This window comes from Mixophyes fleayi, chromosome 1 (genome assembly GCF_038048845.1).
Source record: "Mixophyes fleayi isolate aMixFle1 chromosome 1, aMixFle1.hap1, whole genome shotgun sequence".
In the NCBI taxonomy this organism is placed as follows: domain Eukaryota; kingdom Metazoa; phylum Chordata; class Amphibia; order Anura; family Limnodynastidae; genus Mixophyes; species Mixophyes fleayi.
In genome coordinates, this window is record NC_134402.1 from 215,163,878 (window position 1) to 215,235,966 (window position 72,089).

At 44.8% G+C, this 72,089-nt stretch overlaps 1 protein-coding gene across 1 annotated transcript; it reads right to left on the reverse strand.

Annotated features, from left to right (window-relative positions):
* Window positions 1-33,448: 33,448 nt before the first annotated feature.
* On the reverse strand, window positions 33,449-38,694 carry LOC142149720 (protein FAM32A-like). Its single transcript, XM_075205029.1, has 4 exons — window positions 38,459-38,694; window positions 35,733-35,865; window positions 34,075-34,128; window positions 33,449-33,643 (listed from the first exon to the last, which is right to left on the reverse strand). The coding sequence occupies exons 1-4, from the start codon at window positions 38,593-38,595 to the stop codon at window positions 33,575-33,577; spliced, it is 393 nt and encodes a 130-aa protein (XP_075061130.1). The 5' UTR covers window positions 38,596-38,694; the 3' UTR covers window positions 33,449-33,574.
* Between the last annotated feature and the right edge of the window lie 33,395 nt (window positions 38,695-72,089).

Consider the following 72,089-nt stretch of genomic DNA (forward strand, 5'->3'; position numbering starts at 1 on the left):
GTCATGAATGTTGTGGTGAGCGCTCTTAAGGAAATGTAATAATGCTGCTCCTTATCAAAAATAAACAATAAGCTATATATCATTAAAGGAGCACAAATCATTAAATCTACAGTATTATTATTATTGTTATTATATTTGACTTATGAGGCGCCACAAAGGGTCTGCAGCGTCTTACATTACATATACAGAAAACAGAACCAAGACACAGCATGATACAAAAATGTATGCAAACACAGGTGAAAGGGTAAAGCAAATCAGATTATATCTGGGACAGATAGTGAAAGGGATGGTTGAAATCAGTTAGAAGAAGGCCAAAGCTTAAGAAGACAGGGAAAACAGGGCTAGCGAAGCAGGCCATGAGGTACAGAGGGTGAAGGAACAGTAGAAGGAGCACACAAGGAAAGAGGGCCCTGCTCATGAAAGCTAACAACCTAAAGGGAAGGGGGAGACACAAATAGGGTGATACTAACTGGGGGAGAGAGCCAGGACAAGGAAGTTAGGAGGAGGGCTGATAGACTTGAATAAAGAAATGAGTCTTAAGGGCAGACTTGAAGCCTTTGAGAGTTAATGCTAACCTGATGGAACGTGGAAGATCGTTCCACAGCAGGGGAGCAGCCCGGGCAAAGTCCTGAAGATGAGAGTGAGAGGAGGCGATCAGTGAAGTAGTGAGGCGTGGTCACAGGCAGAGCGGAGGGGGCAGGTAGGAGTGTAGGTAGAGATGAGATTAGAGATGTAGGGAGAGGAAGATCGACTAAGAGCTTTAAAGGTGAGGGTGAGCAGTTTAAATTGAATTCTGTAGGGTATGGGGAGCCAATGTAGTGACTGTTGGAGGGAGACTGCAGATATAAAGCGGCGTGAGAGATAAATGAGGTAGGCAGCAGCATTGAGGATAGACGTAAGTGTTAGGAACCCCTCCAGCCGGCACAACACAACCCGGAATCTACTCTGCCAGTCAGGTGTTCACTGGAGCCCCTGATGGTGGGGACAGACTGGGCTGCAGACTGACAGAGGGTCGTGAAGTGTGTACCGGCTGGGGAGAACCCAGGCAAGCGGAGTAAGGTCCACGCAGAGGTCAATGGCCGGCAGCAGACAGCGGTATCAGTAAACAAGCTGAAGTCAGGGTTCACAGGCGGATAGCAGAAACGGTAAACAGGCCAGGGATCAGGGTCACAGGATACACAAGTGGAGTCAGTTCAAAGCCAAAGGTCATACACGGTAAATCAGAAGTGGTCTCAGAAGACTAGAGCAGGAACAAGCAGGTCAGCAGACTGGAGCACAGAAGCTATAACCGGCAATGAGGTAGCCTTAAATACTAACCCCAACCAATCAGCCTATCTCTGCCAGAATACTGCCCATATTTAATTAGCCCACAGGCTATCTATGTGAGCACGCGCCCAGCAGTTCCCCTTGCTGGGACGCGGCGCTCTAACCCACAGCCTAGGCAACGGCCGGGCCGAGCCCCCGGAATTGACATCCCGGACGCCATAGCGACGGCCAGGACGGAGATAGGGGAGACGCGGCGGCTGGGCACCGCCGCGGCTTGTAACAGTAAGAGGGTCAAGGCGAGAATCAGGTAGGCCAGAGAGAAGGAGGTTACAGTAGTCAAGGCGAGAGATAACAAGCAAGTGAACAAGGGTTTTCGTGGCTTCCGTGGTAAGAAAGGGACGTATCTTAGATATATTCCGAAGGTGGAAGTAGGATTTTGAGAGGGACAAAGGTCAGCGGATGAAAGATAAATTGGGTATCATCAGCAAAGAGGTGGTACTGGAGGCCAAAGGAGCAGATGAGGACACCAAGAAAGGAGGTGTAGAGGGAGAAAAGCAGGGAGTCAAGAACGGAGTCTTGAGGAACACCAACAGGTAGGGTAAGAGGGGGTGATGTAGAATCATGAGTAGAGACTGAGAATGAGCGGTTGGTGAGGTAAGAGGAAAACCAGGAGAGGACAGTGTTACATAGGCCTATAGATTTGAGAGTTTGCAAAAGGAGTGCGTGGTCAACAGTATCGAAGGCAGCAGAGAGGTCAAGAAAGATAAGAAGGGAGTAGTGTCTATTGGATTTAGCGAGGAGAAGGTCATTAGTGACCTTAGTAAGGGCGGTTTCAGTGGAGTGGAGGGGGCGAAAACCAGATTGGAGCGGGTCAAGGAGTGAGTGACAGGAGAGAAAGGAGTTGAGACAGTTGTAGACAACCCGTTCAAGGAGTTTAGAGGCAAAAGGAAGAAGCGAAATAGGGCGCTAATTAGAGAGAGGCGGGATCAAGGGACGGTTTCTTGAGTATGGGGGAGACAAGCACATGTTTAAAAGAGGAGGGGAAGATTCCAGATGAGAGGGAGAGGTTGAGGAGGTGTGCAAGGTGGGAGCAGGCTTCAAGAGAGAGGGAGCGGAGGAGATGGGAGGGGAGTGGGTCCTGTGTGCAAGTGGAGGGGGTAGAGGAAGAGAGAAGGGTATGGACTTCATCTGCAGATACCGGAGTGAAGGAAGAGAAGGAGGGTGAGCTAGCAGGAGGGGAGGGGAGAAAAGAGATAGCAGCAGCAGAGGAGGGTGAGAAGGGGGACAGAATGGGCATGGAGGGGGGAGAGGGTGGGGTAAGAAGGGACTGCTGGGAGATGTCGCGACGTATAGACTCAATCTTGGAAATTAAGTGGGTAGCAAAGTCGACAGCTGAGAGCGTGGGGGAGAGGGGGAGGGGAGAGGAGGGAGTTGAAGGTGGCAAAAAGCCGACAGGGGTTGGAGGATTGGGAAGAAATGAGAGCTTTAAAGAAAGATTGTTTATAGAGGGATAGGGCCGAACTGTAAGAGACAAGCATGAACTTGAAGTGGAGAAAGTCAGCATGAGTGCGTGACTTTCTCCAAAGCCGTTCTGCACTGCGGGAGCATTTTTGAAGATAGCGGGTAAGTTTAGTGTGCCACGGTTGTGGCGGGGACCGACGAAGCTTGACGGTGACAGCCGGGGCAACAGAGTCAAGTGCAGCAGTAAGAGTGCGATTGTAAAAGGAGACAGCCTTATCGACACAAGAAAGAGTGGTGATGGGGGAGAGGAGCAAGCCCAGGGAGGAGGAGAAACTGGTAGGATCAACTGTGTCAAGATTACGCCTGGTGAGAGTAACCTTGGGGGATGGGGAAGATGAGAGGAGTGGAGAGATGCTAAAAGAGAGGAGATGGTGGTCCGAGAGAGGAAAAGGTGAATTTATGAGGTCAGAGACAGTACCGAGGTGTGAAAAAAACAGATCTAGGGAGTGGCCACTGCGGTGGGAGGGAGAGGAGGTCCTTTGAGAGAGACCAAGGGAGGAGAAGAGGGAGAGAAGTTTGGAGGCAGCAGCGTCTGAGGGATTGTCTATAGGGATATTAAAAAGTCCCGCAAGATGAGGTAGGGAAGGTCAGAGGAGAGAAAGTGAGGGAGCCAGATGGCAAAGTGATCAAGAAATTGGGAGACAGAACCGGGAGGACGGTATATAACCTCTACACGGATGTCGACTGGGTGGAATAGGCGGATAGAGTGTACCTCAAAGGAGGAAAAAGAGGTAGGGTTCAGGGGGAAGAACCCGAAAAGAACAGCAGGAGGAGAGAAGTATGCCGACGCCATCACATTGCCGTTCCCTAAGTCTGGGTGTGTGGGAGAAGGATAAGCCCCCGAAAGAAAGAGCAGCTGGAGAGGTAGAGTCCTCAGGGGATAGCCAGGTTTCAGTGATGGCAAGCAGGTTGAACGATCTAGAGATAAAGAGATCATGGATAGAGGTCAATTTGTTACAGATTGATCTGGCATTCCAGAGACCACAGGATAGTGGAAGAGATGGAAGAGGAGAGATGTGGATGAGATTGTTGGGGTTGCTCGTCTGCAAAGGTGAGTATGATATGGAGCGAGGGGAATGACAGGAAGAGAGGGTTGGAATTGGACAAGAAGCAGAAATAAGAGGGGATATGTCAGCAGACAGGAGACAAGGAGCAGGGGAGCAAGAGTTAGGGGAGGAGTGGAGATGGGGCAGATAAGGGGGTTTATGAATGGGAGAGGCAGAAGGTAGGAGTGACGTGAGGGAGAAGATTAGCTGGGGGGAAAGAGAGGGTGGTGGTAGGCAGGAGCAGACTGATGCTGAGAGAAGAGCAGCGAAGGGAACAAGAGGGAAAGGGTGTGAATGGGGAAAGGGAGGAGAGAGGAAAATATGGAAGAGAGGGCAGCATGTTAGATCAGGGGCACAGAATAGAAGAGAGGAGAGAAATAGAGAGGGGGATGGGAAGTGAGAGGGGGGAGTGAGGAGGAGAAAGAATATGGAAAGGTTGGACATGGGAAGAAGGGGAATAGAGGGAGACATGGGAAGAAGGGGGATAGAGGGAGATGACAGAAGTGAAAGAGGAGCAAATCATGATAAAGCTAGAGAAGGTGTGGAATAGACAGTTGAAAGAATTCAGAAATCAAGAATGGTAAGGGCTTACAAGTGGAGTGAGGAAATGGTGAGAGCACAAGAGGTGAGTAAAATGAAAGTGCAAAGGTAGAAGGAGAGAAAAGAGGAAGAAGAGATGTAAAGTATGAGTCAGGGAATAAGAAGCAGAAAGGACAGCAGAGATACCAATGTCCTCCGGAATTCCCCAGATCCGTACATTTTTCCGGCATCCTCTGTTGTCAAGATTATTGACCCTGTATTGTAACAATTGCACTTATCTGTGATATCCTAAATCTTCCTGTGATTTCCTGCATTTTATTTTGGACACAGGAAATCTTACAGCAGTCTAATTTAACCTTCCTGTGCTTTCAGGTGCTGGACCCTCACACATCAAAAGGTCTAATTAACATGAGATTAACATGGGTCCTTTCTTCAGACAGTCGCAGAATACACATTCCCAAAGAAAGGTACAAAACTCCAAAGAAGTAATTTCCCCACATCACAATACACAAAAGACTTCTTCCACAAAGCCTTTTTGTATCAGATATATACCTCAGAAATCATGCATTTCCTCTAGAGAAGATAAAACAAACTAATTTCTTCCCCTGGTCTCAGAAATAAAGATATCTCTTTTACCAACATACCCACAATATCAAAAATAAGTACATTTATTATTATATAAATAAGTGCCTTGCGCTATTTCCTTTCAATAAATTAATACCATAAGTTATTTATAACTTATTCAGTCACAATACCCTCTCCAGATGTCTGCATGGCCTTCCCCAGCTCTGCCTGAAGCTCTCTGGCAGTACATGCCACGGCTTGGGCCTGCCTTCCACCACTCCACATTCACTTTACTCCTCGGCCTGGATTCTCTCCCTGTTTGCTGTCCCTCCATCTGATTCTGCCCCTCTATCTGATGCTACCTACCACCTCCCTGGATGCCTCTGTGACCGCTCAATGTTTTTTTCTCCTTTCCTTTCCTTCTTGGCCTCCATCACCGGACGCCTCAAGTACCCTGTCACCCCCCCCCTCCCTACCTCCCACCGTGTCCACTGGGTCCCTATTCCCCGTTATGTCCGACCACCCACCACTACAGCCGCCATCTGACACACAATATTCACTATCCACCTATAGGCCCTCACTCATTTCTACCCTCCCTGCCACCCTCAACTACCTCTGAACCCTACTCTCTCCCTGTTATCCTGACCCCTGAACTCTTGGACTCACTGCAACTCCTGGACTCCCCTGGACTCACTTGTGCTTCTGCTCATCACCCTCCACCACTGCCTGAGTACACCTGCTCCTGTGTTCACCCTCTATTCAGATCCACCAGTACCTGTGGTCATTCACCATTTGTATTTTGGGCATTTTCCTCTCGGCCTGGTATTGTACTCAGTATAGCATCACCTAATTTTATTGCCTGCATTTTTACTTTGTTCTTATTTTATTTAATTATTGAGTATGTTTCTCTATTGATTGCCTGTCCTTGTTCCTCGTCTCTGTCTCTACACTCTTGACTTCCCCTCCTGTTTCTTCTGCCCCTGTTTCTTTTCTCTCCCCTCCACCTCTCGTCTCCCATTCTCTCACCATGCCTCCTCGCTCCTGTCCTATATCCACCCTCTCCCCTAGCCCCCTTCTCCACCCTCACTTCATCCCTCCCCCACGCTCCAGCAACCCCGCCAATATCATTCATATCTCCCCTCTTCTCTCCCTCACCTTCTCCTGTGCCTTTTGGAACTCCAGATCCACCCATAACAAAGTGCCCTCTATCCAAGTTACCCTCTTCATCTCCATCTCTCTTAACCACCTTGCTATTACCAAAACCTGGCTCTCTTCTATTGACACTGCTTCCCCAGCCGCGCTCTCCTATGGGGGCCTCTCTTTCACCCACCACCAGACCGAATGATCATCTAGGAGGTGCAGTTGGCCTCCTCCTATGTCCTAACTGTACAATTTGGGTCATTCCTACTGTGCCTTACCTCTATTTCGCTTCCTTTCAAGTCCATTTCCTACCATGGTCTACACTGACCAGACAACCTCTCTTTACAACCACTACCTTACCACTGCCTTGGATGCTGTCGCCCCTGGCTCCTCTGTCCACCATCGCCGCTTAAAACTCCAACCTTAGATCTCCAAATTCACCCACTTCCTTCAGGAGTGCATTCGTGCTGCTGAATGCCTCTGGAGGAAATCTTGCTCCTTTGCCGACTTCCTTCATTTTAAATTTATCCTCTCTTAGCTCTGCCCTCTCCCTCACTAAACAATATTTCTTTAAGTCCCTCATCTCTACTCAGTCCTCCAATCCCCGTCGCCTCTTTGCCATGTTTAACTCTCTCCTCTTTGCGCCCCCCTCCTATCCCGCTCTCCCTCTCCGCTACCGACTAAGCGTCAGTTTTGGAGGCGATAAAGGAGGAACTCAGACTCAACATCTCCTCCTCCTATCCTTCTCCTTCCCCCCTCATCGCTCCACCTTCCTTCAACAATCAACTCTGGTGCTCCTTCCACCCTACTTCGGGTGAAGAAGTCCACTCCCTCATTCTTTCCTCTCCCCTGTCCACCTTTGACCTGGATCCCATCACCTCTCACTTCATTCGCTCCCTCTCTGGCCCTTCCTCTCAGGATGCCACTAAAACCATTATCCATGCACTCATCATCTCCCGTCTTGATTATTGTAACCTTCTCCTCACCGGCCTTCCCCGTTCCCACCTCGACCTCCTTCATTATATACCGCGGCTGTAAGACTTATCTTCCATTCATGCCACTTTTCTTCTGCTTCCCCTCTCTGCTTTGTGTTACACTGGCTCCCCTTCCCCTACAGAATCCTTTTCAAACACCTCATCCCCACCTACAGGGCCCTCTCCCACTCTACTGTCCCATGTATCTCCAACCTCCTCTCCTTTCACACTCCTTCCTGCTCCCTGAGATCAGCCAATGACCATCGCCTCTCTTCCACTCTGATCACCTTCAGGGCTGCCATCAGAAATCGTGGGGCCCAGTACAAATGAAACAGGCAGGGCCCCCCAGATGAACGCATGCACCCCTCTTGGTCCAACACAAAAGTAGGCGGGATTAACTCGATTATCCATAACCACATCAGTTATCAGTGGCAGGTGAGGCTAACGGAAAATGCAGTGGTAGGCGGAGTCACAGTAAGCAGACACAAAGAAAGATTATAAAGTATTGTGCTACACCCCAAGTATATATTAATGTAGAACTGAAAACTGCCATGTAAGAGGAGTGTGACTATATTGTGTAAACAAAAAGACATTTGACACACCGCACAGACAGGCCATGCCAGCCTCCTATCTATAAGAAAGTCATTCATTCAGAGGTCCCTCTCCCCTTCCTATACCATCAAGCATTGAATTCTTACTAAATTGCTCCTCACGTGTGCGAGTATGTGGTAGGTAAATTATATTGTACTATACACAGGGACTGATATGCTTGAATAAAATGCTGGTGTTCCATACAGATGTACAACATGTTCATAATATTTAAACCATATATTGTAAGCTTGCAAGCAGGGCCTTCCGTATATTGTAAACTTGCAAGCAGGACCTTCTTACCTCTTTGTCTGTTTTACCCAGTTTGTTTATTACTGTGTTTGCCCCCAATTGTAAAGTGCTATGGAATATGTATAAATAAATAAATGATGATGATGATAAAGAGTTAAAATAATAAGTAAATGCTCTGAAGAAAGGAACTGTGAGTTTCCAAATTTGCAGGATAATCCATTCAATTCCTAATGAATTTACTTACAGTACCTGCTTAAAAGTGACCAGGTAGAGAAATAAAAGAAAGATGCCAGTGCTGGAATATTGCAAGGACAGCAGCACTGTCAGATGTGAGAGTACCACTGTTCTGCAGTGGAATCAGATCATCATCATCATCACCATTTATTTATATAGCGCCAACTGATTCCGCAGCGCTGGACAGAGAACTCATTCAAATCAGTCCCTGCCCCATTGGAGCTTACAGTCTAAATTCCCTAACATACACACAGACAGAGAGAGAGAGAATATAGGGTTAATTTTTGATAGCAACCAATTAACCTACCACTATGTTTTTGGAGTGTGGGAGGAAACCGGAGCACCCGGAGGAAACCCATGCAAACACAGGGAGAACATACAAACTCCACACAGATAAGGCCATGGTCGGGAATTGAACTCATGACCCCAGCACTGTGAGGCGGAAGTGCTAACCACTTAGCCACTGTGCTGCCCGTGTAACATGGTTTCATAACAAGAATAAAATCCTTAAATAATACCAAATAATGAGGATGAAATACAATTTTGGATGTTATAAGACATAGAAAGATGACGCAGTAGGCTGGTAAGCAGATATACTCCACAAGAAAATTCTGTTGCCAATAATGATTTGATATTAGCTCAGTACTCTCTCAGAGTGTTCAGTTCAGGTCACCTACCCATAGGAGTGCGCAGAACACTTCATTAGGGTGTGCACCCAGGGACACAGAGCGAGGGATACTCTGTGCCGCAGCTTGCTGCCGGAAGGGGCGTGTACAGCAACGTCTACGGGGAGGGTGCCTAATAGTGCCCCCAGTTCATATAACGCCAAACAATAGTGCCTTCAGTTCATATAACACCAAACAATACTGCCCCCAAATCAATCACATTACACCAAACAAGTGCCCCCGGAACATATTATGCCAAAAAATACTGCCCCCAGATGATGGACACTGTAGTGTCCCCAGATAATATTATGCCAAATAGTGCACCCTAGATGATAATATGCCACACAGTAGTGCTCCCAGATATTATGCCAAACAGTAGTGCCCCAATTCAAATTGTGACACACACTACAAACACTAAAAACTGCTCTATAGTCCTATATGTGAGTCAACTCACCTCTCACACTAATGTTGTCTGTTCCTCATTGGGGAATAGAAGAGCTGTGAGCAGCCTGTCTGAGCTCCAGGATGTTGAGCTACATGGGATCTCTCTCCCTCCTGCTTGTGCTGCAGCCCACCCTCAGTGAAAAGCAGCCTGGTGATTTATTTCCAGGACTGCTTCACTGTCAGCCGTCGGGGCGCCCCCTTGTAGTTGGAGTAAAAACAACATGCATAAGAAAAACAAAAAATGAATTAATGAAAATATAAGAGAGCCGCCGGGCCCCCTGGTGACCCCGGGCCCGGTACAAGAGTACCCCCCTGATGGCAGCCCTGATCACCTTATCCCACTCCGGAATCCAAGATTTCTTACGTGCTGCCCCCTCAGCTAGAATGACTTCCCATTCCCACGGTCTGTCTGTCCCCTTATATGAGCGTGCACTTAAAACTTACCTGTTCTTCAAAGCCTACCAGCCACCCATCTCTCTCCTTGCTTCCTCTCATCACCTCTCTCCTCCCTGCTCCCTTACCCCTCCTACTGTGCTAGATCTCATTGACTCCCCTTTGTGCCCGCTGTCTGCCCTCCCTTTAGGATGTAAGCTCTTACGAGCAGGGCCCTTTTCCTTCTTGTCTCTATACCAGTTCTTCAGCTTCAAATTCAAAAACTCCAAGCCTAGCAGGTACAGTGGAGTCTTCATATTATTTGTTTATTGTTCTGTACTGGTTTACCCTGTATGGTCAGCTGTTTTTATTATGTAAAGCACTGCGACAAAATTGTGGTGCTCGATAAATATAGGATGACAAAAAGAAAAAGAATGTCCGCCCATTGGGAGCCAGAGCACACAAAGTCACTAGTGGAAGGGAACTCTCGCAGAGATGCTCCATGCCAGCCATGTGTCTGAACAGGGGCATGAACAGTCAGATAGGCAGGCTTGAGAACCGGAGTGCTGATCTTCCAAGTGCTATAGTAATTGCACCTGCACCAACTGAAAAAGCGGGGGCCTGACACGGAGCGCGATAGTGCCAAGAATGGAGTCAGGCCTCGGGAAGAGCATTGGTGGTATGGTCGAGGCCCAGCAGCCCATCCGGAGTGGAGCTACGAATAGAGGCCCAAACGGAAATGGCAAGTTGGAGCACTGGATGCTGGTAGTTTTGAGCAAGTAAATGGCAGAGGGAATGCCATTTGAGGGTCTAGTCCAATGAGTAGTCTAGGCCTCTAGTCACAGAACAGTCTGTAAAGCTGCCAGACAGGTGACACTTGGCACAGGGTGAAGCCAGAGACTTGCACAGTCAAAATCTTCAGTACCTGAGTGCGGAGGGCTCTTGTAACCGCCAATGAGAAGGCATTATCCAAGTTTTATTCTCAATGTTAAATTGTCATTTTAGAAAAGAAGATATACCAAGATGGGAAAAGCCCATAATGTAAATAATAGTAAATAGTGCAAGATGGAATTGTCCTTGGGCCCTCCTACCCACCCTTATGTTGTATTTTAAAAAGGACATGCAGGCATGTGGTTTGGATGCAGAGTGAGGTGTATGTGCTCACTGAGAGTTCTGTAACTTTTCTTCAGGAACATCTAGCCATTGGGGATCCATTCTTCCGTACATTATTTATTTCATTTTATTATCGTTCCTGGCTCTCAGAGGAATCCGACAATATGCATCTCCATTTCTAACTGGGAGCAGGACCTTTCTTTAGCCTGCATCCTCAGCCTCAGATTATGAACACAGAGTGGATAACATATACGCCAATAATCTCATGTTAATTAGACATTTTGATGTGTGAGGGTCCAGCACCTGAAGGCACAAGAAGATTTAAATAGACTTGCTGTTAGATTTCCTATGTGTCTAAAACAAGCTGCAGGAAATCACAGCAAGGTTTAGGATATCACAGATAAGTGTAAATATTGTTAACTTTGCATTGCATATAAATCCATGTTTGGGTAAACAAATTGCATCCTGATTCTAAAAATAGCTCAGACTGTCACAATATCATACTCATAAAATATTTGCATAGATCTCTCCAACTGCAATGTAAATTATTCCTCAAATGTGAGCTTCTGCTGGCATCTTGTGACTTTTTATAAAAATGCACTTACACTAATCTGATATTCTAATCAATACATGGTGCAGATCACTACAGTGTTCCAGAAAAAGCCTCATAACTTTTAATGTATTTTTAAAAGACAAAGTCCTGTTAAATATGTAACTACTGTTAGGAACCCCTCCAGCCGGCACAACACAACCCGGAGTCTACTCTGCCAGTCAGGTTTACACTGGAGCCCCTGATGGTGGGGACAGACTGGGCTGCGGACTAACAGAGGGCTGGAAGTGTGCACCGGCTGGGGAGAAGAACCCAGGCAAGCGGAGTGGAATCCAAGCAGAGGTCAGGGGCCGGCAGCAGACAACAGTACCAGTATACAAGCTGGGGTCAAGGGTCACGAGCAGACAGGGAAGTCGGTATTCAAGCCAGAGGTCAGGGTCACGAGATTCACAAGCAAAGTCCAAATCCAAGCCAAGGGTCATACACGGAGAATCAGTAGAAGTTCAATAGACAGGAACAGGAACAAAGCAGGTCAGCAGACTGGGTAGCAGAAGCTATAACCGGCAATGAGGCAGCAGACCTCATTGCCTTAAATACAGACACAGACCAATCAGCAGTTGAACACACTCCTGCAGAGTAATTACCAGAATCCAGCAGGGCCAATCAGGGCTTGTCCCTGACCTACACAGTTGCAGGCTAATGCCTGTTAATCAGCGCCATAGACTGTCTATTTATGCGCATGCACCCGGCTACCAGCACCGCCGGGACGCAGCGCTAGTGAACTAGCATCCGGCCGTTGCCCTGGTGATGGCCGGGCAGGAGGAGGAAATGACGTCCCGGTCGTCAAGGTGACGGGCGGAACGCTGGGGCGCATGAGAAGCGAGCCGCGGTGGCTGTGAGTACCGCAGCGGCTCGTGACAGTACCCCCCCCTTGAGGACGGGTCAATGAACCCCGACACCCAGGTTTTCTTGGGAACTTCTTAAAGAACTCTTTCAACTGTTTGGGGGCATGGAGTTGTCTCCGCGGAACCCAAGACCGTTCTTCTAACCCGCGGTTCCTCCACTGCACCAGGAAGTGCACCTGTCCTTGCACTCTTTTGGAATCCAGGATCCTTTGAACCACATATCTTGGTGGTTTGCTTGAATCCCCCCTAAGCACACTTGACGACTGGGTTTGGCTAGGAATCAGTACTGGTTTCAACAGCGAACAATGAAATGTGTTGGGGATTCTTAAGGAGCTCGGAATTTTTAGCCTACAGGCAACAGAATTAACCTGCTTAACAATAGAAAATGGCCCGATGAACTTAGCGCCCAACTTCTTACAAGGCTGTCTAAGCCTGATATTTTTTGTAGACAACCAAACTTTCTGGCCCACCTTGAGGGAGCAGATGGTACGATGGCGGTCTGATTTTTTTTTTGCCACAAATGAGGCTAGTCTTATTGATGACTGGACCTTCTTCCAGACAACTCTGAGATCCCTGGCAGTGGAGCGGATCTCCTGGGTACCAACGGACTTGAGTGAATATAAAGAGTTGGACCTGGGGTGAAAACCATAATTGCAAAAAAACGGAGAGGTTTTGGTGGATGAGTGACAGGAATTATTGTAGGCAAATTCCACCCAGGGTAACAAGGAGGGCCAGTTGTCATGGAACTCTGATGTGTAGCAACGTAAAAACTTCTCCAAGGACTGGTTAACCCACTCAGTTTGCCCATTTGATTGAGGGTGATATGCGGATGACAAACTGACCTTGATTACAAGAAGGGTACAGAAGGATCTCCAAAACAGGGCTATGAACTGAGACCCCCGATCACAAACGATGTCAGTAGGATGTCCATGGAGCCGAAAAATGTGCTGAATAAATAAGATGGCCAAATCTCGAGCAGAAGGGAGTCTGGTTAATGGAATGAAATGAGACATTTTACTAAACCGGTCTTCCACGACCCAGATGGTATTGTGTCCTGTAGAGATAGGCAGATCCACACCGTACGTGAAAGAATTTCCAACGTTTTGAAGACTCCAGGATGTCCAGCGGTCTGATTATTGTGTGCTTCCGCAAGGACTGCCTTCCTAAGATGTACTGGGACAAACAAGCATCCTACTGGAGTATTATCAGGAGCCAATTTCTGAAATCTTTGTAGGATGCAACTTAGGTCTTGGGTTAACCCAGCATGAATCACGGACATGGGAACAATAGGCTCTGGGCTAGAGACCGGAGTATGATGTGCCAGGAAACTTCTGGACAGGGCGTCTGCCCGAACATTTTTAGAACCTGGACGATAGGTGATTATAAAGTTAAAACGGGTGAAGAACAGTGACCAACGGGCCTGTCGAGGGTTCAGTCGTTTGGCCGACTGTATATACTGTAGATTTTTATGATCCGTTATAACAGAGACCTGATGTGCAGCGCCTTCCAACCAATGTCGCCATTCCTCAAAGGCCCATTTAATTGCTAACAGTTCTCGATTTCCAACATCATAGTTGGATTCCGCTGAAGAAAACTGACGGGAAAAATAGGCACATGGATGTAGACGATGAGTATGGGGATCTTTTTGTGACAAGATGGCCCCGGCACCGACATCAGAGGCATCAACTTCAAGGATAAACGGTACTTTAGGATTCGGACGTCTAAGGACCTGAGTAGACACGAAGGCTTTCTTCAGGTTTTCAAATGCCATTATTGTTTGTGGAGACCAATTAGCTGGGTCGCTTCCCTTGCGGGTCAAGGTAACGATAGGAGCCACAATATCAGCAAAGCCGCCAATAAATCTCCTGTAATAATTGGCAAATCCCAGGAATCTCTGAACCGCCTTGAGGTTATTCGGCTGTACCCAGTCCAGGATTGCTTGGACCTTGGTTGGGTAAATGGAGAAACCTTCTGAGGAGATGATATAACCTAGGAAGGATACCTTCTGGACCTCGAACTCGCATTTCTCGAGTTTAGCATAGAGATGGTGTTCTCGCAATTTCTGTAGGACTTGTCTGACGTGACCCTGATGTACAGATAATGATTCAGAATATATGAGGATGTCGTCCAAGTAAATAACAACGAAGTGTCCCAGAAACTCACGTAACACCTCATTAATCAAATTCTGGAATACTGCAGGGGCATTACTAAGGCCAAATGGCATGACCAGATATTCGTAGTGGCCCGAGAGCGTGTTGAATGCCGTCTTCCACTCATCACCAGCTCTAATACGTATGAGGTTATAGGCACCACGAAGATCGATTTTTGTGAAGATAGTTGCCCCTCTTAATTGGTCAAAAAGTACAGATATGAGAGGAAGGGGATAGGTATTTTTAACCGTAATAAGTTTCAGCACTCGGTAATTGATACAGGGTCTGAATCCCCCGTCCTTCTTGGATACAAAGAAGCACCCTGCTCCTACAGGGGACTTGGATGGCCTGATGAAGCCTTTCTCCAAGTTTTCGTCAATATATTCTTGCATGGATTGGGTCTCTGGACCAGAGAGAGAGTACAAGCGTCCCTTAGGTAATTTTTAACCCGGAATGAGGTCAATGGCACAGTCAAAATGCCGGTGCGGTGGTAGAGTGTCAGCAGCCTTTTTGGAGAAAACATCCCAGAAGTCATGATAGTGTGAAGGAAGCTGCTCCGGAATAGGCTGCATCACACGCAGGGGTAGTGTCAAGCAAGACTGAGTACAATAAGGGCTCCACTGGACAATCTCTCCTTTTACCCAATCTATGACAGGGTTATGGCGGAATAGCCAAGGGTGGCCCAGAATCAAAGGAACTGATGGGCATTCGATAAGGCGGAAGACTATGGATTCCGAGTGGAGAGCTCCGATGTTCAATTGTAGTGGCGGGGTCTCCCAGGTAATCTTACCGCCTGGCAATGGAGTGCCATCTAAACCACATACCGTGATGGCAGATTTGAGTTTAACCCGTGGAATTCCAGCAGAGCGGGCAAACTCGAAGTCAATGAAGTTACCTGCAGCTCCACTGTCAATGAAGGCCGACAGGTCCACAGAACGAGCACTGAACGTGAGCTGTGCAGGGATCAATACAGCATTTTTCAGGGAGACAATCTGCAGACCTAGGTGAACTTTCCCCTCGTTCCCTAGGCATGCTCTTTTCCCGGCTTATTCGGGCAGGAACGGGAGAAGTGGCCTTTTGTGCCGCAATAGAGACATAGGCCCTGTGATCGTCTCCTGTCTCTTTCCTCAGGGGAGAGTTGATACTCTCCTAATTGCATGGGTTCCTCACCATCCATGGAAACAGGAATGAAGGCGGATGGAGGTGAAGATGCCTACTTTTCGGTTTTCCGCTCTTTAAATCTCCTGTCGATTTTAATGGAGAGGTGCATCAGATCCTCCAGAGAGGTAGGAGAGGGGTATTGCACCAGAGAATCTTTAATCTGTTCCGACAGGCCGAGACGGAACTGGCTACGTAAGGCAGGGTCATTCCATTCACTATCAGGTGACCATCTATGGAATTCAGCGCAATATTCCTCTGCCGACCGCCGGCCTTGTTTCAAGGCCCGTAGATGGGCTTCTGCAGAGGCCATTCGATCCGGGTCATCATATAGTAGACCTAATGCCTCAAAGAAAGCGTCTACGGACTGCATGGCAGGACTGGTCTGTGGCAAAGAAAAGGCCCAGGACTGGGGGTCACCTTGTAGGAGGGAAATAATAATCCCGACTCTTTGTTGCTCTGAACTGGAGGAGCGGGGTCTCAACCGGAAATAAAGCTTGCAGCTCTCCCTGAAATTCCGGAACAGGGATCTATTTCCGGTGAAGCGATCCGGAAAATTCATCTTAGGTTCGCAGGCGGAACTCTGAGTGGGTTGCGAGGATTTCGCAGCTTCTTCTTGAGTGGACAATCGCTCAGACAATCCCTGGATCATTTGGTACAGGGATTCCACATGGCCCGCTAGGGCTTGCGCCCGAGACGGTGAAGTTCCACTTCCTTCCATCTTAACTGTGTCTCCAGAACATCTGTTTATGGCCGGTTATAATGTTAGGAACCCCTCCAGCCGGCACAACACAACCCGGAGTCTACTCTGCCAGTCAGGTGTTCACTGGAGCCCCTGATGGTGGGGACAGACTGGGCTGCGGACTGACAGAGGCTGCGGACTGAAGTGTGTACCGGCTGGGGAGAACCCAGGCAAGCGGAGTGGAATCCAAGCAGAGGTCAGGGGCCGGCAGCAGACAACAGTACCAGTTTACAAGCTGGGGTCAAGGGTCACGAGCAAACAGGGAGGTCGGTATTCAAGCCAGAGGTCAGGGTCACGAGATTCACAAGCAAAGTCCAAATCCAAGCCAAGGGTCATACACGGAGAATCAGTAGAAGTTCAATAGACAGGAACAGGAACAAAGCAGGTCAGCAGACTGGGTAGCAGAAGCTATAACCGGCAATGAGGCAGCAGACCTCATTGCCTTAAATACAGACACAGACCAATCAGCAGTTGAACACACTCCTGCAGAGTAATTACCAGAATCCAGCAGGGCCAATCAGGGCTTGTCCCTGACCTACACAGTTGCAGGCTAATGCCTGTTAATCAGCGCCATAGACTGTCTATTTATGCGCATGCGCCCGGCTACCAGCACCGCCGGGACGCAGCGCTAGTGAACTAGCGTCCGGCCGTTGCCCTGGTGAGGAGGAAATGACGTCCCAGTCGTCAAGGTGACGACCGGGACGCTGGGGCGCATGAGAAGCAAGCCGCGGCGGCTGTGAGTACCGCCGCGGCACGTGACAACTACACATACATCCCACTCCATATTGGGGTCTCAACGAAACTTTAATGGAATGATTGAAAAAGCCTGTTACCTAATTATACTATAAGCTATAAGGAGAAGAGATTTTATTAATTTTGTATCTTTTGCAAGATGGAGAAATGTGCTAACTCTAAACAGCAATACACAAAATGGAATGAATTCTACTGTTCTACTGACAAAATGGGTAATGGTACAGAAAATGTTGAAATAGCACTTGGTTCAATGTCTTACACAGATGTGATAAAAGCAATTAAAGAGACAATATAACCCTTATTCTACGAACAGGTGAAAAAAACCATGTCTTCAATCCAAGAACTAAAACAACAAATTGCGCATACTTGTAAACAATCTCAGGTAAATAGAAGAAGAATCGGAGAAGTTTCCCAATCAAAAAACAGGTCCTGTCTGTATCCAAAACGCAAAACTAACTTTGGAATCAGGTTGATCTAGAAAACAGGTCACCTAGAAATTATTTGCGTCTTGTGGGCCTCTCAGAAAAGCCCTTATACAGTTTGTTATGTCAACTTTTTACTCACTTGCTGTCGCAGGCACTGCCGCTACTCACTGCCCCTGGTTCCTGACGTTCTGGAGGTCGCTATGACGACTGAGACGTCACATCCGGTTTCACGGCCCCGACAGTTGCCAGGGCAATGGCCGGACGCCGAAATCAGTATTAGCACGCCCCGGCAACACAGGGCAGCCGGGCACGTGCGCTAGTGTACAGCCTGCGGGCTGATTAATTTAGGCTCATTAATTAACCTGGTACCGAGGTTGTTACAGGGCTAAGCCCTGATTGGCTAGTTGCAGTATATTAGGCAGGGAGGGCTTAGCTTACCTGCCGGTGATAGCGTCCTGTTTCCTGTACTGCTGCCTGCTCCTGAGCTGGTGTTGGACCTTTGGATTGATTACCTGCATATGACCTATTGCCTGTCCTCGGATTCTGAACCGTTGCCTGTGATCCTGATCCATTGCCTGTACCCGGACTCTGAACCATTGCCTGTGATCCAGATCCATTGCCTGTACCCGGATTCTGAACCGTTGCCTCTGACCCTGACCGTGCTGGTACCTGACATCTCCTCCGGTGCTTCGTCCAGTCTGCAGATCGCTGGCCTGCCTCTGTTCTGTGTGTTACCTCCTGTACCTGTGCGCAGCCATGTGAGTATAAACTTATACTACTCTGAGTTTAAGTCTTGGGGGCATCTGAGTACCTGTGAGCATAACCAATCTCTACGGGAAAGGCGGCTGCTAAAGGTGGACACCTCTTCTACCAGTTCTATGAGTTTATGCCACACTGGTTGTCGTAACATTATAACAGGCCAGTGAAGATTGGAGGTATATCCATCATGGATGACAGCGAGCCGAACATTTCTCCAGTCCAGATCCTAGCTAATCAGATCCAGTCCTTGTCACAACTCATACAGAATTTATCACACCGCTTGTCTGCACAGGTAAAGTCCTCCAGAAACCCGCAGCTTCAACAGGCCTCCTCTGGTATCATTACAGAGCCGAAGCTGAACATGCCCGATCGGTTTTCTGGAAGCAGACCCCACTTCCGCAACTTTAAAGAAAGCTGCAAGTTATATTTTCATTTGAGACCACGCTCTTCTGGCGCTGAACAGCAGAGAGTCAATGTGGTAATCTCTTTACTTAAGGGCGATCCCCAGTCCTAGGTCTTCTCTCTTCCAGCAGCGAGCCCCTCCTTGCAATCTGAGGATGCCTTCTTCCAGGCCTTGGGTCTACTATATAACGACCCTGACAAAGTGGACTCAGCGGAATCACATCTCCGGGCATTAAGGCAAGGACGTCGTTCTGCATATTGTGCAGAATTCAGACGGTGGGCAACCGATAGTGAGTGGAACGATTCGGCGCTTCGGAGTCAGCTCCGTTTAGGTCTTACGGATCAAATCAAGGACTACTTAGTCCAGTATACTGCACCAACCTTACTTGAAACTCTGATGCAATTAGGTATTAAAATTGATCACCGAATCAAGGAAAGGAAGATTGAGAGAGAGTCAGCTATACCTCCTTGCTCACCACCTGAGCCTTGCTCTACCTTTCTGGACACCTGTGAGCCCATGCAGTTGGGTGCTTACCGTCTGCCTCCCGAAGAACACTCCAGACGGCACTCCTTGGGCCTCTGCATGTACTGTGGTCAATCAGGCCACCTAGTTCGGACCTGCCCTACCAAGTCGGGAAACGCCTAATCCTAAGCACTGGCGAAGAGGTGCGTTTAGGTTTTCAAATAATCTCTTCAAAAAATTCCTTGCTAGTCCCTGCATGCTTAGCCTTCGGAGATCATTCTTCAGATGTTTCGGCTTTCCTCGATAGTGGTGCAGCGGGTAACTTTCTGGATTTCCACCTGGCTCGGACACTGGGCAATCCGGATATCAAGTTGGAATCGAGCATTACCACCTGTGGCTTGGATAGCAACCCCTTGCCTGGGGGTAGAATACTCGCCAAGACTCCATTGGTTCTCTTATCTGTAGCAGCCCTCCATACGGAGGGGCTCCCATTCTTCCTGATTACCTGTCCCTCTGCTCCGTTGATTATGGGGTATCCTTGGCTTCAGAGCCATAATCCACTTATTGATTCAAAAAAAGGGGAGATCATCTGTTGGAGTCCAGAGTGTTCTTCCTCTTGTCTGACTCTTCCTCTTAGAGCTCTTCAGCCTAACCCAGAACTGCTATCCGCACCCTATCAGGATTTCGGGGATGTATTCTGCAAGAAGAAAGCTGACTCTCTCCCGCCTCAACGGGATTATGACTGTAATTGATCTTGTACCAGGTTCTAAGTTGCCCAAGGGGCGTCTATATTCCCTATCTATCCCTGAAACTCAGGCCATGGAACAAAATGTGGAGGAAAACCTGCAAAAAGGGTTTATCTGCCCTTCCAAGTCTCCCGTAGAGGCTGGTTGCTTCTTCGTATCCAAAAAAGATAGCAGCCTTAGGCCTTGCATAGACTTCCGTGGTCTGAACAATATCACTGTTAAGAACACATATCCTCTACCATTAATTTCTATCTTGTTCGACCAACTCAAAACAGCCACCATGCCTACAATCTCATACGTATTAAAAAGGGGGATGAGTGGAAAACAGCTTTCAACACTCAGTCAGGCCACTACAAATATCTTGTAATGCTGTTCGGTTTATGTAATGCTTCAGCAGTCTTCCAAGACCTAATCAATGATGTGTTACGGGAATTCCTTGGAAAAAGGGTGGTAGTATATCTAGATGATATCTTAATTTATTCACAATCCTTGTCTCAGCACCATCAGCATGTTCGCGAGGTTCTACAAAAATTACGTGAACATCACCTCTATGCAAAACAGGAGAAGTGTGAGTTTGAGGTTTCCAGAGCGACCTTCCTGGGGTACGTCATCTCTTCATCTGGTTTTGCTATGGATCCCAGTAAGGTTCAGGCAATTCAGGACTGGGTCCTTCCCACAAATTTTAAGGCAATCCAGAGATTCCTTGGCTTCGCTAACTATTATCGAAGATTTATAGGTTCATTCTCCTCATTGGTGGCCCCGATCACTGCCCTCACCCGGAAAGGCGCTAACCCAGCCGAATGGTCCCCGGAAGCATTGGCAAGTTTTTCAGCCCTCAAAGCCGCCTTCATTTCTGCACCAGTCCTTAGACACCCGGACCCGGAACTCCCATTCATCGTGGAGGTAGATGCTTCAGATGTTGGGGGAGGTTCTATTCTCTCACAAAGAGATCCTCAGAATAAGAAATTCCATCCCTGTGCTTATCTTTCTAGAAAATTTTCACCTGCTGAAATCAATTACGACGTTGGAAACCGTGAGTTGTTGGCCATCAAGTGGACCTTTGAAGAATGGCGGCACTGGTTAGAAGGAGCAAACCATGTCAGTACGTTCTTCACTGACCACAAAAATCTCCAGTATATCCAGACCGCGAAAACCTTGAATCCCAGGCAGGCCCGCTGGGCTTTGTTTTTTACCCGGTTTAATTTCTTCATCACTTTCCGTCCAGAATCAAAGAACACCAAAGCCGATTCATTGTCCCGAAGTTTCATGGCATGTCATCCTCAGTCTCCTGATCCGCAACATATTGTTCCCTCATCCTTCATTCATGTCGCCCTAACTCAGGATCTTGGTGCTACTCTTCATCAGTTCATCTCCGAAAGTCAGTCCTCATGGAAAGCCATGACAATCGGACGGCAGGTCTTCCAGAAATCCATAAGAACATCGAAGCTCTGTCTCGCTGGGTTTGGTGGCCTACTTTATCTTCGGATGCAGTGAACTATGTCTGCGCTTGCCCGGAATGTGCTAGAAACAAGTCTTCTAGGAATCGTCCTTCTGGTCAATTGATGCCCTTACCAGGAGATGTCTATACCTCCTTGCTCACCACCTAAGCCTTGCTCTACCTGGTGGACCCATCTCTCGATGGATTTCATAGTCGATCTCCCATGGTCTTCTGGGTAGTTGTTAACCGTTTCAGCAAAATGGCCCACTTTGTTCCATTACCCAAGTTGCCGGATGTGAAACTCTTGGCCATGTTGTTCATTTCGCACATCTTCCGTCTCCACGGCTTCCTGGATGACATTGTTTCGGATCGAGAGTTTCAGTTCATTGTGCAGTTTTGGAGGGTCTTCTGCAATTCACTTGGAATCAAAGTTAACCTGTCGTCTGTGTACCACCCACAATCAAATGGCCAGACGGAAAGAACTAACCAAACTCAGACGGACTAACAAACTAAGTTTCATGACAACTTGTCCTCTCTCTTGCCTTGGGCGGAATTAGCGTATAACAACTCTTGTCATTCTGCAACTGGTACATCCCCTTTCTTATGTAACCTTGGGTTTCATCCAAAGGTGAATTCTCTTTCCTCCGTCAGTGATACCGGGACTCTTGCCTTTACATCTCAGCTAAAGTCCATCTGGAAAAAACACTCTGCTCTACGTCAAGCCTCCTGCAGGTCCAAAGTTCTCGCTGATCGTCACCGCGGTCCTTGTCTATTAAAAGTGGGTGAGTGAGCGAGTCTGGCTGTCCACTCGGAACATCAGATTGAGGCAACCATGTAAGAAACTAGGACCTCGGTTTATCTGATCATTCACTATCGAGAAACAAATCAATCCAGTGGCGACCAGACTCCATCTTCCACCATCCTTAAAAATTCCTAGCACCTTTCACTGTTCTCTCCTGAAAAAGGCGGTTCCTCCCAGCAAGTTCAATCATCGCTCTGCATATAGACCTCGGCCTCTGCTTGTGAATGGCGACCATGAGTTCATCGTGGAGAGAATTTTGGACTCGAGAAAAGTGCAAGGTCGGGTCCAGTTCTTAGTGCACTGGAAGGGTTATGGCCCAGAAGAGCCATGTTGGATACCACACAGGCGTCTCCACGCTGAATTCATGAAGGAATTCTTTAAAAAATTTCCCACGAAGCCTGGATGTCGGGGTCCCTTGACCCCTCCTCAACGGGGGGGTACTGTCAGGAACCATGGCGGTGCCCGTGCCCTCACTGCCCCTGGTTCCTGGCATCCCGGCCATCCTAGCATCCCGAATGTGACAACCGGGTCATCACATCCGGTTTCATGGCCCCGACCGTTGCCAGGGCAATGGCTGGAGGCCGAAATCAATATTAGCATGCCCCGGCAACACTGGGCAGCCGGGCGCGTGCGCTAGTGTTCAGCCTGCGGGCTGATTAATTTAGGTTCATTAATTAACCTGGTACTAAGGCTTGTTAGAGGGCTAAGCCCTGATTGGCTAGTTGCAGTATATTAGGCATTGAGGGCTTAGTAGCCTCCATGCCGGTTATAGCGTCCTGTTTCCTGTACTGCTGCCTGCTCCTGAGCTATTGTTTGGTGTTGAACCTTTGGATTGATTACCTGTGTATGACCTATTGCCTGTCCTCGGATTCTGAACCATTGCCGCCTGTGACCCTGACCTATTGCCTGTACCCGGACTCTGAACCATTGCCTGTGATCCTGACTCATTGCCTGTACCCCGATTCTGAACCGTTGCCTGTGACCCTGACCGTGCTGGTACCTGACATCTCCTCTAGGGCTTCGTCCAGTCTGCAGATCGCTGGTCTGCCTCTGTTCCGTGTGTTACCTCCTGTACCTGAGCGCAGCCATGTGAGTATAAAGTTATACTACTCTGAGTTTAAGTCCTGGGGGCATCTGAGTACGTGTGAGCATAACCAGTCTCTACGGGAAAGACGGCTGCTAAAGGTGCAGACCTCTTCTACCAGTTCTATGAGTTTATGCCGCACTGGTTGTCGTAACACTTGTGAAAGTTCCGGAAGAATTTGATCCCATCATTATAGAATGGGCACGTAGGCTAGGCCCAACCAGGGACAATATTAATGAAAGACCTAATAATTGTCACTACCTAACTCCACATTTTGTGCTCCCAAAATGTGGAATTATGGATGGCATACAAGAAAGTAGACATCTCCTGGGACAGAAGCTGCCTATATATTTTTCAAGATTTCTCAGTGGTAGTGACCAAGGCAAGAATATAATTTCTCCTATCTGCTGTAATGTGAGACAAAAGAAAAGGAATTTAACCCTGCTAGACTGAAATTCTTTCAAGGCAATGAATTCAAAAGATTCAAAGATTTTATTTCGGTGGAGGATGTGCAAAATTTCTTAAGGGAAGAAGAAGAGCAAGAGGCCATGGAAGAGAATGCCAATGTTGTATGTCTTATTAGATGTATAAATTAAATCACAAATTTGTGGGTTTAGTTATTTTGTTATGCTGAAATGCTTAAGGGGCATGTCCCCTTAGTTGTTGTTACGGTTAATTTTTTAAGTTTCAATCACCCGATTATGAACCTTGACTTTTCTCTAAGGTTGTTTATATTTGATTGGGGCAGGGGGTGGCTATGGGGGGAGTGCCGAGTCGTACATATGCAGCTTGGGGGGGAACTAGCCATTATCTCTTATACAGAACATATCTTTCTATTCTTTATATGATTCCTAGCATAGTGTTTAAATATAAATTATTTATAAATATGTTCCCGGAATGTAGGAAGAATTAACTCTCCTATAAAAAGGAAATCAATTATCAATTACTTAATAAAAAAATAAAGCAAACATCACATTCCTCCATAAAATACATCTAATAGCTGGAGAAAGTGAAAATGCTGAAGCAAAAAGTGTTAACATACGCCTCATTTAACTCAAAGTCAAGGTGAGTAGCTGTCCTGATTAGGAAAGACATATAGGCTATAACACACTCTCAGATCCGTGACACAGAGGCCCGATATATAATCATAGATATAAGTTGACGGAGTTAGGCTTACACTATGTATCCTATATGCAACTTACTTCTACACTAAAGCCCTTTTTCTAAAATATATAATCTAAACTCTAAGCATTTTTGGAATCTATCATAATTACAGATGGAAACTTCATGAAGGCAATCTAGTCATCTCCACCAAGATGGATAGGGGGAGCATCTGGGGGCGGGGGGGGGGGGGGGGGACGTCTTCCTAGGAATCAAATACTTCATTGATCAATTACATTTGTTGGACCTGCAGAGCGTTAGCAACCCGACATCTCATGAATATGTTACACTCCTAGCCGTAGGTGTTGTGAGTGTTGTGTGGATCGTACCTGGTCTCTGGATGCTCTTCTTTTAGTTACAACACGGCAGTGGGACAGAAAACCCCCAGGTCACCAATACAAGTAGGACACCAAAAAAATTAAGTGACGTCAGATGTTTTTTATGCGGGAACAGTATGTCACTAATATCTGTCTGGACAAAGAAGGACTAGCAACAAATACAATATGAATATAGTTTGCCAACTATAAAACAATGCTATTCACATACATTTTACTCTTAATATAACTTGATACAAGCTAGATAGATGATGCACTCTTCTTCAATAGAAAATATATTTATACATGAAAAATGTAGCAGACCTTTTGTAGTCGCAGAAGTTGCTATGTACTATTTGCTGTATCTATCACATTCAGTGTAGTACTAAGGTGACTTGTGTTGAAAGGTCTCTTTAGCTTTGGATTGCAATATCTCTTTAAAAACTTTGCTGTGAAAATAAATGTTGCTAGGGCATATGGGAGCAGATTCAGTTCTCTAAATATCCGTGCGATGTGCCTCCGGAATGGCTGCGAGACACCTCGCGTGGATATTTTTTGGAGTAACACTGATTTCTGCTCACGCCCCATAGTGGTGCCAGCAAAAATCTGCATTACTTTTTACCGTAATGTCTGTAAAAATGCGTGTCCTACGTCCTTAGGTACACGACAGACAATTGATTCTGCCCCATGGAGGCCAACCACAAGATGGAGAATGTCTCTGAGGTGACAACCACAAGATGGAGTATGTCTCTGAGTTGACAGTTGGTTACAGTTTAAAATGGAGGTTTTGTGTTACTGTGAGTTAAGAGTCTCTGTCCCTGTACACACATCACACTTCTCTAGTGATTAAATATAACTTTCAGGAAATTGTTTAGTATATTTCCGCATATAAACTGTGAGGAATAAATAATAAAACTGATATGGATTATTCCTACAACTTTTATTAGTCAGTTGACTTTAATGACACTGTATATAATTCATATGCAGCTTCTTGCACAATTTCTGCTCTATATATATATACTTGAATCATATCTTGGGTGACAGTTTCCTAGAAATAAGTGATCTTCAGATGTTCTTAAAACTATATCATTATCATCATTTATTTATAAAGAGCCAACATATTCCGTAGCGCTTTACAATTGGGAACAAACACAGTAAAGTAATAAACAAACTGGATAAAACAAACAAAGGTGGGAGAAGACCCTGCTCGCAAGCTTACAATATATCAATCTATTTGCTGCATTTTCCTGCCAGAATAACTCACTGCTTGCCAAAAGGTAAATATATCTCACTTACAATTCATTCACTATCTCATCCTCTTCTGTTATCTCTTTCTATCTGTTTATCAATTTCTCTTTATAATGCCATCTCTCGCACACTTTTTAATGTCTTTTTCCGATTTCCTTCCCACTGTGTTTCACCAAACATCCTTTTCATGGATACTTACAAAGCTTGGTCATATATTACAATTTTTTTTAAAATATCCTCATTTGATTATAACATGTACCAAGATATGGGGCAATCCCACGTTCGCTCCAGGCTTAGAAAATCATATCTATTATGGAGAGCCAATGATATAGTATCCATTAGCGATGTTTTTGATCTAGGAGTCACGCTATATTCTATATAACAGTTTAGAGAGAAATATACCCTTAACAATTCCCAGTTCTTTATGTATTTACAATTACGCTACTATATAATGTTATTCACAATTAGGGATGTGCACCGGCGACTTTTGGTGTCACGTGTTTTGTGTTTTGGATTCGGATTTTCGCGATGTTTTGGGTTCGGATTTGTTTCGCAAAACACCTGCTGAAAGGTTTTGGTTCGGATTTAAGGTTTTGGATTCGGATTTATTTTGAAAAAAGCATAAAAAGTTCAAAAATCAAGTTTTTGGGCTTATTTTCACTCCTACGCTATTATTAACCTCAATAACATTCAATAACAAGCATTTCCACTAATTTACAGTGTATTCTGAACACCTCACAATATAGTTATTAGTCCAAAACATTGCAGCGAGGTATCTTTCTGGACTGCGTAGTGGAGTGGTCCCCACAATATAATAAGAAAACCATCAACTGGTCTTAATCGCACCAAAAAATGTACCTGGACTGCGTAGAGGAGTGGGTCACCACAATATAATTTAAAAACCCTGAACTTGTATGATTCGCACCAATAAATGTATCTGGACTGCGTAGAGGAATGGGTCACCACAATATAATAAGAAAACCATCAACTGGTCTTATCGCACCAAAAAATGTACCTGGACTGCGTAGAGGAGTGGGTCACCACAATATAATTTAAAAACCCTGAACTTGTATGATTCGCACCAATAATTGTACCTGGACTGCGTAGAGGAGTGGTCCCCACAATATAATAAGAAAACCATCAACTGGTCTTAATTACACCAAAACTTGTACCTGGACTGCGTAGAGGAGTGGTCACCACAATATAATTTAAAAACCCTCAAATGGTCTGAATCCCACCAAAAATTGTACCTGGACTGCGTAGAGGAGTGGTCCCTACAATATACAACATAATGCCAAAAAAAGAGTTGCAAGATGGAATTGTCCTTGAGTCCTCCCACCCACCCTTATGTTGTTGAAATAGGACATGCACACTTTAACAAACCAATCATTTCAGCGACAGGGCCTACCAAACAACTGTGGCTGAAATGATTGGTTTGTTTGGGCCCCCACACCAAAAAAACAATTCATCTCTCCCTGTATAAACTAAACAGGCTCTACTGAGGAAAGATGTCGTCCTCATCCTCAACCTCTGATTCCTCTCCCCCTACAGTGTGTACTTCCTCCTCCTCACACATTATCAATTCGTCCCCGCTGGACTCCACAACCACAGGTCCCTCTGTACTATCTGGAGGGCAGTGCTGTACTTCATTGAGGAATTGATTATTCATTTTTATAAACATCATTTTTTCAACGTTGTTAGGAAGCAACCTCCTTCGCCGCTCACTGACCAGGTTCCCCGCTGCACTAAAAACTCTTTCCGAGTACACACTGGAGGGGGGACAACTCAGGTAAAATAGAGCCAGTTTGTACAGGGGCTTCCAAACTGCCTTTTTTTCCTGCCAGTAACAATATGGACTGTCTGACATGTCTATTTGGATGGTGTCAGCAAAATAATCCTCCAACATTTTTTCTATTGTGACAGCATCCAATGCAGCAACAGTAGACATGTCTGCAATGGTTGGCAGGTCCTTCAGTCCGGACCAGATGTTATCAGCATCCCCACCAGCGGGTCTTTTAGGAAAACTGAGCTTTTTCCTCGCAGCTTTATCCTCCAAATTTTTGTTTTCCATTATATGTAGCACAAGAGAGCGTACCCCTAAGCCACACACACTCGGCAAAGCCTTTAAAAATTATATGCGTCACAGGAGAGTACCACTGGACTTATACCGCAGAATCAATGAACTTTGTAATATTGCAGTACCACTGGACTTATACTGCAGAATCAGTGAACTTTGTAATATTGCAGTACCACTGGACTTATACTGCAGAATCAGTGAACTTTGTAATATTGCAGTACCAATGGACTTATACTGCAGGATTGTTTTTGGATATTTCTTTTTAATTTCTTTTTTTTATAATTATTTTTTCTTTTTTTTTTTTATAACTTTTTTTAAATTTTTTTATAACTTGGGAATAATGGGGAAATAACAATGCCCTTAGAAGGACAGAGCACAGGACACAGCACCACTGGACTGAACAGGACACAGCACAGGACCCAGCAGCACCACTGAACTCAGAAGGACAGAGCACAGGACACAGCACCACTGGACTGAACAGGACACAGCACAGGACCCAGCAGCACCACTGAACTCAGAAGGACAGAGCACAGGACACAGCACCACTGGACTGAGCACAGCACAGCACAGCACAGCACAGGATATAGCAGGGCAGAGGACCACCTAACACAACCTCCCTCTACCCTGATCAATGCCTGAGTGAAGATGGCGGCGGCCAGCGGGGAATTTATAGAATCCGAGTATCGTGAGATCCGACAACGGGATTATGACTCGGAGCCTCGCTTTCAGTTTTGCAATTGGCGGGAATACCCGGATCTGTCTCGGATCCGGCTCGGATCGGCAAGGTTCGGGTGGGCTCGAGTTTCAGATATCCGAGCCCGCTCATCCCTATTCACAATGGGTAAATTTACCTTACCTACTCCAGGTAACCTGGATGATCTAACTTCACTTCTCTAAAATAATGATAATAATAATAATGATAATTGGGCTCAGCTCTTTCCTCCAAGAAATATTTAGGATATCAAACCATTTATAAGGGTTGTCAATACAATAGCTAAAAAAAAAATATTTCATAAATGTACTTTATCCACCCCCCGTTCTTAGCTGATGTCAAAACTGATTATGAAGAACTTGATCTACAAGACCATCATTCTTAGCAGAAACATTTACTTTCATGTACTCATTCAGCTTCTCTAGTTGCTTTTCCAGTAGTTTGATTAATGGTATGATTTGACTCAGGAGGGCAGTGTCTGAACTCACTTCATTTGTTACAATGTCAAATGGTTTCAGTAGCTTGCACACAATTGAAAGGATTCTCCAGTATGCTGGAGTAAAGTATCATGTCCCCTCTCCCTATCTCATGGTTTAGTGTGTAGATCTTGATGGCTTGTTGCTGTTCCTTCAGTCGCTGAAACATTTAACTTGTGGAATTCTTTCTCGTTACTTCCTCTTGCTTCAGTTGGCGGCATGGCAGATGATATTTTTTTGCAATTGCTGCAATGTTTTACATGCGGTCGCTGAATGACCTCATTTTTAAAATAAATTCTGAACCACCTAGTTTATTGTGTGTTCAAAGCATGGTGCATATTGAAATTCACCCAGCTGTAGTGCACATATAGGGGTATATTTACTATACTGCGGGTTTGAAAAAGTGGAGATGTTGCCTATAGCAACCAATCAGATTCTAGCTGTCATTTTGTAGAATGCAATAAATAAATGAAAGCTAGAATCTGATTGGTTGCTATAGGCAACATCTCCACTTTCCAAATACGCAGTTTAGTAAATCTTGCTCATAATGTTCGTCCATTTTCGGCAATAGGGAATCCTGAGGAACGTCTTAACGGGATGAGTAATTTTGCTATGACATTCCCAAATTTACAGCCGTAAGTTTCTTAGTGAAGCCAGTGATACAGAGAGTAGCTTGCATGTGCATGACCTGCTATTGTGTACCAGCACTGCTGTGCTGAAAGGATGAGGAGGTATATGATGGTGCTACAGGTGATGCTTTTTAAATTGATGTACCAAACCAGTGTGATGTCACGGAAAAAAAAGAAATCGAAGTGGAATTTAGTAGTGTGGACACATGACCCCAATTATTCTTCTAAAACCAGATCCGTTGATTACTGAGATTAGACGCACATCCAAAGCGGTCATGACTTAAGTGATACGCTGTGCAACAGGATGCTGGTTGTGATACTTGGCTCCTCTTGCAAATTAATAGACTATAGTTATTAAAAACTATGCTGAGTCTTCTTGGTCCCCTTCTGTATAGAGGTTTCACCCAAATGCAGCAGCCCAAGCATACATGGATTTTTCTTGGGAATTGCATTAGTGGAGTCAGTTTGCATTTGCAAATTAGATGCTGGATTACATACTAATAATGAGGAGGTTGAAGATGAAGGTGTTCACAGTGAAGAGTGCCTGAGCTACCTATCCATTCTGCTGCTAGGTGATGCTGGACTGCTTGTTACCATACCAGATTGTCCTGCTTTTGATAAAGTACTTGAATGAACTTGCTGCAAATGATGTAACGGGGAGGTGCCTACATCATCAACATCCATACCTCTAGTTTTTGTAGCATCACAAATTTTACACATGCTTTGACAAATGTTGTCTGGGTTGGGATAAAAATATTTTAACATGTAAGAGGTGGATTTTTTTGTCTTTTGTCCAGGCATGACATTGAGCTTATCATGGGCATCAGTTGGTACCACTAGTGAAATAATTACCTTTCTGCTCAAAACAGATGCCTGATTGTACATAAGAGGTCATTTCTTAAGTTGTGACAGTCAAGGGAAAATACTCATAATATTTATGGGTGAAAGAAAACACTAGATACAAATCTGCTATTCCAGGTGCATATAAATTATGATAGGTTTCAGCCACCAAATATATTGTGATAATAATGTCATACTTACTCAAGGGTCTTGTTCAATCCAAGATCCCACATCCATATATCAGTAGTACAACCAACGGGTGCTAAAAATATTCCTTTTAGGAAAGAGTAGAAGCAGTTCCAAAAGCTAAATAAGAAACTGGCAAATATTCGGACTTTGATGTAATTAAATCATACACTCAAAATATGGAACATGAACCACACAGTTCCTGCAGTGAAAAACTGTACTTTACCGCTTGGACGACTCCTGGATCCACAGCTCTTAATTTCTAAGAGCAAACCTTCTCTTATAAGGGGCCTCAGAATCTCCTTTATAGCCCGCTTTTCATTTGTGGAATAACCAAAGCTTAACTCACTTAGTTCAGCAATTAGTGGTGAGGTGAGTAATCCAAATTACTCACCTTTACCTACAAAGCCCTCAACACTACCCCTGCATACATCTCAAATCTCATATCAAAGCACTCTCCCTTCCGCACTCTTAGATCTACGTCTGACCTTCACCTTGTCTTTTCTCTGGTAATCACCTCTCAATACTGCCTGCAAAACTTCTCCCGTGCTGCTCCCCACTTCTGGAATTCCCTACCACGCTCGATCAGACTTTCCCACAGTCTAATCTTTAGACGCTGTTTCAAAAACCATCTTTTTTAGAGGTGACCTTATCCCCGATAACACTTTTCACACTAATGTACTCTCACAACTGTCCCAATCTCCACTCTGCTCCTCTTGTTTCAGCTGTGCTCTCTTCCACTTAGAATGTAAGCAGGGTCCTTTATACACTTTGTTTTAATGTCTGCGTTTATTCTGTCTACCTTCTATGTCACTGTTTTATGTATGTCCTGTTTTCCCTACTGTACAGTGTTGCGGAGCACTGTGGTGCCTTAAAAATCTACAATGATAATAAATGAAATTTTTTAAACCTGAATGGTTTATAAAAAAAATAAACCTATTTTATCTTTAAAACACTTACTGTAACATGGTGTTCATTTAAAATAAGAGAATTATAGCTCATTGTGGCCTCGTATTTATTGGAAAACACACTTCTCCCTCACCTAACAAATGTTTTTTACAAGTCATCTTATTTGAAATGATGTCCTACGAACCTTTTCTCTCATTTATGTAAAAAGTCTAAAACACAAAATAGTTATGTAGTCTATTAGCATACTGTACTTGGCAGCTTTACTTGATACATGTGATCTCATAAACAGAATAATTTGGTCCCATTTGTCCACCTGACATTCTCCCAGAAGAAATGTGGTTTTTTCAAGTTTTTTGGCAAACTCCAGTCAGCTTTCTTATATATTCTCTCAGCAAGATCCTCCTACCATATAACTATCCAGAACCATGAGGATAGAGATCCTGAACCAGGTCAAGTTTGCGCTACAAACACCCAGGATGTGGATTCTAAAGGGGGCTAGTGATACCAACACCAGTATCTGAGACTCACTTTGGAAGGATTGTTTTCAGATTCAAGTACAATAATTTTCTTTTTTTGCATTCAATATGGTGTCACAGATGAGTAGTATGTCAACCCATTAGTTATGGCTGCCAGGAAGTCCAAAAAGGAAACATGGAATTCCAAGGGACTATCACCAGGGGTCAAGAGTACATATCAAACAACTAAATAAAGTATAGCACTGTGTAAGAAATCAATAGAATGTGGTGAATGGCACTGTGCCGTTGCCAAATTATATTGTGTTAATGTAACTAATCAAAGTTTTCCCAATGCAGATTCATTGGTTCTCCAATGAATGTTTTAGGTGTGTGGTAATATAACCTATTCTTATTTTCTAAACAATTACCCAAGATAATGATTCGTCGTGGTTTAATTGGTTAGGAACAACAAATAGCTATGTATGTGCTTACTGTATTAATCATATTAGTAATTATGTATTTGCTGAGACTGTTTTATGTATATATTAATAAATATATGGCACACATTAATAATGCTCAAATTGCTTTTTTAATGGACCTATCAAATCATTTTGTAACTCTCTGTCATAAAGAGCCAAGGGGTGGAATGTAGTAATGATAGCATTTTACTTTTACTAAAAAAGAGGAAGTCTCTCATTGATTTTATGTCTCTTTATGAACAGATTCTCAGTTTGTGCTATTTTTCTTATTATTTACTGATTTTCCTAAATCTTGTGCAGTGGATGATACCCTTGCAAACATAACTCAAACAATGGTTATTTACCAACTCTACATAATGTTGATTTTTAGATAGAGCTGTATGCATTTGTACATTGTGAAATATATTTTGCCATGTTTGCTGTATAAGCAATATATGAATGTAACTGCACACTTAGCGGTTATACTTAGAATAATGTGATCATCAACTGCTCGTATTGCACCAGTAGTCACATTAATGTAAAAAAAAGGATTACATAAGTACAGCTTTTTGTTCAGATCTTCTTCAGACCCCACTGGTGAGTTATAAAGGCTGTGCCAGACCTACTCCATTAAAGTATTCCTTAAAGCATGATTGAACAGGGGGCTTCTCATTGAGTATGGGGTCTTCATGCACTGTCTGTTACTAGCTATTATAGGTTAGAAATGGGAAATGCACTTGAACAACCTTATGAAATGTTTAAACATATGTATGCTCCAGTTTTCAAACAATAAAAACTAATTTTAGAAAAGCTGGGTGTTATCTTGACTGTTATTTTGTTTCAAGAAAACAGATAATGAACAAATTGTAAATAATTTAAGATACAGCTTCTTCATGAGCACTATAGTTTTTTATTTACATTGGCTACAAGTAATAAATAAAAATAAACTTTGATATACTATATGACTGATAATTGTCAGGTCAATATAAATAGATATAAAATGAGAAGCACTGTTATTTTGTCCAGCTGACTTTAGGAATGTCGTAATGTTCTGTTAGTGTATCCAAATGTCGATTAAAATCCTGTAAGAAAAAGAAAATATTAATACACATTTAGAAGTTAGTTCATTAAAATGAACAACTGTATGTGTTGGCAACTCTGGGTATCATCCAAAACAGAGGGTTCCGAGCACAGCACGCCTCTGGTTCTACTATTTGGAATGAACAGTATAAGATGGGAAAAATGCCTGAGTGGAATTTACCAGAAATCACAATTTAAATATATTAACAATAGTTTCAAGTACATGACAGTCCATGAAAGAGTAAATAGAGCAGCAATGGAATTTCAGATTAACACTGAACAAATCATTTTACCTTAATGACTCATATCTTGAAATTTAAATTTTGGGATTTAGCAGTCCTTTAAAATAGAGCCAATATGAAATGAAGATACTATAGCCAGGCATGCTGAAATGTAACTACTGTAGTTGTAGACGAACTACCAGCTTACTTACCTCTACTCTTTGTTTGTGTGTTTTTGAAGCTTTCTTCAAGATTCTTTCTATTTGCTGCAAAATAAAAAAAAATAAAGAAAGAATTAAGCACTGCAGCAAGCAGGGTAATCATTCTGAAGTATTTTAAACAGGTTAATTCCACTTTTTAACTTTTAACTTGATATGAATCATGCAACATTGGCCACTTTCATAATTCAGCTTATAGGTAGTCGATTAATACCTATAACTATTTAAATGTTAATTCCACTAAAAAATGACCAGGTCAGCAGGAACAAGGAGAGCACGGCAAATATCACAGGACGCTCTTAGCTCATGTCCAAGTCATTTTTCCAGACCAGCAGTGTGTTACCCACCAATACTACCTCCAGTGGTAGTGAGAAAAGCAGAAACAGCTACAAAACAAAGGGAGGGGGGGGGGGGGAATTAGGTTACTATAGAACACCTTTTAATGAATTTTTCTATAGTAAGCTATTTTTATTTTTTTATTTTAATAGCACATTATTTTCAGCATGTTTGTTTTCTTCTGTATATTATTTACACATTAATTAGGGGCACAATGATTTTTTTTTACATTTAGTGATTTACAGCAATCTGATTTATACAGTATATAAAGTAATAACTTTCTGTAAGTGTTTAATATACTTGATGTGTCACGCATTTATATATTTTTTTTTTAAAGTCACTGAAAAACTAACCGTGCACTTTCAATATATAGGTTATCAATTTAGAAGTGGCAGCATGGGAAATACAATTGAATGATTGGGGTACATCTATCCACTGAAGCTTTAGGTCATTTAAAAGTTTCAAATTAATTTTAGTCCTAATTGTAGAATTTTTTTTAATACTATTTAGTAAAACTACAGAGTATGACAAATACACATATATACATGTACATGCATATATACATATTTCTTGGGGGGGTTAAGGAAAACAATGCTTAAACAGTGTGGCACTATGAAGGGGGAATGCAGCTTTTATTGGTCCTCCCACTCACACCCCCCTCTTACTGCAGACAGGCTGAAGTGGTAAACGTAGAATGATAGTGTTTACCACTTTAGATGGTAATGCAGCGTTAACCTGTAAATATTTTATTCCATCTCAGGGAAGCCCCTTGAAATTGTGAAATTCATTAAGTCTAATGCACCCGTGGTTCACTTCTAAACAAATGTTTTTCTATGATTATATGATTGACTATTGGCTACATGTTATTTTTATTGAAGTATGTGTACAACATAATATTACATTAAATTAACAACATGTTTTCTCAAAGCAATCTTCCTGTAGTCAATGAGTATCTGTGCGTAGACATGCATGTCCTATACCGGTGTACATATAGTAAACTACAGACATTAAGGGCCTAATTTAAAGTTAGGAGCAAAGCAAAGAAAAAAAAGTGCAAATTTGCCCCTGGACAAATGATGTTGCAATGCAATGGCTGCAAATGCATTTATTTATTTTGCATTCATTTATGGCACATTTTTCCTGCATGTATACTTGTGAAGACATCTAACTTGGATAGTTTTCCTAAAATTAACTGATAAAGAACTTGTCTTTTTCAAATCAAAAATTAAATAGAGACCCTACAAAATAATAGTATATACACATTACTTAATAAGTTTAAAAGAATGTGCAAACATAAAAAAAACAACTTTACTTACTCTTTTCTCTTGCATTTTTTCAAAAGCAAGTTGAGCTGGTGTTCTCTTATCTAAAGCCGGCTTCTTTTCCTCCTCATTCTTGTTGGTCAAAATTTGTTGCATCATCTTATTTTTATCTTTAGCTTTCTTTTTTCTGGAAAGTAAAATAGTATTATATGCAAAGATAGGATATAGGTTCATGTAAGAAATATCACCCACGTTAAATGACTGTTAAACCTAAAATACAAGTTGCCTCCTATAGAAAAAGTATGAATACTATTTTTAAATATACACATAGAAGTCTCCATACTTTGACAGAGCTTGAAGTGTTTCACATAATATTTGTATTAGCTTGATCTGTTATTTTACTGCAAACTATGATCAGTAACTTTCTGCAAAAGGTGGCTAAAAGTGAGTAACGCACTGTTCTTCAACAAAATTACCAATGACAGGAAGTTTGTTGCATTAAGGAAAAAAACTCTCCCGTTAAAGTAACTTTAGCTCACATTTGTAAATCTTAATAGCATCTCTTTAAAATAAGTCAACTTGTATCTTAGATATAATGGTTTTAGAGTATGGAAAGAAGCCTGGATATGGGAACCTTCAAAATATAATACAGGGTGATTCAAAAGTCGCAGTACACCCTTTTATTTCAAAAACTCTACAGGAAATTGGGAAACCTGAATACTCCAGTAAGGTATGGGTGACGTGGTCTATCTTTTACGGTATGTACCAAACATGGGCGCCATCTTGAAATCGGCCCAATTCCTGTAGAGTTTTTGAAATAAAAGGGTGTACTGCGACTTTTGAATCACCCTGTATTACAGTCTAATAGTAATACTAATAAAAGCAAAATAGCATTTGCGAGGGTCAGGAGTTTAAATTTAATTCTGTTGTCCACAAGGAGCCAATGTAGCTACTGACAGATAAACCGGCGGGAGAAAAATATAAGGCGGCCAGCAACATTGAAGATAAACTTGAGAGGCAAGGTGGGAGTCAGGTAGGCAAGAGAGAAGATTGTTACAGAAATCAAGACGAGAGATTAAATGTGAGTGAAAAAGAGGTTTCGTTGCTTCTATGGTGAGAAAGAGCCGAATTTTGGATATACTCTGGAGGTGGAAGTAACAGGATTTTGAGAGGGACAGAATGTGAGGTTTGAAGGAGAGGGAAGAGTTTGAAAATGATCCACAGGCATCAGACTTGAGGGACAGAAAGAATGGGTCATATTATTAATAGAAAGAGTGGGGGGAGGGGGTATTTGAGATGATTAACTCAGTCTTGGAAATATTGAGTTTAAGAAAGCACTTGGACATCCAAGATGAGATGGGAGAGAGACAGTAGGAGACACACTTGATGAATGATAGATTTGGGTATAATCAGCATAGAGGTGGTACCGGAAGCCAAAGTGAGGTCACCAATGGAGGAGGTGTAGAGGGAGAAGAGAAGGGGGCCAAAAGTGGAACCTTGGGAAACTCCAACAGCTAAGGGACGAGAAGGTGGGGGATGTAGAGTCAAGTGTTGAGACTGAAGAGAAGAGGTTGGTTAGATAAGAGGAAAACAAGGTGAGGATAGTGTTAGGGGCCTATAGATTTGATTTGCAAAAGGAGGCAGTAGTCAAAGGTATCGAAGGCAGCAAAGAGGTCGAGAATGAGAAGAAGGGAGAAATGCCCTTAAGATTTAGCGAGGAGACGGACAATAGTGACCTTAGTGAGGGCAGTTTCAGTAAAGTGAGGGAACAAAAGCCCGACTGGAGTGGGTCAAGGAGTGAGTGAAAAGAGATAAAGGAGGCGAGACGCTGTAGATAACCCTTTTGAGAAGTTTGGAAGCAAAGGGACGTTGAAGGATATTGCGTTAATTACAGAGGGAGGCAGGGTCAAGGAGGTGGGCAATGTGGGAGTAGGCCTCAAGAGAGAGGGGGCTGAGGAGGTGGGACGAGATGGGGTCAAGTGGGCAGGTACTGGGGGGTGAGAAGGAAAGCAGGGTGCAGAATTCATTTGCAGATGCCAGAGTGAAGGAAGTGGGTAGGCAAGGAAGTAGCAATAACACCACTTCTATGTCAATAGTGTCAATCATTTTTACAATACTAAGTCATGTTATTGTTTTTCTAATTATTTAGGGAAAACTACAAACATAAGTAAAGTTATATTTTAGAATACCAGAAATACCCATATAAAAAGCATTGTTAATTTAAAAAACAATTAACAGACTTCATTAATGAATTTAATCATTAATCAATTTCCATTTTCCCTTTCTATAGTATATATGGCAGAGACATCAGTCTACTATGGAAATCAATACCTATGTAAATAACAGGAAGAATTGTTTTGCTAGTTACTATTAGATCCTATTTGCATTGGATTTATTAGTGCTGTAGACCTAATGGCGCCTCACATGGAAAAGTTAAAAAAAAAAATGTAAAAAAAAAACATATGGAAAGGATGCAAAAAGTCATACAAATTAAGCGTTTATGTATCTCAAATCTTGAGAAATGTGTATAAATGTGCCATTCACTCTGCCGGGAGATAACATTTTGGGGTACCTGTTTGGAGTTGAGCTATTTGCGTACATTTAACTATGAGCAGAAATCAGATGCAGTGTATCTTTTGTGATTCTCCCTATTTTCCAACATTTACTGCTCAGAACTTAAATCTACATGTTACCAGCTGAAATGTCGTGATAATATGTGAGGGGGAAAAGACACATTATTCGCTCAAGAATAACTAGAGCTCTCCGGTCAAACTACTTACTTCTTTCCCATACTGATATCGCCGATTCCTTTCAATTTTAAACGTCCTCTCTGAGCGCTCTCGTAGTCCGCCATCTCACTCTCCAATTCCCAGGTAAAAATGTCGCCGTAGCTTGAGCACGTTCCACAAATGTACATTCTTTCTCACTGTGACATCACAAGGTCATGTGATGCAGTCACATGATACATAGTGCAGGAAGCTGCTGGTGCACAGTTTCCTGTTCCTATGTACGTGGAAGACATTGGTGGAGAAAAAAGTAAACAGAAGGGTGATGGGGAGGATATGTGTGTGTAAAGCAGCTTCTCAGCATGTGGGCTAAGGGTGTACGTAAAGCTGCTTCGCAGGGAGGCATGTGGGCAGATGGGACATATATGAATAAAACTCATAGTTGCCTACTCTCAAATTTCTGGGAGTCCTCCCGAGAGAGTTTCTAACCACTCAAGCAGTATGGTGCAGGGGGCCGGCCTTAGGATGCGAATAGTGCCCAATTGTTTCCCCGCCCCCTGCTCCAATTGGTCCAAAAAGGCGATTGATGTTTAGGGGGTGGGGCCAAATGTTGCAACACGCCGGAGCCTGCCCAAAAAAGCGGCTGGGCAGAGGGGACGTGTATGTGTGTGTAGAGCTGCTGGGCAGAGGGGACGTGTATGTGTGTGTAGAGATGCTGGGCAGAGGGGACGTGTATGTGTGTGTAGAGCTGCTGGGCAGAGGGGACGTGTGTGTGTGTGTGGAGCTGCTGGGCAGCGGGGACGTGTGTATGTGTGTAGAGCTGCTGGGCAGAGGGGACGTGTGTATGTGTGTAGAGCTGCTGGGCAGAGGGGACGTGTGTGTGTAGAGCTGCTGGGCAGAGGGGACGTGTGTATGTGTGTAGAGCTGCTGGGCAGAGGGGACGTGTGTGTATAAAGATGCTGGGCAGAGGGGACGTGTGTAGAGTTGCTGGGCAGAGGGGACGTGTGTGTGTGTAGAGCTGCTGGGCAGAGGGGACGTGTGTGTGTGTAGAGCTGCTGGGCAGAGGGGACGTGTGTGTGTAGAGCTGCTGGGCAGAGGGGACGTGTGTATGTGTGTAGAGCTGCTGGGCAGAGGGGACGTGTGTGTGTATAAAGATGCTGGGCAGAGGGGACGTGTGTAGAGTTGCTGGGCAGAGGGGACGTGTGTGTGTGTGTGTAGAGCTGCTGGGCAGAGGGGACGTGTGTGTGGAGCTGCTGGGCAGAGGGGACGTGTGTATGTGTGTGTAGAGCTGCTGGGCAGAGGGGACGTGTGTATGTGTGTGTAGAGCTGCTGGGCAGAGGGGACGTGTGTGTGTGTGTAGAGCTGCTGGGCAGAGGGGACGTGTGTGTGTGTGTAGAGTTGCTGGGCAGGGGACGTGTGTGTGGAGCTGCTGGGCAATGGGGACGTTTGTGAGTAAAGCATGTGTGCAGAGGGGGCATGCATGAGTAACTCTGCTGGGCAGTGGGGACGTGTGTTTATAAAGATGCTGGGCAGAGGGGACGTGTGTGTGTGTGTAGAGCTGCTGGGCAGAGGGGACGTGTGTATGTGTGTAGAGCTGCTGGGCAGAGGGGACGTATGTGTGTATAAAGATGCTGGGCAGAGGGGACGTGTGTAGAGTTGCTGGGCAGAGGGGACGTGTGTGTGTAGAGATGCTGGGCAGAGGGGACGTGTGTGTGTAGAGCTGCTATGCAGAGGGGACGTGTATGTGTGTTTAGAGCTGCTGGGCAGAGGGGACGTGTATGTATGTGTAAAGCTGCTGGGCAGAGGGGACGTGTATGTGTGTATAGAGCTGCTGGGCAGAGGGGACGTGTGTGTGTGTGTAGAGTTGTTGGGCAGAGGGGTAGTGTGTGTGTGTGTGTTTGTAAATCTGCTGGGCAATAGGGACGTGTGTGTGTGTGTGTGTGTGTGTATTGTATAAGATATTCTCTTTCCATCCTTTTAAATAGTAAATGAGATGAGCAGGTTTCCAAAATCTAATATTTCTATAGTTTATTATTAAAATGATACTATCATCATCATCATCATTTATTTATATAGCGCCAACATATTCCGTAGCGCTTTACAATTGGGGACAAACATAGTAAACTAATAAACAAACTGGGTAAAACAGACAAAGAGGTGAGAAGGCCCTGCTCGCAAGCTTACTATCTATTGGACAATGGGAGTTTGACACATGAGGTTAAGTCTACATTTGCAGTCGGCCCAGTCAGACAAAGGTAAAAGTGACTCATAGCTAAATGATCCTGTCACACAACAATGTTGGTCAAGGGGTATTTGAAGAACAGGTGGTAATAGGGTAATGTAGTCAGGTTAAGAGGGTGGTTGAGGAATATTATAAGCTTGCCTGAAGAGGTGGGTTTTCAGAGTGCTTGAAAGCTTGTAGACTAGAGGAGAGTCTTATTGTGTGAGGGAGAGAATTCCATAGAGTGGGTGCAGCCCGGAAAAAATCCTGTAATCGGGAATGGGAGGATGTAATGAGTGTGGATGAGAGACGCAGAACGGAGTTGCCGAGTTGGGAGATATTTTGTGACGAGAGGAGATGTAGGTTGGTGCAGCTTTGTTGATGGCCTTGTAGGTTAGTAAGAGTATTTTATATTGGATTCGGTAGAAAACAGGCAACCAGTGTAGAGACATACAGAGTGATTCAACAGAGGAATAATGATTTGCAAGGAAAATCAATCTTGCCGCAGAGTGCAAAATAGATTGTAGGGGTTTGAGTCTGTTTTTGGGAAGGCCAGTAAGGAGGGAATTGCAATAGTCAATGTGGGAGATAAGTGCATGAATTAAGGTTTTTGCAGTGTCTTGTGTGAGATATGTGCGAATTCTTGAAATGTTTTTTTAGATGTATGTAACATGATTTAAATATAGAGTCAATGTGGGGAACAAAGGATAGGTGTGAGTCAAGGATTACACCTAGGCAGCGAGCTAGTGGGGTGGGATTTATGGTCATGTTATCAACAGAGATAGAAATGTCAGGTATGCTCTTGTTGGTGGGTGGGAATATTATTAACTCTGTTTTAGAAAGATTAAGTTTGAGTTGGCAAGAGGACATCCGAGATAAAAATGGCAGAAAGACAGTCAGTTACACGGGACAACACAGATGTCGAGAGATCAGGAGAGGATAGATAAATTTGGGTATCATCCGGATAGAGACGATACTGAAATCCAAAGGAACTTATTAGATATCCAAGAAAAGCGGTATAGATAGAGAACAGCAGAGGACCTAGCACTGAGCCTTGCAGTACTCCAACTGATAAAGGAAGCGGAGCAGAGGCGGCCCCAGAGAAATTAACAGTGAAAGAGCGATTAGAAAGGTAGGATGAGAACCAGGATAGAACAGTGTCTTGAAGCCCTAGGGATTGCAGCGTTTGTATGAGAAGAGAGTGGTCAACGGTGTCAAATGCAGCGGAGAGATCCAGGAGAATTAGGAGAGAGTAATGGCGTTGAGTTTTAGCAGTTTTCAGATCATGGACAACCATAGTCAATGCAGTCTCTGGAGTGTTGAGAACGAAAGCCAGACTGAAGATCCAGCAGCTTGTTTGCAGAAAGGAAGCGTGTGAGGCGAGTGTAGGCAAGTCTCTCTAGAAGCTTGGAGGGGCATGGCAGCTGAGAGATGGGACGGTAATTTGAGAGAGAGTTTGGATCGGAATCTTGTTTTTTTAGAATAGGAGTAATCACTGCATGCTTGTATGGTGATGGAAAGATGCCAGTAGAGAACGAGAGATTACAGATTTTAGTTAGAGGTGAGATGAGCACAGGAGACAGGGATCTACCAATTTGCGAAGGAATAGGATCAAGAGGACACAAGGTTGAGTAGGAGGATAAGAAGAGAGTAGAAATTTCCTCTTCATTTGTGGGGTCAAATGAAGAGAGGGTGTCAGAGGTTGGTGGGAAGGAATTGAGCAAATTGCTTGTTGTGGAAGAGGACACCATTTCTAGTCTGATCTTATCAATCTTGTCCTTGAAATAGGAGGCAAGATCCTGGGCACTGATAGTAGATGGAGGGTTTGGGGTTGGAGGATTGAGAAGAGCTTTAAATGTCTTAAAAAGGCGTTTGGGGTTAGAAGCCTGAGCATAGATAAGAGATTGGAAGTATGTTTGTTTTGCAGTGTCCAGAGCATTTCGATAGAAGCGGTAGATAGAAGTATATGTTAAGAAGTCATTAGAGGTGCAAGTTTTACGCCAGTGACATTCTGCTTTACTTGAAAGTTTTTGAAGATTTCGCGTTGCTGTAGTGTGCCTCGGCTGACATCGAAGTCGACGTGTAGTATGTAGTGTCGCTGTTGCTAAGGTTTTGTGAAAATGAGGTACTACCATCTCAGGGGAGGAGAATGTAGAGATAGGGGAGAGAAGGTGTTGGAGAGAGGTGGAAAAATTGTTGAATATTAATAGAATTAAGATTTCTGCAGGTATGAGGAGGCTTGGTAGAGTTAGACAGTAGAGAGGTTAGAGCAGTGGTGGTGAGCATGTAGCTGATAAGGTGATGATCCGAGAGGGGGAAGGTAATGTGTTTGAGGTTTGCTATAGAGTGGTAGTGTTCTGATGTATGTGTGTGAGGAGTGTAGGGGACCTGGATTGGGTGATATATCACCGGCTAATAGAAGCAGAGAGAGAAAGATAGGTAAGGGGATTGTAAGATGTTGTTAGGAACCCCTCTAGCTGGTACAGCAAAACCCAGAGTCTGCTCTGAAAGTCTAGTGTTCACTGGAGCCCCTAGTGGTGGGGACAGACTTGGCCACAGACTAACAGAGGGTCGTGAAATGTGTACCGGCTGGGGAGAACCCAGGAAAGAGGAGTGAAGTCCAGGCACGGGTCAAGGGCTGGCAGCAGACGAATCCAATAAACAAGCCGAGGTCACAGGCACGGTAGCAAGGTCCAAGATATAGGCAAGAAAGGTCAGGGTCACGAGCCAAACAGGCAGGGTCCAAATCCAACAGAGTATCCACAGGACAGGAACTAGGCGCAAGCAGGACTGTGACAGAAAAGCTGTAACCAGCAGTGAGGCTCAGATCTCACTGTCTTAAATAGTACTAAGCCAATAAGGACAGAGGAGGACAGGGCTGACAATCAGCCTCAGGAGGCAGCTAATTAATTGCTAGCTAGAACTAGCATAGGTAATAACATAAACCAGGAAGCATGTATAAAAATATAAATGAACCAGTTTAAATCATATGAGAGCTCACCCTGGTGTTGGAGGATGTGCCTACACCCTCCTACATCTATGCCACAAGGATAATAACAGCATAGAAACTAAAGCACGCGATAGCTGCTAATTCACTCCAGGATGCTGCGTACCGCCGTGGCTCGTGACAGATGTGTGACCTTTTATTTTCTAGTGACAGGTGGAGGCTTTACTTGTTAGAGATAATAAATAGGACAACAGTTCATGGGTGTTAACTAGAGATGAGTGGAGTAATGAAGGTGCAATGTGGACAAATGTTTGTGTTGGTGGAGGGGTGAAAGATGACACAGTCCTAAAAATATTGCCATGAAAAGAGACCAAGAAGAGCAATTTGTTAAACATTGTGATGAGAGTAAAAGCAAAAAAGTAAGGGGTTTTTAAAGAATTACCTCTTTGCAGTGTTCCATATAGATAGACAAGTATTGCAAAAATAGACTTTACAGATATAGCCTAGTCCTGGGAGTAATCCAATGTTTGTCCAATTGTGTTGTCTAACTGTGCATTTTCTAACACTTTGTGAGAAAAACACACTTAGTGTAGAAAACACATACGTCTCACCCCACATACATCACCCCTTAGACTCGCAGCCATACTGGACGAAGCAGACTTACGCCCAGGGTCTCAAATGCCAATTGACACTATATTTGATTAACTCCTACATTTATAGAGATGATGCTCTTTATTACTTTAAAACACACCTTCCCAGCTTACATCACTGCTGGCAATGTGACATGTTCTCTTTGGCCGGTCATCTTGACCAATATTTCTTTGGACATATCAGGTGATTGTGAAATAAAATCACATGACAATTATATAACCTGTTGTTTTGTTCATGAATTGTGCAATAATGGAAATTTACTAAAAATATGTCTCTTGTTATCTAATTCTGTATTGTGCAATATATGTGTTCTCTTAAAGCACAGAAACAAAATTCAAGTTCATTGGTTCATTCTATTGAACTCATTAGTAATATAGGGTTTTTGTTAATAATTACTTCGACGGTGTAGAGCTGCTGGGCAGAGTGGACGTGTGTGTTTGTGTGTGTGTAACGCTGCTGTCACTCTCCAGCTTTTCTCTGACATTCCCTATGCAGAGTTCTTGTCACGGCGCTTACCTGTGTCAGCGCCGCTCCTTCGTTCTGTACTGCCGCACTTCCGGGTAGGTCCCGGCGGCAGGTCAGCTGATCTGGGCGGGGAATTCAAACTCCTACTTCAGGACTGCTCTGACACACTGTAGGTGTCAGAGCAACGTGTTACCTGTATCTGGCTGCACTTCCTGTGCTTTGACTTCCCTGGTGTTCTCCTTTGTGACTGTTGATCTCTGTGTACCGAACCAGCTCTCCTTCAGACCATTCTACTGCCTAACCCCTGGTACGGCATAACGGACAGATCTCTGTGTACCGAACCAGCTCTCCTTCAGACCATTCTACTGCCTAACCCCTGGTACTGCATAACGGACAGATCTCTGTGTACCGAACCGGCTATCCTCCAGACTATTCTTCTGCCTTATCCCTGGCACTGCATTAACGGACGGATCTCTGTGTACCGAACCAGCTATTCTCCAGACCATTCTTCTGCCTTATCCCTGGTACTGCATTAACGGACGGATCTCTGTGTACCGAACCGGCTATTCTGGACTACGCTTCTGCTCCTGGGGCTGTACCGTGGATTGACTCCTGCATTCCACCAGTCTCTACTCCAGACTACTACCTTCTGAATATACGGTTAGTGACTTCAGTTATCTATTCTTCTGTGGATCTGACCGTGCCGCTACATGTCCATCTCATAGAACTCTCTCCTTACGTCAGTAGGCTAACCTGGGGGCCGCGACCTGCGGTTCTCCGGCAGCAAAACCCACCCTGCCTTGCGGCGGTTCTTGGAGAAGACCGGGAGGGCCGTTAGACTCCGCGCCCTAGGAAGGCCGGCGTAAATACTGACTAAGGTAACCTTGAAACCTAACAGTTCTCCCCAGCACCTATTTCCTGGGTGCTCCATCCGGCAGTTTTTACTTGGCACCCTTCTCTTGGAGCCTAACAGTGTCCAGTTCTAATAGGAGAAACAATGGTTTATTCTATTATAACAGGCATTATGTGAGCACTACAGCCTGCAGTGTGTGTTAGATCACTAAACACCAGTCCTGGCAGGTGTAGGCAATAACCTCCAAAATTTTTCAATATTATTGCAATGTATTACAACTGCCCCCAATTGGGATAAAGAAAGGGAACTGTGGCAAAGTAAGCCCAGTAGGTTCCCAGCAACAGCAGACAGGGTGGAATAGACAGGCAGTCCATCCTGTCTCAATATTCATTAAAAAATGAGATACAACCATCAATCTTTAGGTACAGGGTTGTATCAAACGCTTCTGATTGATGGATTAGGCTTTGTCATATACCTGCTCTGTATACGCTGTAGACCTTTTACTATGAAGACTTGCATCATGCCATGCCCCATTCTTGCCCTTTTGTTTCCTTTGTGTCCCCCCCGCCTGTCTGTCTTTGTGTTCTATGTGTCAGGTTAGCAATACCCACCTTTTTGGATGGGAATGTATATTCTCTTTGATACATTTAATCTTCTTTGGCTTAGTGTTATGATGTTATAATCTCTTTATCACTCGCCATCCAAAACGAATACTGTTGAAAATACATTTATATAACTTGTATTTGTTGTTAAACCTCAATAAAAACTTATTTAAAAAAAAATAAAAAAATGAGATACATCTAATGATACAAAAACAGCTTAAATTGGTGCTGATAACACAATTAATATCATTTTGTCAACTAGTCACTAGATACAGGAGTAATTCCAGTGGGCTGGAAAAGAGTGAATGTTGTCCCACTGCACAAAAGTGGAAACATGGAAGATGCAAGTAACTACCAACTAGTGAGCATTAAATCAGTAGTGGGGAGAATAGTAGTAGAATATGGCAAATTTAGCAATTTACAAGATCCCAAATAGCATGGATTTGCTGAGGGTAGATCGTGTCAAACTATTTTTTTTTTTTTTTTTTTTACTGGATGTCTAAGGTAATAGATCAAGGGGGGGCTGTAGATGTAACTTATCTAGACTTTAGTAAGGCTTTTGACACTGTCCCACTTCGCAGACTGTTAAATAAACTTGATTGGATTCTAAGATGTTTGTACAAGTTCTTGGTTGCAGGATGAAAATCAGTTGTAGTAAATTGAGTACATTCACAGGATGGAAAGGTTACTATTTGAGTAGCCCAGGGATCTGTACTTGGACCAGTTTTTTTTTTAATATATTTAAAAATTGATATTGCAAATGTTATTGAAGGGAAATAATGCCTTTTTGCTGATGACACAAAGATATGCAACAGGGTAGACACACCAGGAGGGGTAAAACAAATAATTGATGATCTAGATAGACTAGAGGATTGGTCAAGAGCGTGGTAACTACAGTTTAATGCCAAAAAAATGTGAAATAGTTCACCTAGGTCTCATAAGCCCAGAGGCTAAATATAGTATCAACGGCATTGTGACAAAATGTAGTTTATCTAACACTGAATATTTTATGTAACCTTTCAAAATGTATTTTGTTAACTGACCTAGGCAAGTGATACAGTGCCACACAAGAGGTTGGTTTACAAAATAAGGGAACTGGGTCTAGAAATCAAAATTTGTACTTGGATCGAAAACTTGTTAGAGAATAGGGAACAGAGAGTTGTGATAAATGGAACATTTTCTAATTGGTCAAAGGTCTTAAGTGGAGTTCCTCAAGGTTCCGTGCTGGGACCACTCCTTTTTAATATATTTATTAATGACCTTGGTGATGGTTTAGAGAGTAAAGTTTCTATTTTTGCAGATGACACTAAACTCTGTAAGGTAATAAAATCAGAGCAAGATGTAGCTTCTCTACAGAGGGACTTAAATAAACTGGAGGATTGGGCGGCTAAATGGAATATGAGGTTTAACACAGATAAATGTAAGGTTATGCATTCAGGGATCAAAAACAAGAACGCAATCTATAAATTAAATGGAATTGATTTGGGAGAATCTATAATGGAAAAAGATTTGGGAGTGCTCGTAGACAGTAGACTTAGCAATAGTGCTCAATGTCAAGCAGCAGCTGCAAGGGCAAACAAAGTATTGGCATGCATAAAAAGGGGCATAGATGCAAGGGAAGACAGTGTAATTTTGCCACTGTATAAATCATTGGTAAGACCTCATCTTGAATATGCAGTACAGTTCTGGGCACCACTCTATAAAAAAGATAATTTGGAACTAGAAAGGGTTCAGAGAAGGGCGACAAAATTGATAAAGAGTATGGAGTCATTAAGTTATGAGGAAAGGTTAGCCAGTTTAGGCATGTTTACTTTAGAAAAGAGGCGTCTAAGGGGAGATATGATTACTATGTACAAATACATTAGGGGTCAATACAGAGAGCTTTCATGGGAACTTTTTACCCCAAGGACCATACACAGGACACGTGGTCATCCCCTAAGGTTAGAGCAGAGGAAATTTCACAACCAGCAAAGGAAGGGGTTCTTTACAGTAAGGGCAGTCAAGATATGGAATTCATTGCCAGGGAAGGTTGAGATGGCAGATTCAATAGATATGTTTAAGAAAGGGTTAGACAAATTTTTAGCGGAAAGGTGTATCCAGGGATACGACCGTTAATTTAAAATAAAGGATAGTAGTGGATATAGGGTAAAAATTGGATTGCAATATTGAGTCTGGGGGGATTTTCAAAATTGAAACAGATGGGCGGTTGCCTACTCTGGATTAATTTCAAATATAAGTGCAGGATCGCAGGAGATCCAAAATAGGTTGAACTTGATGGACTGGTGTCTTTTTTCAACCTCATCAACTATGTTATTATGTTACTATGTTACTATGTAAGTGTCAGTGGTCTTTTGAAAGTAGCCAGGCCCAGAGACAGATAAGATCTGAGTAGTTTGTGTATGCAGAGGAGTTAGACTTAGCCAGACCAAATGAGCAGAGGTGATAACTCAGGTCTTGCGAAATGCCAGGTCTCAGGACATCCATAGTTTACTTCGAAAGCCCTGTCATTTTGGGCATCTATCTAACTTAGGTGAAAATAAAATTCCTAAGCTGGGGGGTGAAGAGCCAACAAAAAATGGTTTAAAAATCCCTTGTATCAGTAGTACAGTGTTCATTTCTTTGGGGAGCTCTATCACCACTGAAATGTGCTATTCTTCTCAATCTGTACTCACATGCCAATTTCTGAACTTGTAAGTAGGGACTCTGGTTTTTATTTCCTATTTTATTTTTTGAAACTCATTTGTGCAACATATTGTCTTTGTTATTCATTTTTGTAAATAAGCCTTCTAAACATTTTTCAGATTAAATCAATATAATCTAGTGTGTTCTCTGTGATTCTTTGTGAACTTAAGAAGCCCAGGGTGGCTCATGCTACATGTGTAATATGATTTAAGTGTGAAACATTAATAAGTGGTTCTGGTGAACATAAGGACACCATAATAAATCCTTTGTGCTGGCAGAAAAGGTGTATTTATTGTTAATTAACTAAGGTAACACCAGTCATAATCAGCTGCTTAGATTGCTTTATCTGAGACATGCTGGGGTGTTCTTTACAGGCACTATAATCGAAACTACTGAGGAGGAAAGGGACCTAGGAGTCACTATTTCAGGTGACTTAAAGGCAGGTAAGCAATGTAACAAAGCAATGAGAAAGGCAAGTCAGGTGCTTTGTTGCATAGGGAGAGGAATTAGTAGAAGAAAGAAGTAATATTGTCACTGTGTAGGTCATTGGTATGGCCTTTTTTAGATTACAGACTAAACAGTGAGCAACTAAAATGGTGCATGACATACAGTCATGGCCAAAAGTTTTGAGCATGACAGAAATATTATTTTTCACAGTCTGCTACCTCACTTTATATGATGGCAATTTGCATATACTCCAGAATATCATGAAGAGTGATCAGATGAATTGCAATTAATTTAAAAGTCCCTCATGTACCATGACAATGAATTTTATCCCAAAAATAACATTTCCACTTTATTTCAGCACTACCATCATCATCATCATCATTTATTTATATAGCACCAACATATTCCGTAGCGCTTTACAATTGGGGACAAACATAGTAAACTAATAAACAAACTGTGTAAGACAGACAAAGAGGTGAGAAGGCCCTTCTCGCAAGCTTACAATCTATGGGACAATGGAAGTTTGACACATGAGCTTAAGTCTACATTTTGCATTTCGGACCAGCCAGACTGCAAAGGTAAAAGTGACTCATAAGCTAAATGATCCTGTCACACTACAATGTTGGTCAAGGGGTAGTTGTGTGACGGGTGGTAATAGGGTAATGTAGTGAGGTTAAGAGGGTGGTTAAGGGATATAATAAGCTTGTCTGAAGAAGTGAGTTTTCAGAGAATACTTGAAAGCTTGTAGACCAGAGTAGAGTCTTATTGTGTGATGGAGTGGGTGCAGCCTGAAAAAAGTCCTGTAACCGGGAATGGGAGGATGTAATGAGTGGGGATGAGAGATGCAGAACGGAGTTGCCGAGTTGGGAGATATATTACTCCCAAAACCAGCTGACATCAGGTCAGTGAATCTCTCGTTGACACAGGTGAGAGTGTTGACGAGGACAAGGCTGGAGATCACTCTATCATGCTGATTGAGTTAGAATAACAGGATGGAAGCTTTAAAAGGAGGGTGGTATTTGAAATCATTGTTCTTCCTCTGTTAACCATGGTTACCTGCAAGGATATGTGCGGTCATTATTGCTTTGCTCAAAAAGGGCTTCACAGGCAAGTATATTGCTGCTAGCAAGATTGCACCTAAATCAACCATTTATCGGATCATCAAGAATTTTAAGGAGACAGGTTCAATAGTTGTGATGAAGGCTTCAGGGCGCCCAAGAACGTCCAGCAAGCGACACGACCATCTCCTAAAGTGGATTCAGCTGCGGGATCGGGGCATCACCAGTGCAGAGCTTGCTCAGGAATGACAGCTGACAGATGTGAGTGCATCTGCACGTACAGTGAGGGGAAGACTTTTGGAGGATGGCCTGGTGTCAAAAAAGCCAGCAAAAAATCCACTCCTCAAAACATCAAAATTTCAGGTCCATGGCCAGGAAACTCCCCAGACCTTAATCCCAATGAGAACTTGTGGTCAAGCCTCAAGAGTCAGGTAGACAAACAAAAACCCACAAATTCTGACAAACTCCAAGCATTGATTAGGCAAGAATGGGCGGCCATCAGTCAGTATGTGACACAGAAGTTGATTGTAGAGGTTATAAAAAAGAAGGGTCAACACTGCAAATATTGACTCTTTGCATAAACTTAATGTGATTATCAATAAAAGCCTTTGACACTTATAAAACACTTGTAATTTTACTTCAGTATGGAATAGCAACATCAAACAAAAAAGGTCTAAAAAAACACTGAATCAGTAAACGTAAAAACCAATACTTGTGTCATTCTCAAAAATTTGCCCATGAGTGTACATCTCATAGAACTTACCTGGAAAAACCAAAAGATCTTAATATGTATCGTTTGGAATAGAGAAGGGAAAGGGGTAACATGATATAAACTTTCAAATTTATCAAGGGTTTTAACAAGGTACAGGAGGGAAACAATCTTCAATGGAAGAGAAGTACTAGAACATGAGGACATGCACTGAAACTGGAGGGAATTATGTTCAGAGGAAATTTGAGGAAAAATTACTTCACAGAAAAGGTAGTCGATAAGTGGAATAACTTCCCATCAAAGGTGATAGAGGCTACTTACAGTAGAGTAATTTAAATTTTCTTGGGATAGATGTAATGATATCCTTACAAAGGATTAAATAGGGTTTGAGGTTGCCATAGGTTACAAAATGGGCAGACTAGATAGGCCAAATGTTACCAGCTGACAAATTCTATTTTTCAATGTTTCTATCTGAGGGATCATGTAGAGTCTCCATTTTCTCATTGTGAATAACTTAAAGGCTAAACGGTAAGCCCCATTTGTACTTTATGTTCTGCTTGCAAAGGATATTCATCAGTGGTCTGAGCATGTGATGCAGCTTGAGAGTATGCCAGGAGAGGTCCTGGAATATTTGGAGTTTCTGTCCGTCGTGGTCGATTCCATCCAGACATCTTATTCTCTTAAGAATTTCTTTCTTTTGAACATAAAAATGCAGACAAAATGTCACATATCTGCATTTCCCTGTTGGAGTGCCATATGGTTTCAGGACTGTGAGCTCGATCAAATGTGATAAGTTCATTAGGATCCTGGCCTAGAATTTTTATAAGGAAATCAGTCATGAATGTTGTGGTGAGCGCTCTTAAGGAAATGTAATAATGCTGCTCCTTATCAAAAATAAACAATAAGCTATATATCATAAAAGGAGCACAAATCATTAAATCTACAGTATTATTATTATTGTTATTATATTTGACTTAGGAGGCGCCACAAAGGGTCTGCAGCGTCTTACATTACATATACAGAAAACAGAACCAAGACACAGCATGATACAAAAATGTATGCAAACACAGGTGACAGGGTAAAGCAAATCAGATTATATCTGGGACATATAGTGAAAGGGATGGTTGAAATCAGTGAGAAGAAGGCCAAAGCTTAAGAAGACAGGGAAAACAGGGCTAGCGAAGCAGGCCATGAGGTACAGAGGGTGAAGGAACAGTAGAAGGAGCACACAAGGAAAGAGGGCCCTGCTCATGAAAGCTAACAACCTAAAGGGAAGGGGGAGACACAAATAGGGTGATACTAACTGGGGGAGAGAGCCAGGACAAGGAAGTTAGGAGGAGGGCTGATAGACTTGAATAAAGAAATGAGTCTTAAGGGCAGACTTGAAGCCTTTGAGAGTTAATGCTAACCTGATGGAACGTGGAAGATCGTTCCACAGCAGGGAAGCAGCCCGGGTAAAGTCCTGAAGATGAGAGTGAGAGGAGGCGATCAGTGAAGTAGTGAGGCGCGGTCACAGGCAGAGCGGAGGGGGCAGGTAGGAGTGTAGGTAGAGATGAGATTGGAGATGTAGGGAGGGGAAGATTGACTAAGAGCTTTAAAGGTGAGGGTGAGCAGTTTAAATTGAATTCTGTAGGGTATGGGGAGCCAATGTAGTGACTGTTGGAAGGAGACTGCAGATATAAAGCGGCGTGAGAGATAAATGAGGTGGGCAGCAGCATTGAGGATAGACGTAAGTGTTAGGAACCCCTCCAGCCGGCACAACACAACCCGGAATCTACTCTGCCAGTCAGGTGTTCACTGGAGCCCCTGATGGTGGGGACAGACTGGGCTGCAGACTGACAGAGGGTCGTGAAGTGTGTACCAGCTGGGGAGAACCCAGGCAAGCGGAGTAAAGTCCACGCAGAGGTCAAGATCCGGCAGCAGACAGTTAAATAAATTTAGGCCCCAGTTTTTTACAAGGCTGTCTGAGCCTAACATTCCGAGTTGAAAGCCACACTTTCTGGCCCACTTTGAATGAGCAGGTGGTATGATGGCGGTCCGAATTTTTTTTAGCAGACAATGAAGATTTTCTCAAGGAGGACTGAACTTTCCTCCAAATTACTTTCAGATCAGCAGCTGTGGAACGAATCTCCGGGATACCAGCAGATTTGAGAGAATATAGCGAATTAGACCTGGGATGGAAACCGAAGTTACAGTAGAACGGGAAAGTTTGAGTAGATGAGTGAGATGAGTTATTATAGGCAAACTCTGCCCAGGGCAGCAAAGAGGACCAGTTGTCATGGAATAACATCGGAGGAACTGTTCCAGTGACTGGTTAACCCTTTCAGTTTGCCCATTTGACTGAGGGTGATATGCGGATGATAAACTGATCTTGATTCCAAGGAGAGTACAGAAGGATTTCCAGAATTGGGCTATGAACTGAGAACCCCAATCGGAGACGATGTCAGTAGGAAGTCCATGGAGCCAGAAAATATGTTGAATGAATAAGACGGCCAAATCCCGAGCAGTAGGCAGTTTGGTTAGTGGAATGAAATGTGACATTTTGCTGAACCGGTCTACCACGACCCAAATGGTAGTGTGTCCTGCAGAAGGTGGTAGATCAACTATAAAGTCCATGGACAAGTGCATCCATGGTTTTGCAGGAATGGCCAAAGGACCTAACTGACCTACTGGACGGGTCCTGGAGACTTTGTTTCTGGCACAAATCTCACATGACAGGACTTGACTCTTGACATCAGCAGACAAAGATGGCCACCATACAGTACGGGAAAGGATTTCTAATGACTTAAAGACTCCCGGATGTCCAGCAGTTTGACTATCGTGTGCTTCAGCAAGAACTGCCCTCCTCAGATGAACTGGGACAACACAAACATCCTACTGGAGTATTATCAGGAGCTAATCTCTGAAACCTTTGTAAAGTACAGCTCAGGTCTTGGGTTAACCCAACATGAATCATAGACAAGGGGATAATAGGTTCAGGATTAGTAACCGGAGCATGGTGTGCCAGAAAGCTTCTGGACAGGGCGTCTGCCCGGACACTCTTAGATCCTGGACGATATGTAATTACAAAGTTAAAACGAGTGAAGAACAGCGACCAACGAGCCTGCCGAGGGTTCAGTCGTTTGGCCGACTGTATATACTGCAGATTTTTATGATCCGTTGTAACGGAGATCTGGTGTGTAGCGCCTTCCAACCAATGTCGCCATTCCTCAAAGGCCTATTTGATTGCCAACAGCTCTCGTTTTCCCACATCATAGTTGGCCTCTGCTGAAGAGAACTGGCGAGAGAAATAGGCACATGGATGTAAGCGGTGAGTCTGGGAATCTTTTTGAGACAAGATGGCACTCGCACCGATGTCAGAGGCATCAACCTCAAGGATAAACGGTAACTTAGGATCCGGGTGTCTGAGGACCTGAGCAGACACGAAGGCGTTCTTCAGGGTTTCAAACGCAGTTATTGCCTGAGATGTCCAGTTAGCTGGGTCGCTTCCCTTGCGAGTCAAGGTGACAATAGGAGCCACAATATCTGCAAAGCCGCCAATAAACCTCCTGTAATAATTGGCGAATCCCAGGAATCTCTGGACCGCCTTGAGGTTATTCGGTTGTACCCAGTCTAGGATTGCTTGGACCTTGGTTGGGTCCATAGAGAATCCTTCCGAGGAGATTATATAACCAAGAAAGGATACCTTCTGAACCTCAAACTCACATTTTTCGAGTTTAGCATAGAGATGATGTTTTCTCAACTTTTGTAAAACTTGTCTGACATGACCCTGGTGTACTGACAACGAGTCCGAATATATGAGGATGTCGTCAAAGTAAACCACAACGAAATGTCCCAAAAACTCACGTAGCACTTCATTAATTAGATCCTGAAATACTGCAGAGGCGTTACTAAGACCAAACGGCATGACCAAATATTCATAGTGGCCAGAGAGCGTATTGAATGCCGTCTTCCACTCATCACCTGCTCTAATACGTATGAGGTTATATGCACCCCGGAGATCAATTTTGGTGAAGACTGTTGCACCTCCTAGTTGAGCGAACAATACAGAGATGAGAGGAAGTGGATAGGTGTTTTTGACTGTGATGAGGTTCAATCCTCTGTAGTCAATACAGGGTCTTAGCCCTCCGTCTTTTTTAGACACAAAAAAACAACCAGCTCCTACTGGAGATTTGGATGGCCTGATGAAGCCCTTTTCCAAATTCTCCTCAATATACTCCTGCATGGACTTGGTCTCAGGAGCTGAGAGGGAATACAGGCATCCCTTAGACAACTTGGAACCAGGTATGAGCTCGATAGCGCAGTCGAAGTCACGGTGAGGTGGTAGGGTATCCGCCGCTCTCTTGGAAAACACGTCCCAGAAGTCGTGGTATTGTGAGGGAAGTTGCTCCGGAATAGACTGGATCACCTGCAGCGGTAGTGACAAGTGACTGTTCACAATAAGAACTCCAGTGGACAATTTCTCCTTTTATCCAGTCCACTACAGGGTTATGCCGGGAAAGCCATGGGTGGCCCAGGGTCAAGGGCACCGATGAGCAATCAATAAGGAGTAAGGTTATTGATTCTGAATGGAGGGCTCCGATATTCAACTGTAGTGGCGGGGTCTCCCAGGAAATCTTGCCACCAGGTAACGGACCTCCATCTAGGCCACAGACAGTAACAGCAGACTTGAGTCTTACCATTGAAATTTCAGCAGCGCGGGCGAACCCGAAGTCAAGGAAGTTGCCCACAGCTCCACTGTCAATGAAGGCTGCCAGGTCCATGGAACGGGTATTGAACGTGAGCTGCGCAGGGATCAATACGGCATTTTTCGGGGAGACAATCTGCAGACCTAGGTGAACTTTCCCCTCGTTCCCTAGGCATGCTCTTTTCCCGGCTTATTTGGGCAGGAACGGGAGAAATGGCCTCTTGTGCCACAATAAAGACATAGGCCTTGTGATCGTCTCCTGTCTCTTTCCTCAGAGGAAAGACGACATGCTCCGAATTGCATCGGTTTCTCACCATCCATGGAAACAGGAACGAAGGCGGATGGAGGTGATGATGTCTCCCAACCAATCAGAGCCTATCTCTGCCAGAATACTGCCCATATTTAATTAGCCCACAGGCTATCTATGTGCGCACGCGCCCAGCAGTTCCCCTTGCTGGGACGCGGCGCTCTGACACACAGCCTAGGCAACGGCCGGGCCGAACCCCCGGAAGTGACGTCCCGGTCGCCATAGCGACGGCCGGGATGGAGGTAGGGGAGACGCGGCGGCTGGGCACCGCCGCGGCTTGTAACAGTAAGAGGGTCAAGGCGAGAACCAGGTAGGCCAGAGAGAAGGAGGTTACAGTAGTCAAGGCGAGAGATAACAAGCAAGTGAACAAGGGTTTTCGTGGCTTCCGTGGTAAGAAAGGGACGTATCTTAGATATATTTCGAAGGTGGAAGTAGGATTTTGAGAGGGACAAAGGTCAGCGGATGAAAGATAAATTGGGTATCATCAGCAAAGAGGTGGTACTGGAGGCCAAAGGAGCAGATGAGGACACCAAGGGAGAAGGTGTAGAGGGAGAAAAGCAGGGAGTCAAGAACGGAGCCTTGAGGAACACCAACAGGTAGGGTAAGAGGGGGTGATGTAGAATCATGAGTAGAGACTGAGAATGAGCGGTTGGTGAGGTAAGAGGAAAACCAGGAGAGGACAGTGTTACATAGGCCTATAGATTTGAGAGTTTGCAAAAGGAGTGCGTGGTCAACAGTATCGAAGGCAGCAGAGAGGTCAAGAAAGATAAGAAGGGAGTAGTGTCTATTGGATTTAGCGAGGAGAAGGTCATTAGTGACCTTAGTGAGGGCGGTTTCAGTGGAGTGGAGGGGGCGAAAACCAGATTGGAGCGGGTCAAGGAGTGAGTGACAGGAGAGAAAGGAGTTGAGACAGTTGTAGACAACCCGTTCAAGGAGTTTGGAGGCAAAAGGAAGAAGCAAAATAGGGCGCTAATTAGAGAGAGGCGGGATCAAGGGACGGTTTCTTGAGTATGGGGGAGACAAGCACATGTTTAAAAGAGGAGGGGAAGATTCCAGATGAGAGGGAGAGGTTGAGGAGGTGTGCAAGGTGGGAGCAGGCTTTAAGAGAGAGGGAGCGGAGGAGATGGGAGGGGAGTGGGTCCTGTGTGCAAGTGGAGGGGGTAGAGGAAGAGAGAAGGGTATGGACTTCATCTGCAGATACCGGAGTGAAGGAAAAGAAGGAGGGTGAGCTAGCAGGAGGGGAGGGGAGAAAAGAGATAGCAGCAGCAGAGGAGGGTGAGAAGGGGGACAGAATGGGCATGGAGGGGGGAGAGGGTGGGGTAAGAAGGGACTGCTGGGAGATGTCACGACGTATAGACTCAATCTTGGAAATGAAATGGGTAGCAAAGTCGACAGCTGGGAGAGGGGGAGGGGAGAGGAGGGAGTTGAAGGTGGCAAAAAGCCGACAGGGGTTGGAGGATTGGGAAGAAATGAGAGCTTTAAAGAAAGATTGTTTATAGAGGGATAGGGCCGAACTGTAAGAGACAAGCATGAACTTGAAGTGGAGGAAGTCAGCATGAGTGCATGACTTTCTCCAAAGCCGTTCTGCACTGCGGGAGCATTTTTGAAGATAGCAAGTAAGTTTAGTGTGCCACGGTTGTGGCGGGGACCGACGAAGCTTGACAGTGACAGCCGGGGCAACAGAGTCAAGTGCAGCAGTAAGAGTGCGATTGTAAAAGGAGACAGCCTTATCGGGACAAGAAAGAGTGGTGATGGGGGAGAGGAGCAAGCCCAGGGAGGAGGAGAAACTGGTAGGATCAACTGTGTCAAGATTACGCCTGGTGAGAGTAACCTTGGGGGATGGGGAAGATGAGAGGAGTGGAGAGATGCTAAAAGTGAGGAGATGGTGGTCCGAGAGAGAAAAAGGTGAATTAATGAGGTCAGAGACAGTACCGAGGTGTGAAAAAAACAGATCTAGGGAGTGGCCACTGCGGTGGGAGGGAGAGGAGGTCCTTTGAGAGAGACCAAGGGAGGAGAAGAGGGAGAGAAGTTTGGAGGCAGCAGCGTCTGAGGGATTGTCTATAGGGATATTAAAAAGTCCCGCAAGATGAGGTAGGGAAGGTCAGATGAGAGAAAGTGAGGGAGCCAGGTGGCAAAGTGATCAAGAAATTGGGAGACAGAACCGGGAGGACGGTATATAACCTCTACACGGATGTCGACTGGGTGGAATAGGCGGATAGAGTGTACCTCAAAGGAGGAAAAAGAGGTAGGGTTCAGGGGGAAGAACCCGAAAAGAACAGCAGGAGGAGAGAAGTATGCCGACGCCATCACATTGCCGTTCCCTAAGTCTGGGTGTGTGGGAGAAGGATAAGCCCCCGAAAGAAAGAGCAGCTGGAGAGGTAGAGTCCTCAGGGGATAGCCAGGTTTCAGTGATGGCAAGCAGGTTGAAGGATCTAGAGATAAAGAGATCATGGATAGAGGTCAATTTGTTACAGATTGATCTGGCATTCCAGAGACCACAGGATAGTGGAAGAGATGGAAGAGGAGAGATGTGGATGAGATTGTTGGGGTTGCTCGTCTGCAAAGGTGAGTATGATATGGAGCGAGGGGAATGACAGGAAGAGAGGGTTGGAATTGGACAAGAAGCAGAAATAAGAGGGGATATGTCAGCAGACAGGAGACAAGGAGCAGGGTAGCAAGAGTTAGGGGAGGAGTGGAGATGGGGCAGATAAGGGGGTTTATGAATGGGAGAGGCAGAAGGTAGGAGTGACGTGAGGGAGAAGATTAGCTGGGGGGAAAGAGAGGGTGGTGGTAGGCAGGAGCAGACTAATGCTGAGAGAAGAGCAGCGAAGGGGACAAGAGGGAAAGGGTATGAATGGGGAAAGGGAGGAGAGAGGAAAATATGGAAGAGAGGGCAGCATGTTAGATCAGGGGCACAGAATAGAAGAGAGGAGAGAAATAGAGAGGGGGATGGGAAGTGAGAGGGGGGAGTGAGGAGGAGGAAGAATATGGAAAGGTTGGACATGGGAAGAAGGGGAATAGAGGGAGACATGGGAAGAAGGTGGATAGAGGGAGATGACAGAAGTGAAAGAGGAGCAAATCATGATAAAGCTAGAGAAGGTGTGGAATAGACAGTTGAAAGAATTCAGAAATCAAGAATGGTAAGGGCTTACAAGTGGAGTGAGGAAATGGTGAGAACACAAGAGGTGAGTAAAATGAAAGTGCAAAGGTAGAAGGAGAGAAAAGAGGAAGAAGAGATGTAAAGTATGAGTCAGGGAATAAGACGCAGAAAGGACAGCAGAGATACCAATGTCCTCCGGAATTCCCCAGATCCGTACATTTTTCCGGCATCCTCTGTTGTCAAGATTATTGACCCTGTTTTGTAACAATTGCACTTATCTGTTAAATCCTAAATCTTCCTGTGATTTCCTGCATTTTATTTTGGACACAGGAAATCTTACAGCAGTCTAATTAAACCTTCCTGTGCTTTCAGGTGCTGGACCCTCACACATCAAAAGGTCTAATTAACATGAGATTAACATGCGTCCTTTCTTCAGACAGTCGCAGAATACACATTCCCAAAGAAAGGTACAAAACTCCAAAGAAGTAATTTCCCCACATCATAATACACAAAAGACTTCTTCCACAAAGGCTTATTGTATCAGATATATACCTCAGAAATCATGCATTTCCTCTAGCGAAAATAAAACAAACTAATTTCTTCCCCTGGTCTCAGAAATAAAGATATCTCTTTTACCAACATACCCACAATATCAAAAATAAGTACATTTATTATTATATAAATAAGTGCCTTGCGCTATTTCCTTTCAATAAATTAATACCATAAGTTATTTATAACTTATTCAGTCACAATGCCCTCTCCAGATGTCTGCATGGCCTTCCCCAGCTCTGCCTGAAGCTCTCTGGCAATACATGCCACGGCTTGGGCCTGCCTTCCACCATTCCACATTCACTTTACTCCTCGGCCTGGATTCTCTCCCTGTTTGCTGTCCCTCCATCTGATTCTGCCCCTCTATCTGATGCTACCTACCACCTCCCTGGATGCCTCTGTGACCGCTCAATGTTTTTTTCTCCTTTCCTTTCCTTCTTGGCCTCCATCACCAGACGCCTCAAATACCCTGTCACCCCCCCTCCCTACCTCCCACCGTGTCCACTGGGTCCCTATTCCCCGTTATGTCCGACCACCCACCACTACAGCCGCCGTCTGACACACAATATTCACTATCCACCTATAGGCCCTCACTCATTTCTACCCTCCCTGCCACCCTCAACTACCTCTGAACCCTACTCTCTCCCTGTTATCCTGACCCCTGAACTCTTGGACTCACTGCAACTCCTGGACTCCCCTGGACTCACTTGTGCTTCTGCTCATCTCCCTCCACCACTGCCTGAGTACACCTGCTCCTGTGTTCACCCTCTATTCAGATCCACCAGTACCTGTGGTCATTCACCATTTGTATTTTGGGCATTTTCCTCTCGGCCTGGTATTGTACTCAGTATAGCATCACCTAATTTTATTGCCTGCATTTTTACTTTGTCCTTATTTTGTTTAATTATTGAGTATGTTTCTCTATTGATTGCCTGTCCTTGTTCCTCGTCTCTGTCTCTACACTCTGACTTCCCCTCCTGTTTCTTCTGCCCCTGTTTCTTTTCTCTCCCCTCTACCTCTCGTCTCCCATTCTCTCACTATGCCTCCTCGCTCCTGTCCTATATCCACCCTCTCCCCTAGCCCCCTTCTCCACCCTCACTTCATCCCTCCTCCACGCTCCAGCAACCCCGCCAATATCATTCATATCTCCCCTCTTCTCTCCCTCACCTTCTCCTGTGCCTTTTGGAACTCCAGATCCACCCATAACAAAGGGCCCTCTATCCAAGTTACCCTCTTCATCTCCATCTCTCTTAACCACCTTGCTATTACCAAAACCTGGCTCTCTTCTATTGACACTGCTTCCCCAGCCGCGCTCTCCCATGGGGGCCTCTCTTTTACCCACCACCAGACCGAATGATCATCTAGGAGGTGGAGTTGGCCTCCTCCTATGTCCTAACTGTACAATTTGGGTCATTCCTACTGTGCCTTACCTCTATTTCTCTTCCTTTCAAGTCCATTTTCTACCATGGTCTACACTGACCAGACAACCTCTCTTTACAACCACTACCTTACCACTGCCTTGGATGCTGTCGCCCCTGGCTCCTCTGTCCACCATCGCCGCTTAAAACCCCAACCTTAGATCTCCAAATTCACCCACTTCCTTCAGGAGTGCATTCGTGCTGCTGAATGCCTCTGGAGGAAATCTTGCTCCCTTGCCGACTTCCTTCATTTTAAATTTATCCTCTCTTAGCTCTGCCCTCTCCCTCACTAAACAATATTTTTTTAAGTCCCTCATCTCTACTCAGTCCTCCAATCCCCATCGCCTCTTTGCCATGTTTAACTCTCTCCTCTTTGCGCCCCCCTCCTATCCCGCTCTCCCTCTCCGCTACCGACTAAGCGTCAGTTTTGAAGGAGATAAAGGAGGAACTCAGACTCAACATCTCCTCCTATCCTTCTCCTTCCCCCCTCATCGCTCCACCTTCCTTCAACAATCAACTCTGGTGCTCCTTCCATCCTACTTCGGGTGAAGAAGTCCACTCCCTCATTCTTTCCTCTCCCCTGTCCACCTTTGACCTGGATCCCATCACCTCTCACTTCATTTGCTCCCTCTCTGGCCCTTCCTCTCAGGATGCCACTAAAACAATTATCCATGCACTCATCATCTCCCGTCTTGATTATTGTAACCTTCTCCTCACCGGCCTTCCCCGTTCCCACCTCGATCTCCTTTATTATATACCGCGGCTGTAAGACTTATCTTCCATTCATGCCGCTTTTCTTCTGCTTCCCCTCTCTGCTTTGTGTTACACTGGCTCCCCTTCCCCTACAGAATCCTTTTCAAACACCTCATCCCCACCTACAGGGCCCTCTCCCACTCTACTGTCCCATGTATCTCCAACCTCCTCTCCTTTCACACTCCTTCCTGCTCCCTGAGATCAGCCAATGACCATCGTCTCTCTTCCACTCTGATCACCTTCAGGGCTGCCATCAGAAATCGTGGGGCCCAGTACAAATGAAACAGGCAGGGCCCCCCAGATGAACGCATGCACCCCTCTTGGTCCAACACAAAAGTAGGCGGGATTAACTCGATTATCCATAACCACATCAGTTATCAGTGGCAGGTGAGGCTAACGGAAAATGCAGTGGTAGGCGGAGTCACAGTAAGCAGACACAAAGAAAGATTATAAAGTATTGTGCTACACCCCAAGTATATATTAATGTAGAACTGAAAACTGCCATGTAAGAGGAGTGTGACTATATTGTGTAAACAAAAAGACATTTGACACACCGCACAGACAGGCCATGCCAGCCTCCTATCTATAAGAAAGTCATTCATTCAGAGGTCCCTCTCCCCTTCCTATACCATCAAGCATTGAATTCTTACTAAATTGCTCCTCACGTGTGCGAGTATGTGGTAGGTAAATTATATTGTACTGTACACAGGGACTGATATGCATGAATAAAATGCTGGTGTTCCATACAGATGTACAACATGTTCATAATATTTAAACCATATATTGTAGGCTTGCAAGCAGGGCCTTACGTATATTGTAAACTTGCAAGCAGGGCCTTCTTACCTCTTTGTCTGTTTTACCCAGTTTGTTTATTACTGTGTTTGCCCCCAATTGTAAAGTGCTATGGAATATGTATAAATAAATAAATGATGATGATGATAAAGAGTTAAAATAATAAGTAAATGCTCTGAAGAAAGGAACTGTGAGTTTCCAAATTTGCAGGATATTCCATTCAATACCTAATGACTTTACTTACAGTACCTGCTTAAAAGTGACCAGGTAGAGAAATAAAAGAAAGATGCCAGTGCTGGAATATTGCAAGGACAGCAGCACTGTCAGATGTGAGAGTACCACTGTTCTGCAGTAGAATCAGATCATCATCATCATCACCATTTAGTTATATAGCGCCAACTGATTCCGCAGCGCTGGACAGAGAACTCATTCAAATCAGTCCCTGCCCCATTGGAGCTTACAATCTAAATTCCCTAACATACACACAGACAGAGAGAGAGAGAATATAGGGTTAATTTTTGATAGCAACCAATTAACCTACCACTATGTTTTTGGAGTGTTGGAGGAAAGCGGAGCACCCGGAGGAAACCCATGCAAACACAGGGAGAACATACAAACTCCACACAGATAAGGCCATGGTCGGGAATTGAACTCATGACCCCAGCGCTGTGAGGCGGAAGTGCTAACCACTTAGCCACTGTGCTGCCCGTGTAACGTGGTCTCATAACAAGAATAAAATCCTTAAATACTACCAAATAATGAGGATGAAATACAATTTTGGATGTTATAAGACATAGAAAGATGACGCAGTAGGCTGGCAAGCAGATATACTCCACAAGAAAATTCTGTTGCCAATAATGAGTTGATATTAGCTCAGTACTCTCTCAGAGTGTTCAGTTCAGGTCACTTACCCATAGGAGTGCGCAGAACACTTCATTAGGGTGTGCACCCAGGGACACCGAGCGAGGGATACTCTGTGCCGCAGCTTGCTGCCGGAAGGGCATGTAGAGCAACGTCTAGGGGGAGGGTGCCTAATAGTGCCCCCAGTTCATATATTGCCAAACAATAGTGCCTTCAGTTCATATAACACCAACCACCAAACAATACTGCCCCCAAATCAATCACATTACACCAAACAAGTGCCCCCGGAACATATTATGCCAAAAAATACTGCCCCCCGATGATGGACACTGTAGTGTCCCCAGATAATATTATGCCAAATAGTGCACCCTAGATGATAATATGCCACACAGTAGTGCCCCCAGATGATAATATGCCACACAGTAGTGCTCCCAGATATTATGCCAAACAGTAGTGCCCCAATTCAAATTGTGACACACACTACAAACACTAAAAACTGCTCTGTAGTCCTATATGTGAGTCAACTCACCTCTCACACTAATGTTGTCTGTTCCTCATTGGGTAGTAGAAGAGCTGTGAGCAGCCTGTCTGAGCTCCAGGATGTTGAGCTACATGGGATTTCTCTCCCTCCTGCTTGTGCTGCAGCCCACCCTCAGTGAAAAGCAGCCTGGTGATTTATTTCCAGGACTGCTTCACTGTCAGCCGTCGGGGCGCCCCCTTGTAGTCGGAGTAAAAACAACATGCATAAAAAAAAACAAAAAATGAATTAATTAATGAAAATATAAGAGAGCCGCCGGGTCCCCTGGTGACCCCGGGGCCGGTACAAGAGTACCCCCCATACCCCCCTGATGGCAGCCCTGATCACCTTATCCCACTCCGGAATCCAAGATTTCTTACGTGCTGCCCCCTCAGCTAGAATGACTTCCCATTCCCACGCTCTGTTTGTCCCCTTATATGAGCGTGCACTTAAAACTTACCTGTTCTTCAAAGCCTACCAGCCACCCATCTCTCTCCTTGCTTGCTCTCATCACCTCTCTCCTCCCTGCTCCCTTACCCCTCCTCCTGTGCTAGATCTCATTGACTCCCCTTTGTGCCCGCTGTCTGCCCTCCCTTTAGGATGTAAGCTCTTACGAGCAGGGCCCTTTTCCTTCTTTTCTCTATACCAGTTCTTCAGCTTCAAATTCAAAAACTCCAAGCCTAGTAGGTACAGTGGAGTCTTCATATTATTTGTTTATTGTTCTGTACTGGTTTACCCTGTATGGTCAGCTGTTTGTATTATGTAAAGCACTGCGACAAAATTGTATTGCTCGATAAATATAGGATGACAAAAAGAAAAAGAATGTGCGCCCATTGGGAGCCAGAGCAAACAAAGTCACTAGTGGAAGGGAACTCTCGCAGAGATGCTCCAAGCCAGCCATGTGTCTGAACAGGGGCATGACCAGTCAGATAGGCAGGCTTGAGAACCGGAGTGCTGATCTTCCAAGTGCTATAGTAATTGCACCTGCACCAACTGAAAAAGCGGGTGCCTGACACGGAGCGCGATAGTGCCAAGAAGGGAGTCAGGCCTCGGGAAGAGCATTGGTGGTATGGTCGAGGCCCAGCAGCCCATCCGGAGTGGAGCTACGAATAGAGGCCCAAACGGAAATGGCAAGTTGGAGCACTGGATGCTGGTAGTTTTGAGCAAGTAAATGGCAGAGGGAATGCCATTTGAGGGTCTAGTCCAATGAGTAGTCTAGGCCTCTAGTCACAGAACCGTCTGTAAAGCTGCCAGACAGGTGACACTTGGCACAGGGTGAAGCCAGAGACTTGCACAGTCAAAATCTTCAGTACCTGAGTGCGGAGGGCTCTTGTAACCGCCAATGAGAAGGCATTATCCAAGTTTTATTCTCAATGTTAAATTGTCATTTTAGAAAAGAAGATATACCAAGATGGGAAAAGCCCATAATGTAAATAATAGTAAATAGTGCAAGATGGAATTGTCCTTGGGGCCTCCTACCCACCCTTATGTTGTATTTTAAAAAGGACATGCAGGAATGTGGTTTGGACGCAGAGTGAGGTGGATGTGCTCACTGAGAGATCTGTAACTTTTCTTCAGGAACATTTAGCCATTGGGGATCCATTCTTCCGTACATTATTTATTTCATTTTATTATCGTTCCTGGCTCTCAGAGGAATCCGACAATATGCATCTCCATTTCTAACTGGGAGCAGGACCTTTCTTTAGCCTGCATCCTCAGCCTCAGATTGTGAACACAGAGTGGATAACATATACGCCAATAATCTCATGTTAATTAGACCTTTTGATGTGTGAGTGTCCAGCACCTGAAGGCACAAGAAGATTTAAATAGACTTGCTGTTAGATTTCCTCTGTGTCTAAAACAAGCTGCAGGAAATCACAGCAAGGTTTAGGATATCACAGATAAGTGTAAATATTGTTAACTTTGCATTGCATATAAATCCATGTTTGGGTAAACAAATTGCATCCTGATTCTAAAAATAGCTCAAACCTCAGGAGGCTGTCTTACCCTATGAGGCTGTGTCCAAAACTGTATAAAAAGCACTGTTTTGTAATGAAAATTGTTCTTCTTGTTTCATCTGAGCTGCTGACTAGTATCTTCAAACAGGGTAAGCAAATAAACATCACTTGCTTCAGAGACCTGCTTGGAAACTTCTCTATCCCTGTGACCTATAGATTAGACACAACTCTAATCCATTCCCGGCTGTTCTGAGATTTGGACCTAGCTTTCCGGTACCACCGCTCTGCCCGCTACCCAACAACTCTGGCCAGTGTGATAGGTCAAGGGGGATCCATCCACAGCAACCCTGATCCATAGAAAGAGGTCAGTGGTACCAGCCAGGTGCACCAGTAACGGGGTACACTAGCAGTGTCAGTTACCCAGAAGAAACCCAGTACTGGATGCCGGTAAGGAGTCCAGTGGTGGCAGCATTTGTAAGCCCCTCTTACTAAGGTTAGAGGGCGCATTTGGGATACCAAAAGGGAACAGGGGCACACAGTAAGCCCAGCCGGTTCCCAGCAACAACAGACAGAGTGGCATAGGCAGTCTTTCCTGTCACAATATCATACTCATAAAATATTTGCATAGATCTCTCCAACTGCAATGTAAATTATTCCTCAAATGTGAGCTTCTGCTGGCATCTTGTGACTTTTTATAAAAATGCACTTACACTAATCTGATATTCTAATCAATACATGGTGCAGATCACTACAGTGTTCCAGAAAAAGCCTCATAACTTTTAATGTATTTTTAAAAGACAAAGTCCTGTTAAATATGTAACTACTGTTAGGAACCCCTCCAGCCGGCACAACACAACCCGGAGTCTACTCTGCCAGTCAGGTGTACACTGGAGCCCCTGATGCTGGGGACAGACTGGGCTGCGGACTGACAGAGGGTCGTGAAGTGTGTACCGGCTGGGGAGAAGAACCCAGGCAAGCGGAGTGGAATCCAAGCAGAGGTCAGGGGCCGGCAGCAGACAACAGTACCAGTATACAAGCTGGGGTCAAGGGTCACGAGCAGACAGGGAAGTCGGTATTCAAGCCAGAGGTCAGGGTCACGAGATTCACAAGCAAAGTCCAAATCCAAGCCAAGGGTCATACACGGAGAATCAGTAGACAAGAACAGGAACAAAGCAGGTCAGCAGACTGGGTAGCAGAAGCTATAACCGGCAATGAGGCAGCAGACCTCATTGCCTTAAATACAGACACAGACCAATCAGCAGTTGAACACACTCCTGCAGAGTAATTACCAGAATCCAGCAGGGCCAATCAGGGCTTGTCCCTGACCTACACAGTTGCAGGCTAATGCCTGTTAATCAGCGCCATAGACTGTCTATTTATGCGCATGCGCCCGGCTACCAGCACCGCCGGGACGCAGCGCTAGTGAACTAGCGTCCGGCCGTTGCCCTGGTGACGACCGGACAGGAGGAGGAAATGACGTCCCGGTCGTCAAGGTGACGGCCGGGACGCTGGGGCGCATGAGAAGCGAGCCGCGGCGGCTGTGAGTACCGCCGCGGCTCGTGACAGTACCCCCCCCTTGAGGAGGGGTCAATGAACCCCGACACCCAGGTTTTCTTGGGAACTTCTTAAAGAACTCTTTCAACTGTTTGGGGGTATGGAGTTGTCTCCGCGGAACCAAAGACCGTTCTTCTAACCCGCGGTTCCTCCACTGCACCAGGAAGTGCACCTGTCCTTGCACTCTTTTGGAATCCAGGATCCTTTGAACCACATATCTTGGTGGTTTGCTTGAATCCCCCCTAAGCACACTTGACGACTGGGTTTGGCTAGGATACAGTACTGGTTTCAACAGCGAACAATGAAATGTGTTGGGGATTCTTAAGTAGCTCGGAATTTTTAGCCTAAAGGCAACAGAATTAACCTGCTTAACAATAGAAAATGGCCCGATGAACTTAGGGCCCAACTTCTTACAAGGCTGTCTAAGCCTGATATTTTTTGTAGACAACCAAACTCTCTGGCCCACCTTGAGGGAGCAGATGGTACGATGGCGGTCTGATTTTTTTTTTGCCACAAATGAGGCTAGTCTTATTGATGACTGGACCTTCTTCCAGACAACTCTGAGATCCCTGGCAATGGAGCGGATCTCCTGGGTACCAACGGACTTGAGTGAATATAAAGAGTTGGACCTGGGGTGAAAACCATAATTGCAAAAAAACGGAGAGGTTTTGGTGGATGAGTGACAGGAATTATTGTAGGCAAATTCCGCCCAGGGTAACAAGGAGGACCAGTTGTCATGGAACTCTGATGTGTAGCAACGTAAAAACTTCTCCAAGGACTGGTTAACCCTCTCAGTTTGTCCATTTGATTGAGGGTGATATGCGGATGACAAACTGACCTTGATTCCAAGAAGGGTACAGAAGGATCTCCAAAACAGGGCTATGAACTGAGACCCCCGATCAGAAACGATGTCAGTAGGATGTCCATGGAGCCGAAAAATGTGCTGAATAAATAAGATGGCCAAATCTCGAGCAGAAGGGAGTCTGGTTAATGGAATGAAATGAGACATTTTACTAAGCCGGTCTACCACGACCCAGATGGTATTGTGTCCTGTAGAGATAGGCAGATCCACAATAAAGTCCATGGACAAATGCGTCCATGGTTTTGCAGGAATGGCCAAAGGAACCAACTGGCCTACCGGACGAGTCCTAGGAATTTTGTTTCTGGCACAAACTTCACAAGACCGGACGTGATCCTTGACGTCAGCAGATAAAGATGGCCACCATACTGTACGTGAAAGAATTTCCAACGTTTTGAAGACTCCAGGATGTCCAGCGGTCTGATTATTGTGTGCTTCCGCAAGGACTGCCTTCCTAAGATGTACTAGGACAAACAAGCATCCTACTGGAGTATTATCAGGAGCCAATTTCTGAAATCTTTGTAGGATGCAACTTAGGTCTTGGGTTAACCCAGCATGAATCACGGACATGGGAACAATAGGCTCTGGGCTAGAGACTGGAGTATGATGTGCCAGGAAACTTCTGGACAGGGCGTCTGCCCGAACATTTTTAGAACCTGGACGATAGGTGATTATAAAGTTAAAACGGGTGAAGAACAGTGACCAACGGGCCTGTCGAGGGTTCAGTCGTTTGGCCGACTGTATATACTGTAGATTTTTATGATCCGTTATAACGGAGACCTGATGTGCAGCGCCTTCCAACCAATGTCGCCATTCCTCAAAGGCCCATTTAATTGCTAACAGTTCTCGATTTCCAACATCATAGTTGGTTTCCGCTGTGTCACTCACCGGACTGTGAGTGCCATTTCCCGTGTATCCAGGAACCGTGGCCGTCCGCCATCCTGAGGGTCTGCGCATGTGCAGCCCTTTCAAACCTTCAGTACCTGTTGCTTTTAATTGATTGGATGATCAAGCAACCCTCCCTATTTAAACCACCTGTGATCATTACCTGGTTGCCTGATCTTGGAGTCTCATTCCCCATGAGCCTCTGAAGGTGATCCTGTGTTCCTCGTGTCTGGACGCAGCTGATTCCTATCCGCTGCCTCCGTTACTTCTACAGAGTTCCTGCTCACTTCAACTCTCCTGTGTTCATCGTGCCTGCACTCAGCTGATTCCTATCCGCTGCCTCCGTTACTTCTACAGAGTTCCAGTTCACTTCAACTCTCCTGTGTTCATCGTACCTGCACTCAGCTGATTCCTATCCGCTGCCTCCGTTACTTCTACAGAGTTCCTGTTCACTTCAACTCTCCTGTGTTCATCGTGCCTGCACGCAGCTGATTCCTATCCACTGCCTCCATTACTGCTACAGAGTTCCTGATCGTTTCAACTCTCCTGGGTTTGATCGTGTCAGCTCTCCGCTGCCTCCACCTCTACTACTGGATACCAGACAGCCTCAACTCTCCCGTGTTCTTCATGTTTCCAGTTCCACTTACTATTGCTTCCTGAGTATTGCTTCGTGGATTCTGGATTACCTGCCGTGCGCTGCACCAACCTGATTACCGCTTCCACCCTCCAGGGGTCTCTCCTCCTGCCGGCCTTCAGCCGTTCAGGTATCCCTGCACGTCTCTCTGACAGCCTGCTCTCCTGAACCGCGGTATGCATACTTTCCATTGACTTTGCTTTTGTATTGCATATCCATCTGGACTGAGTTGTGTCCTCCTCCGGAGCCTCCTATCCACTGAAGCTATTGTTACTATTGACTTTGTTTCCTATTGCCCGGATAGTTATTGTGACTTTGTATACCTCAAGCAGTGCTTGTCAGTTATCATTGTATTGTGGATATCATCGTGGGATCAAGTTCTGTGTGTCCCGTGTATACTCTGCTTTACATTCATCTCCTCGTGCCCCTCCTCACATATATATAGCAGTGGTACAACTTGCTGACGCAGACCACTGACTCCTGTTCCCTGTGACACCAGTTTCAAGTATCCTCTCACATAAGCAGTGGTACAACTTGCTATACGCAGACCACTGACTTCCCCGTTACCTACCTTCACCTGGATTCCATTCCTTCACTATAGACAGCGGTACAACTTGCTATACGCAGACTGCTGACTCTCACTACCTCCTCGCTACTCCTGGACATTCCTCCTCACTATAGCAGTGGTACAACTTGCTATACGCAGACCACTGACTTTCCTCACGTTCCCTTGTCCATCTGGTTCCTTGTGTACATTCATCTACTCATTACCAGCTGCTGCTAGTCATAGACTTTCCTCGAGCATTCTCTCACCATCTGCTGTTTCTCCTGTTCCGTTGTCACCCTGCTACCAGAGAACCATAGCACTAACACTATTTCTCTGGTAAGTCCATCATCTGGTGATATCCTGGGCAAAGACTCCTAGTGCCCGTGACACGCTGAAGAGAACTGACGGGAAAAATAGGCACATGGATGTAGACGATGAGTATGGGGATCTTTTTGTGACAAGATGGCCCCGGCACCGACGTCAGAGAAATCAACTTCAAGGATAAACGGTACTTTAGGATTCAGATGTCTAAGGACCTGAGCAGACACGAAGGCTTTCTTCAGGTTTTTAAATGCCATTATTGTTTGTGGAGACCAATTAGCTGGGTCGCTTCCCTTGCGGGTCAAGGTAACGATAGGAGCCACAATATCAGCAAAGCCGCCAATAAATCTCCTGTAATAATTGGCAAATCCCAGGAATCTCTGAACCGCCTTGAGGTTATTCGGCTTTACCCAGTCCAGGATTGCTTGGACCTTGGTTGGGTCCATGGAGAAACCTTCTGAGGAGATGATATAACCTAGGAAGGATACCTTCTGGACCTCGAACTCGCATTTCTTGAGTTTAGCGTAGAGATGGTGTTCTCGCAATTTCTGTAGGACTTGTCTGACGTGACCCTGATGTACAGATAATGATTCAGAATATATGAGGATGTTGTCCAAGTAAACAACAACGATGTGTCCCAGAAACTCACGTAACAGCTCATTAATCAAATCCTGGAATACTGCAGGGGCATTACTAAGGCCAAATGGCATGACCAGATATTCGTAGTGGCCCGAGAGCGTGTTGAATGCCGTCTTCCACTCATCACCAGCTCTAATACGTATGAGGTTTTAGGCACCACGAAGATCAATTTTTGTGAAGATAGTTGCCCCTCTTAATTGGTCAAAAAGTACGGATATGAGAGGAAGGGGATAGGTATTTTTAACCGTAATAAGTTTCAGCCCTCGGTAATCGATACAGGGTCTGAATCCCCCGTCCTTCTTGGATACAAAGAAGCACCCTGCTCCTACTGGGGACTTGGATGGCCTGATGAAGCCTTTCTCCAAGTTTTCGTCAATATATTCTTGCATGGATTGGGTCTCTGGACCGGAGAGAGAGTACAAGCGTCCCTTAGGTAATTTTGAAACCGGAATGAGGTCAATGGCACAGTCAAAATGCCAGTGCGGTGGTAGAGTGTCAGCAGCCTTTTTGGAGAAAACATCCCAGAAGTCATGATAGTGTGAAGGAAGCTGCTCCGGAATAGGCTGAATCACACGCAGGGGTAGTGTCAAGCAAGACTGAGTACAATAAGGGCTCCACTGGACAATCTCGCCTTTTACCCAATCTATGACAGGGTTATGGCGGAATAGC

What these genes read in the sequence shown, in the direction of transcription:
- LOC142149720 (XM_075205029.1), bottom strand. Translation starts at nt 38,595, where the DNA reads ATGTACATTTGTGGAACGTGCTCAAGCTACGGCGACATTTTTACCTGG. An exon ending in GATATCAGTATGGGAAAGAA is followed by an intron (nt 35,866 to 38,458) that starts GTAAGTAGTTTG and finishes TTTACTTTCCAG; the next exon opens with AAAAAAGAAAGCTAAAGATA. An exon ending in AAAAAATGCAAGAGAAAAGA is followed by an intron (nt 34,129 to 35,732) that starts GTAAGTAAAGTT and finishes TTTATTTTGCAG; the next exon opens with CAAATAGAAAGAATCTTGAA.